At 41.9% G+C, this 70,605-nt stretch overlaps 4 protein-coding genes across 8 annotated transcripts in view; 1 reads left to right on the top strand and 3 right to left on the bottom strand.

Moving 5' to 3' along the window:
* Nucleotides 1-6,377, bottom strand: part of LOC113036746 (DCN1-like protein 5) — a 7,194-nt gene extending 817 nt beyond the window's left edge. The window contains exons 1-9 of one of the 2 annotated variants that reach the window (XM_026193200.1): nucleotides 6,287-6,377; nucleotides 3,508-3,557; nucleotides 3,300-3,342; nucleotides 2,612-2,708; nucleotides 1,583-1,748; nucleotides 1,261-1,352; nucleotides 1,075-1,183; nucleotides 416-520; nucleotides 197-299 (exon numbers count right to left, since the gene is read on the bottom strand). In XM_026193200.1, the coding sequence (XP_026048985.1) occupies nucleotides 197-299; nucleotides 416-520; nucleotides 1,075-1,183; nucleotides 1,261-1,352; nucleotides 1,583-1,748; nucleotides 2,612-2,676 (640 nt within the window). In that variant the 5' untranslated portion in view covers nucleotides 2,677-2,708; nucleotides 3,300-3,342; nucleotides 3,508-3,557; nucleotides 6,287-6,377. The remainder of the gene's footprint in view (nucleotides 1-196; nucleotides 300-415; nucleotides 521-1,074; nucleotides 1,184-1,260; nucleotides 1,353-1,582; nucleotides 1,749-2,611; nucleotides 2,709-3,299; nucleotides 3,343-3,507; nucleotides 3,558-6,286) is intronic. The other variant, XM_026193201.1, reaches the window with a different exon arrangement.
* Nucleotides 6,378-14,218: 7,841 nt separating this feature from the next.
* Nucleotides 14,219-38,259, bottom strand: LOC113036014 (cullin-5-like). The gene is made up of 19 exons (XM_026191996.1): nucleotides 38,134-38,259; nucleotides 35,225-35,334; nucleotides 31,640-31,739; nucleotides 30,845-31,021; nucleotides 30,166-30,307; nucleotides 29,709-29,854; nucleotides 29,446-29,526; nucleotides 27,803-27,896; nucleotides 27,262-27,392; nucleotides 26,738-26,845; nucleotides 26,025-26,089; nucleotides 25,782-25,914; nucleotides 25,558-25,689; nucleotides 24,611-24,734; nucleotides 24,226-24,401; nucleotides 23,208-23,369; nucleotides 16,619-16,737; nucleotides 16,323-16,446; nucleotides 14,219-15,355 (listed from the first exon to the last, which is right to left on the bottom strand). The coding sequence occupies exons 1-19, from the start codon at nucleotides 38,155-38,157 to the stop codon at nucleotides 15,161-15,163; spliced, it is 2,343 nt and encodes a 780-aa protein (XP_026047781.1). The 5' UTR covers nucleotides 38,158-38,259; the 3' UTR covers nucleotides 14,219-15,160.
* Nucleotides 38,260-39,734: 1,475 nt separating this feature from the next.
* Nucleotides 39,735-51,973, top strand: slc35f2l (info solute carrier family 35 member F2, like). Of its 2 annotated transcripts, none has more exons than XM_026193233.1 (8): nucleotides 39,735-39,895; nucleotides 41,462-41,637; nucleotides 42,126-42,253; nucleotides 42,784-42,943; nucleotides 43,958-44,114; nucleotides 44,198-44,250; nucleotides 45,051-45,205; nucleotides 51,929-51,973. In XM_026193233.1, exons 1-8 carry the CDS (start codon nucleotides 39,831-39,833, stop codon nucleotides 51,956-51,958), a joined length of 924 nt encoding a protein of 307 aa, XP_026049018.1. In that variant the 5' UTR covers nucleotides 39,735-39,830; the 3' UTR covers nucleotides 51,959-51,973. The 2 variants fall into 2 exon arrangements, with proteins under 2 accessions (XP_026049018.1, XP_026049017.1); XM_026193232.1 differs by lacking the exon at nucleotides 51,929-51,973 and adding an exon at nucleotides 47,012-47,286.
* On the bottom strand, nucleotides 47,295-59,043 carry LOC113036766 (rhomboid-related protein 4-like). 3 transcript variants are annotated; one of them, XM_026193235.1, is made up of 8 exons: nucleotides 59,022-59,043; nucleotides 56,364-56,531; nucleotides 54,522-54,834; nucleotides 52,208-52,340; nucleotides 51,976-52,064; nucleotides 51,697-51,753; nucleotides 49,286-49,429; nucleotides 47,295-49,157 (listed from the first exon to the last, which is right to left on the bottom strand). In XM_026193235.1, exons 2-8 carry the CDS (start codon nucleotides 56,505-56,507, stop codon nucleotides 49,111-49,113), a joined length of 927 nt encoding a protein of 308 aa, XP_026049020.1. In that variant the 5' UTR covers nucleotides 56,508-56,531; nucleotides 59,022-59,043; the 3' UTR covers nucleotides 47,295-49,110. The 3 variants fall into 3 exon arrangements, with proteins under 3 accessions (XP_026049020.1, XP_026049019.1, XP_026049021.1); XM_026193234.1 differs by lacking the exon at nucleotides 59,022-59,043 and adding an exon at nucleotides 58,393-58,660; XM_026193236.1 differs by lacking the exon at nucleotides 59,022-59,043 and adding an exon at nucleotides 58,393-58,660 and having other exon boundaries at nucleotides 56,364-56,515.
* Nucleotides 59,044-70,605: the final 11,562 nt, after the last annotated feature.

Genomic DNA, 70,605 nt, shown 5'->3' with positions numbered 1-70,605 from the left:
TGTGTTCTTGTGTATTATGACAAACTGTGCGACAGCGGCCATTCCCAAACCAAAGCCCTGGATGGTCCAGGTGGGGCGATAACTGGCCAACACATCCTATTCCATGTTTGGACATTTCATACAGGTTTATATTCCCGCCTTGAAGCAGCTCTGTAAGAGAGGCCTGCACTATTTTCCTAGTACAAGTGGTACTCACAAGCTCCATCCTCATCGTAGTTACTGAGGTCTGGGTTGATGGTCCGGCTGAACTCCAGAACATTATACCACTGGTCTTTATTCAATCCCTTGTACTTGGACTGCTGTGGGAGACATTAATGGGAGGGAGACCGTGAGGAAACAACCCAGAGAGAGGAGTGAAGAGCTGTTTGAAGATGAGCTGATTTCACATCTCCTTTATCAGAGCAATGAGATTTACCTCCAGGAACTGGCTGAAGACTGGGAAGAGCGGCCATGACCTTCCCAGCAGCAGAGCCAGCATTAATTTTGCCGTGTCCATGTCCAAACTCCTCTGGTTCTTATCCTGAGGACAGAAGCAACTCAGTGAGTGAGCTCAGTAATAAGTGCAGCAGTTCATATCTCTTATGATCCCATGAATGCGCTGATGAGTGTTTCCCCCACAATCCCATTAGTCATAACAGTTAAACCTAACTGCACGGTTGCTGCACTGAAATTGAAAAGACACTCCCTCATTTATGGTTATTTAAAAAAAAAAAAAAAAAATCCAGCTGCATCAGCAGGGAGATTCACTGCATCAAGCTCCGAGTCAGAATTCAGAGACTTGATCTGAAAGCCTGTGTTGGTGAAGTTAAGCTTCATTTATGGTCACCACACCAAATCTTTTCAGAAGCTCAGAGTTTAAATGTAGCATCTGCCCCTCCCGGTTAAAACATGGTCACCCCATAGGGAACTATTTTGTGGTAATTTGGCGCTTTTAAATTATTATTTTTATTCCAACTTTTCCTCATAACAATCACAAAGTCAGGAGCACAAACACTGCAGACATATTACAAGATGATGCTCAAGGATTTTTACAGGCTTAACTTCCAAATAATAACAAAAAATAAATAGACTCACTCTGGCAAAGTCAAAGGCGTATCTGTAGATATTTTTAAAGGTCGCAGCATCGTTGAGCTCACTGCGCAGGTAATCAAGTTTACTTTGTAATCTCTCTGTGCAGTCACACCTGCATGTAGACGAAAACACATTTAAGCGTATTTGTAACCTCAACCACAAATAAACTGAAAGAATAAGATTTCTTACTGTAATATCGTCATTCCCCTGAGCCACTCGTCTTTTGTGAAGTACCCCATGTTTGCTGCTTCTAGATGCCACGCTAAAACTAACATGATAATCTGCAGGAAAGAAAGAGGAGATTCAAACAAGTGTAAGAAAGCTTGTTTCCTACCATCTTTATTTTTCACAGAAAAAAACATTTGTTGCTAAAATAAAGCTCCATAAAACATTCTCACATCATGAGTGCCTCACAGTCTCTTTTCTGAGTGTTACCCTATGACTCCTGATGGTCAGGAGTTCATCAGGTAAGGGACATGCAGAGTGACTAAGAGTCAAGCTGCTGACTTACATTCTCTGGTTCCACGCCGATGTCCTCACAGAACTTCTCCATGGCCTCTGGGCCGAACACCTTGTCGGGGGCAGCGTACTTGTGGAACCAGGCCAGGCACTTCTTACTGGAAAAGGGCTTGTCAGTGTTGATTGACCTCGGACCGCGGATCAGAGGTCGGGTAAAACTTCAGCACAGACCAAACATTTTAAAGATAAATGTGCAGCCATAACTTCAGGAGGTTGTTACATGGCAGCTATACAACAGCTGGACTACAGTCAAAGCAAAAATACAACAAAGGATTTCACCCTGTGAGAGCTGGGATAGGCTCCAGCACCCCTGACTCTGAACAGGGTAAAGTGGCTCAGAAAACAGCCTGTCAGTATTTCCTGCAGATTAATGGCAGCGCGGTGGCTCAGTGGTTACCACAGCTGCCTCACAGCTGGATGTTCTCCAAGAACATTGGTGTATCCAGTCAGCCAGCCAGTTTAGAATCAACTGCTACCAAGTCAGATCAGATGCTGCTGTATGCAAATGGCTCGGGTGATTATTCACATGAGACTCAAACTGTCACCATATTTCATTAAAAACCTGAAATTAAGTCTGCACGGACATTTATGATGTACAGAGCTGAGGCACTGATGGATTATCCACCTCATTTATATCCAAGAATAAAGCAAAGGTACCTAATAAAGTGGCACTTTAGATACTCTCCTACAGTCCTGAAGACTGAGGCAGTGCTGATTAAGATGACAAGTATGTGCTGAGTGCCTCGATTAGTAAGGAGCATAACTCACAACATGTGTGAAGATATGCGTTTTGGCTACATCCTCACTGTGACTGCAGCATGAGCATTCATCTACACTCTTAATACACAATGAAGAAGAAGAGGAGAAGGTGAAGGGCTCAGAAAGCCTACACCCGGCTGAGAGAGCATCGATCTCACAAGGTAATCAATAAAGGTTCAAGAAGCACATAGGATGGATAGAAGACAAAGGTTAGCGGTGCAGACACAGGACACCCTCAGTGTGAGCAGATAGATCTGTTTACCTCGTAATTTTACAGTTCTGCTCATGATCATCTGCATCAGGCAGCTTCCTCTTCTTCACAGGCATCACGGCACCTTTACTGGGCTTCACTAGCTGGGCTACATTTACAGAGCAAAGACAACAGTCAAACATCCGTTTGACCCTGGAGTGACTGAGCCATCTTAGCAGCTACAACAACTCAAGTACATTTACAGAAATGCTTTACTTTGTATGCTTCATACCCAAAACATTTCCTCCATCTATGATGGGTATTCTAACATTCAAAACATTCAAAACACTTTGATTACTGAATTATCTGAAAGGGTAACTGTTGAAATGAGACGGCCAATTATGGAACAAGTATTGGAGGAGCACTGACGCAGTGTAACAATCAGTTAATCTAATCTTGGGTCAAAAATCTGGACTTTTAAGTTCTGTGTTCTTTCATTAGTTTAACGTCAGTAGCAAATCAGTACATCTTTGGGCTTTAAGCAGCTGCCTTCTGCAGCGGTAGGTGTGAAAAAATTTAATAAAAATCAACGCCTGTGTTTTTTAAAAACATACTTCTATTTCTACACATCTTTCTATTACCCTTCCCTGTTAAAATAGAAGTAAACTGAAATTCATGGTGTGAAACGTTTTTATGATTAAAAAAATAAATAAAAAAATAACAGCACACAGATATATATGAGATGTGTGAGAGGTTGTACCTGTATACTTCTGCCTGCCTTGTCCATTCAAATCTAAGCAATGCTGGAATAAAACAGAAAACTGGTTTAAAAAAAAAAAAAAAAAAGTCTGCACAGCACCCGATAGGCTGATGGATGCTGTACGCTAAAGTCCAGCAGTATTATCACTGTAAACGTGCCGGACTACACCGGCGTTGTCTGCTACACACAAATCAACACAAAAACTCACAAGCTTGTCCAGCGTTTCTGACAGCGTGCTGATGTTTGCCAGGACTTTTCCTACGAGAAAGCACACAAGCACTGACTCAGCATCATTCAGGGAATGTCAGCCAAGGAAGACCGAAGGCATCAGCCAAAACACATGCGAGGCATTACTAACACCACCATCACTTTGAAACCAAGAGGAAAAATCTGATCATAGGTCAAAGACCTCAGATGAGATCCAAATTTTTTTTATAGTTTCTGTAAACCAGAACGGTTTAGGGTAAATATCTGATACTGTGACTATGAATGGAGTCTCAGGAGCGCAGCTCAGGTTCATTCAGAATGATAGATGCTTGAAGTCTCTAAAATATTTGGATTTGTGTGGTGTTCTCTCATTCTGCTAATATGAATTTGAGTCATTTTCAAGATATTTATGAAATTATCAAAATAACAACACTAGAATTATTATTATTAATTTTTTTTTTTTTTTTTTTACAACTACTTTCAAGATTTAAATGAAGATTGAAGAAAATTTATTTAACACTGGCATGACGTGAGTACTTTGTATCAGCAGATTTCCAAAGCCAAGGCATTCGGATCATATCTGTGCGTCGTTGTTAATTGAAGTTTCATTGCAGCTGCCCTCCTGGCCTTACGGTCAACTGAACGTTCAGAAATTCAAGGAAAGAACCGATTTCTGCCTTTAGAGCTGTGATTTTAAGCCTTTGTGCCAAAGCAAAACAAACAGCAAACCAAAAATTAAGACTTGGCTGTCTTCATATGTGCAGAATGCCATGTCATACTCTCTCATTTCAAATATCATCACTTCTTTTGATTGCAATGTTAGCTGATTTTAAGAACAATGAGCACCACTAAAGTATGACTTGCATCAATCCTCTTATCACACAAGAACACATACATTGTATGGTCAAAAATATGGGGACACAGTCTTAGTCTTTGAATTCAGGTGTTTTTAGTTCCATAGCCACAGGTGTATAAAATCAAGCACCCAGCCATGCAGTCAGCCTTTAGAATGACTTGTGAAAGAATGGGTCGTTCTAAAGAATTAACAGAAATTGAGTACTACTGAAACAGGATGCCACTGTTGCAACAGGTCAGTGGGTGAAATTTCTTCCCTTTTAGATATTCTGCAGTCAGCTGTATTATTGTAAAGTGGACGTGTTCAGGAATCATTAATCCAAAGTGGTAGATCATGTAAAGTTAGAGTGCGATCGCTGCGTGCTGAGGTGTAAAGCACATATGTTCTGCTGACTCAGTAACTGCAGACCTCAAAACCTCTGACATTAAGATCAGCATGTAAACTGTACACTGGGAGCTTCATGACATGGGTTTCTATGGCAGAGCAGCTCCTGTGGGTGTATTATGTGGGCAGCCTAGAAATTTTGTTTATGTAGTGTAGATTCCTGCTGCCTCTGGTTCAGACGCAGCTCTCTTCTACCCTTTTAAAGCAGGTGAAGTCTCTCTATAAAAGGATGTTTAGTTTCCAAGGCCCTCATTAGCTCACTATATTAGCATTAACAGATTAACTCGGGCTGAAGGCTGCTGACATCACAAGTCCAGCTGCTCAATTATATCTCCTCACTATCAATCAGGCCAATGAGGTCAACTGAAATGACATTTAGTACTTTGTGCAGTTACAATGTTTCGTTGATGCAAAAATCTCAGGGGACACCTTGACTTGTCTCAGGGCAGCACTGAGGAACCACAGCCTTTAAGTATAGGACCCATTGGAAGTTTAGGATCATATGTAGACATGATCCCATGTTGACATGATCCCAGACACATACACAACAATGAATTCTGTGACTTTACTCCCCATTAGGATCATTCAAGTGATTCCTGGAGATGTGTGGAGAGGCAGAGTGTGCCATCGCAGCAGCTGTCACAAGTACGATTCATAAATGCACAAAATTCACTTGAGTACTGTTAAAATGAATGGTGACGCCATTGTTGGAGATTGAAATGGGCCAGTTCGGAAACACTGTTTTTGTTCGGTTCGGCCTGCATAGCTGGTTAAAAGGAAGGAGCAAACAGGGACTGCCTCATCACACTAAATTTCCGTTTTCGTGTTCAGACTTGATATAAAAGCTCACCAGAAAAACGAGGACACTGCTCGGAAGAAAACAGGCGTTGTCACGTTTGCATTTCAACAAAAACCACCAAACGTAACTGTCGCGCAGCTGCAGTGTCTGCGACGTTAAACGCGAACTTTTTCCAGCGTTTGAACTGTTAAAAATAAACATGGTAACGACAGCACTGCTGCAGAAGCAGTTTAAAAAGCTCTGTGGGAAACACACGTCACCATTCCTCCACCACACACACCTAAAGCACAAGACACAGGTACATATTGAATAAAAAGTCTGTTAAGGGTCTGGACTCTGTTAAACTTTAAACTTTGGGCTAAAATCCAAACTGCTGCGGGTCTCCGCCTTTGATGCTAACGTTAGCTAACCAGGCTAGAATGACTAATAGACTTCGTGCCAGGATGTCGCATTTTGTCGCCACTTAAATGTTACAAAAACATGATTCGTATTACAAATTCCACATTTATCTCCTTCATTTTCTTCAGAGAGTCAGACTTGACTCACAGGGAACCTCTTTTGTTTGCTAGCTAACATTAGTGGCGCACCGCGGGTTTCAGAGCTGCTCTGCTAACGTCTGCTAATGTGTCCAAACACGCATCAAAAGTCTTTAAATCACTCGCATCATAATTAGACGCAAATATAAGACAGATGCCTGGGGCAACACCTGGTAATTGATAGGGCACTGTTTTAAACACTTACCACTTTCAGTCACACTCAGACTACTGTCTCAGTTCCACCTGCTTCTCTTATGCCGGAGTTTTGGCTGGAGCCGGCGTTTCCGCGAGAGTGGACGATACCACCGCTTTATGGGGGTGCAAAACGAAATTAGCGTTCCCCTCTTCAGAGAAATGTGCGCGAACGCTCTTTTTTAAGAATGGATGTTTATAAAACACGACATTTAACCTCATTTACAAGAAGGATATATGGTCTTAGGCAACAGTTATCCAAACGACAACATCTGATGGTTGTAATGTACACCCCGAAGAGCCGAATATATAGTTTTAGTTCTTAAAGAAATAGTCCCTTATTTTTGGCTCACATGCTCACATGTACTCATGTCCATGCATCCATTCATCCCAGCTGTCATAGGGCGAGAGGCAGGGTGTAATAAAGTTTAAAATATTTTTAACATTTATACAAAACTGTAAAATCTCTGTCAGCTATTTTTCTAAAATAGAGTTTCCTCTGAACTTTTTATTTAATTTTAGCTGTTCACAGTTCAAAAACTCGTCCATCACTCTGAGTTAACGACAAGGAAGGTTATCCTAGTTAACTAAAACGAAACATTGAGGTAGGTTAATTCTAGTGAAATTACAAATAAAAAAGTAAAATGAAAAAAAAAATCTCTGTCATGGACAGTGCACAGGAGATGTGGAGAGGAGATGCAGGCTAGATGCACTGGGTGTAGACGGGTGTCAGGGGTGACGTGATTTATGACAGAAAGGTAGTGATAGCGAGAGTAAAAGAGAAGCTCTCATAACCTGCTGTGATGTATGGTTTGGAGACAGGAGGTGAGGCCAAAGACAGAGGAGTTGATGTTTGTTGGGAGTGAGCAGGATGGACAGGATAGAGGCAGCTGATCCACAGATAATCCTGCAGTGAGAGCTTGTCCTTTAATAACACAATTTATCTGCAAAATAACAAGTTTAAAAATAAATGTTATGGATAAAAAGTATAATCTACGTGCAAAATATAGTTTAGTAGAAACATATGCATATAACAGGTGTCATTATATGACCCCCTGCTGGTCTCTAGTCTTTGTTTTTAAAGGTTTAGTAAGCAAAAGACCATTTGACCTGAGACTTGTGTAGTGTTTATTAACTCAGAGTTAGTGTTTATACTGAGGGTTGTTGGAACATTAATAAACCCAGTGTTCCTGTAACTGTGTGGTGTATGGAGCACATGATTGTGGCCCATACACCATCTCTTAAAATGTAAATATTCAGCATAAATTCTCATAGATTTATTTAAAAAAAAAACTTAAATAAAAAAATCGAGGTCATTCACTGTGACATTGCATTTGTTTATTTACCATTTTCTTAATTAACTTAATATGAAGTAAGATTAGATTAGATGAAACTTTATTAATCCCTCGGGTGGGTTCCTCCAGGAAATTCAGGAAATTGAACTGCAGAATAAGTCTGCAAACTACATCAAGTCCTTGTAATTTATCTTCTTGATAAATAAACACCCGAGTATAACCCACTCGTGTTAAATTGAGGTCATTTGGGTTGTTTTTTTTGAAGCAATAAGCTCAAGTAATTTCTTTAAATGCATTAAATTTTACAGCAACTGGAAGTAGGAAGAAAACATTTGTCTTTATTTTGCCAGTAAATAAATTGTTCAACTTTAAAAAAAAATATTTAAAACAAGCAAAAACAAAGCAGTACTCAAAAGAAGCACTCTCATCCCACTTTGATTTTTTTCTTTTATTGCCAACACACACTTTTAAAGTCCTTCCTTGATGTCATAGCAAACATTCAGCTGGTTTTCAGGCTGTGGCTGATTGTGTTTAGTTCAAGTGTTGTCGTCACACAAGGCTACAGTAAAATCTGACTTCTGTGCAGTGCAGGCCGGGTTTTCACATGAGACAACCAAAAGAAAAAGAAAAGAATCACTCAGTCTTTTAACTTCAGCTGTGGTTAATCCAAATGTTTCAAACGAGAGTAAAATGCAAAAATCAGACAATATATCTTTAAAAAAGGGGAGGGGCATAAAATGAGATCACACAGGTGGTGACACCCTTGTTTTTAGTTGGAAAAAGAAATTTTACATTGAGAAAAACTTTGAAACTCTGCTCACACATCCTTTCACAGTGGTGAAAGCTTCCTCATATTTACTTTTTAAACCCTCATTTTCTTTGGGAATCATGTCATTAATACATTTAACGAGCTGTGGGGTGTTTCTGCAGTTGGGTTTGACTTTTGTGGAACATGTTGCTGAAATAAAATCTAAGGTTTATTAAAAAAGATTTGATATGTTGTCTTTGTATTGTTTTTGTTTAAATAAAGATACAAACTGAAATGATGGGATTCTCTTTATTTAAATTTCACATTCTGAACAGCTTGTTTTTGGAGAGAGTGAATTAGCTTTGGAAGTTACGGAAGTTTAAAGGCGTCCACTTATGCTTATTTCCATATTTTGATGATTGGGTTCTGATAGAGTAGCTTTGCATGACTCGAAGATCGAAATCATTATTTTTTTTTCGTTCAGTCTTTCCCTTCATACTCAAAACAATCTGCTTCCATCCAATTTTTATGACCTCAACTAAATACTTATATTTACTGCTGTGTTTTTTTTTTTATCTTAAAAATGTTTCCCCAACAATTTGTCAGTTTCCTTTCATACAACTTTTCATAGTTTTCTGTAAGATAATCTGCCCACCTGTGTGGTAAAGATCATGGAAAGTTGTGAGGAAATATATTTATGTTTTTAGACATTACGGGTAAATTCCCATTTCTAATCCCTGTGTTGTGCTTAAAAGTGGGAATGAATCATTGTGATGTTTTGTAGTGAACCATGGCTAACACAGCTATAATGCAAAGATTTACTGCTGCAGAAGCCCTGAGACAGACATTTAATGCCCAAACTGACAGCTCAGCTGATGTAGGAATGAGTCCAGTCGACTCCTTTTTGCACAAAAATGATCAAAAACTAATGAATAAACAAATGACTAAGAATATTATAAAATGTCTGTGTAGGTTCCCAGTTATCCAGGTCATGGTACTCTAAGGAGCTTGGATTTTGTTTTAATTTTCTTGAAGATGTTCCACCCCTCATCAGAGAAGCTTCTTCAGTTCTAAGACATATCTTAGAATACGTCATAGATAGGGAAACAGTATAGGTACGATAAACACAGACAGAGCCATTTAAAACAAGTGTCCATTTCATGAGTTTCTATTATAATATCTGGTACTGATGCAAAGTTTATAGTCTCCTAAAAGATCAGGAGAGAAACCTTAAGCTAAATAATGGGGTCATAAATGACACTACTCTGTCATTTTAGCCAGTAAAATAGCTTCTAACAGTACATGTATATGACATACAGTGAGAAGAATAAAAGGTTCCCTTTATTGAAGACTGACAGCTTGTGAAATGATGCAGTGAAACTGAAAAACCTCTGAAGAAATTCAAGTTTGTCAGCCTGTATAAACAATTCAAGTGAGGCTCGGGTTCAGCCAGTAGTCTGACAGGCAACAGGTATGCTTACCCTCTGAGTTCAGTCTGTTTACATGGTAATAGTTGAAAACTAGCACTTAATACAAAGCAGAGCTGAAGCTGATGGAAATTCAGTTAAACTGGAGGTGTTCAGTTCTACATAACTGACATATTAAACAAAAAGCATTAAAGTGATTAGAAAACGAATTCTAAATTTCTCAAAGTGTGGCCACACAGGGAAGGATGCCTTAACTTTCTTTGAATTCAAACCCAAAGTTGTCAAGTAAGCAAAGAGTGAGTGAGACTGAGCTCGTCTGTTGTTGTTACTATAGCAGCAAACCTTGCAAACATTAACAAATAAAGCTGATGTCAAAAATTAACAGGACAAAAACCCACAAACACCAAAAAGGATTTGTACAATTTTCTGTGAGGGCTGAATAGAAAGGACATCAGAGTTACAGTAACCCACCCTCTGGAAGCCACAAATACATCTGACGGATTGGTTGTTGCACATACCTCTCATTATGAGTTAAAACTTATAAACTTCAGAACAAGTGAGAAGATTACAAACATCATCTGGATTCATGAATGCCTGAGCTAAATTTAGAAGATTTAGATTTGTATGTCAGGAAGTAGAGCAGGTCATCTTATAATTGTAAAGTTGTTGGTTCCCTGGCTGCTCCAGTCTAGATACCAAATATCCTTGGGCAGGATACCAACCCCAAGCTACTCTCCAATACATCCATGGGATGATGAATGAAAACTATGCTTAAGAAAGCACAGAATAAAAGTGCTTATATGAATGAATCAAGCTGGGGTCACAGGATAGAGCATTTATGTGCGTTACCCTGTGACCCTGACAAGGATAAACAGAAGAAAATGGATGGATGGTTGTTATTTCAGTCTTAAACTTTGAAGACAACCACTAGCCCGGCTATGAGCTCAGCATCAGTAGGATAATTTCTATCAACAGTGAGGTGAAGTCTGAGAAAAACAAAAGAGAAAAAAATAATTAAATGGCAGATTCAAAGCTGAAAGTTTTGTTTCAGTGCCTGAAATATTTTTGGAGATTTGTAAGTACAAATCCAGCTTTGTACCTTGATGCCCTTCTGTAATCTCACTGGTGACATTTCCCCCCTCCAACTACAGATTACTGACAGATTAACAAACTTGAATTTCTTAGTTTTTCACAAGTTATCATTTCTGAGTACCAACCATCAAAAAAATGATTTTCAGACCAAGTTTCTGTGATTGTTGGAACTTCTTCAATCAAAACAACACAGTACACCTTGAGGCCAGAAGTTAAAACTCAACCAGAAAAAGATGCTTATCAGAAACAATAAACAAAGGAAGGACCCACCCCAAAAATATTTAGTGTGCTGGGTCCAGTTATTGATCCATTTCATCCAGTTAGCTGTATGTGCATTTGAGGATTTATGCCTATAAATAAACCCAGCTAGTGATGTCACCTATGACTGTGGATCTGAAACTGAATAAATCTGAAACAGCAGTTTAAAAACAAAAAAAGGAGATTGAGTATTGGTGGGTTGCAAAGCAGGTTGCAGATAACCTGTAAGCAGGGTAAAGCAGCTTAACACATGCACAGTACGAGACACACAGATTAGATTCTCAGAGGTTTTAACTATCCTAAGAGACGGGGATCATGCATGCTGACCTGATAGTCGTGGAGCAATTCTTCTTTTTTAGATCTTTATAGGCAAACCAAACCTCTAAAACCACCGGAACAAGCGGAATAAGAGGTTAGATGGTGCACCATATTTGGGATTTTGTGCCAGTTCTGCTGTACGTCTCTGTGCTTTGTGTGACAGATTACTGCAGGTTTAACTGTTTAACTCCTCAACTCTGACAGAAAATAAGAATAAAGCAGCCCAGCACTGACACTTAAGAGTTTTGGGATAGATTTTTCTCTTCAGAAAACCAGAGGAGGAAACCCCCTACTGACTAACACAGAGACAGATGAGACTGAATATAATTAAATGAGTGTTTTTCCTCACAGATCACACAAAGAAAGAACTCATTAAAGTCCCTCAGTGTCCTCAAATGTGTTTAAAAATACAACAGGGTATCATCTGCAAAAAACAAACAAAAAACAACAACTAAGTGAGCCAGGCCTGTGCATAGAGAATAAAACTGCATATAATGCGACTGACATGTGCAGTTAGTTTCATCTCAGGTGAAACCTGAGGCAGACGGCCTCACTGCATTCAGAAGAGTTCACAATAATCCGAAAACTCCAGCGTTTTTTAAAATGGTTTTTTTTGCACGTCAGTGTGTAAAATGGATTATTCTCAACATCAATGTGTCGCAGTAACAAACTTAAAAGCGGCTTCAGCATTTTGACAAAATTGCAGATAAATCTTTATGTGGAAAGTGAAATAAATTAGACTAACAGTTTTTTTTTTTGCAGGCTAAAACAGAGGAGAGAGCGTCAGTAAGTCAGTACTGTTTAAGTCAGTACTGCAACGGCAACAGACGTGTTTGCAAAAACAAGGCAAGAAAAAAAAAATGGACAAAAAGTAACATTCCTCATAAATACAGAATAAATATTAAAAAACAAACAAACAAAAAACAACCCCACACATTCACAGTCGTCTTTCTTTTTCCTCACTGCTCATAGGATTTGATTCTCAGTTCAACAAGAGCAAAAAGATTCCCAGTGCAACTGATAAAAATCAGCCACGTTTTTTTAATATGAAGGGATCACCTCTGGAAGGTGAGCTTGGCATCAAAACATAGCTAAAAATGAAACCTTTTCATGCCATAGCATGGTCTGATCCTCCACCTATCCCTCATGGTGAGATGACTACTGAAGGTTTACCCAAAACGCACTTTTTCTCCAGGATACCAAAACCTGGTTCTGTTACTCAGAATTATAGACATTAAAATGCAGAGGAGTAATTTCACTGCGGGGACTAACACATTATTTACATTATTATAATTCCGTGTCCAAAAATCATGGAAAAAACTAAAACTCTGTTAAGGTGATGACACGTGGAGTGAAGTTAATCTGGAGTTATGAGGGCTGAAAAATGCTGGAAATTAATAAATTAAAAAGTTCAATCTTCCACTCAACCCTGTGTACTTTAAGGGTCTGCAACTCACCCCTAAGTGAGTTGCAGACATAGTGTGATGTAAAGTTTGACACGTCTTCATTAAATTCCCTAAAGTAATTTTACAGAAACAACATCTGCTGATTGTGAGGGGTGGGGGGCACTGATTGGTTCTCCATATTTACCTCAGCAGCTTTTTATTCTCTATAATTCACTGCAGCTGATCTCGCATTCACTGACCGGTCAGCTGACAAAATACATTTTCACACTCATTTTGAAGATGTTGCAGAGGCTACAGCACCAAATGACAATCAGGTGAGAAAGAGCAGAAGAAGAACTCGTTACTTTTAGAGGGTTGTTTCCCGTTTAGTGGAATTTTTGGTGCCCTGCACCAATCAGACACTGGATTATTGTTTATCCTCAACACATTTCCTCGATTTAAGTTGGCCTTATGTGAGTATAAGCTTATCAAATGTTTATAGATTGTATGGAAAATGCTAAGATTTTGGTTAAATATGATAAAACAGCCTCTGTGCCTTTACTGTATGTAACATGGTGTTTACTGCAGTGCGCGGTCACCTCCCAAAGGTCGCTGAATTCTTTAACATAGGGAAATAGCACATTAGCCTGAACAGGAAGTTCATAGTTGTCTTTTTTCTTTAAGGTGTCGTCCTGTGCCAGATTTATGATAAGTATATAAAGTGTAATGGATCTGCTGTACAGCACATCTGCATATTTTCCTTTGCAATTTTACAACTTTCATCTCTAAAAATTGTTTTGGTTCGACCCCTGACACATCCTGTGATTTTGTTTTATTTAATTCCCCCTAAACGTTTGGAGCTTCACTGTGTGGTGGCAGGTGTTTCTAGGTCCTCATTATGGTAATAAAAAGGGAAACATTTTCACTTTTTCATCATTTACTCCAACTCCATTAGCATGGAGCAAATTCAGAGCTCTGGTGTGATGAGAAACAATCGTGTTGTTGCTCTGGACCAAGTGTGTAGAATAAGTTCAGCTTGTTTTGAGGCAGTCACCAATCTTTTAAAGGCTTTTGTGATTCAGAGACAAACTGACAATTCTAAATAGTTTTTATGTCCCGGTTATAACGGAACTAAAGTTATGGCTGCAGAATCGTGAGAGCTGCTTTAAAGGGACTAAATTGTTGCTTTGCTTCAAACACTATGAAGGTTTATGGGCTGAAGGTGATTTGTAGGTTTCTGAGAGTTCAGGCAGAAAGGAAGAACAAAAGGGTGCGCACACATCACACAAACTCAGACAGTGTTCTGCTTTGGAAAAAGGTCCAAACACCAGCAGCTCATTCAAACCTTAAGTAAAAGCAACAGAGCAGCTGTGTGGTTTTCTCTAACTGTGCAAAAACAAACAAACAGAGACACTCTTAGAATGAATGAGGTAAAAATTTAGACACTGAACTTCCATCCGAGTGCGTGCACAGTCCAGACCTCACACACTGGGGCAGTTACACTTTCTCGTTTTGTTCTTGAGGCTCTGCAAAGATGACGTCACCTGCAGCCCGGTCAGGGGATCACAAAAAAAATCGGAATACCAGCATTTAAATTCCCAACCCTTTCTGAAACAACCAAAGTGTGACAGATTCTCCACTGAAGGGGGAAAAAAAATTATAGAGCAGCATGCTGTTGAAAGTGCACACACACATACAAACACGCACAACTAAAAGATCAGATACACACCATGCACTCAAACACACACACACACACACGATTTGGCAAAATACTCCTCGGTAGTTTGAACTTGTCTCTCTCCTCCTCGATGGCAGCTTTCACTCTGCATTCCCTCTTCGAGTATTAGATCAGTGTAGGACAGGAGGGATGCTGAATGGCTGCGGCTAACATGGCAGCCGTCGCATGAAGTGAAAGCAAAGGACTGATATCAGCTTTGTTCTCCTTTTCTGCCCTCACTCCTTCTCCACCTCCTTCTCCAAAGTCCACTGCTGATGAAAGTAAGGCAGGAAGTATTCAATAACATGACTATTTTTTCTTCTTCTGAGCTGCTGGCGGACGGCGCACGCCGCCGTTCCTCTCCTCTGAGCAGACACTAGAGGGCAGCAGGGACAAACACACGGCCAGATGACTCAACGCTACGGCTTGAAATGACACTCCGGTAACACACTGGCGTCTCACAAACACAAACAATAGCCACACTTTTGTTAAAAAGGCTTTTCCGTGTCCTTCAGCGCGCTCCCAGCCCTCTTCTCCTTCTTCAAACACATCCTTTAAGTCCTTGTTTGTCTCATCTCGCAGGTTTTAAAGCGCCAGATGCAGGCCAGTCGTAAAAAACAGCAAAACACACACTCCGTCCTCGCTGCCTAGGCCATGTAGATGAAGGTGTTGATGTCCGCCTCGTCCCTCTTTATGTATTTGTGCTCGATGAGCCACTCGATCTGCTCTTTTATCATCTTTTTCTGAGGCAGAAACATGTTCTTCAGGATCTCCACCAGCTCCGTCTGCAGCTGGGCGTTGCTGATCCGCTTCCTCATCTTCATGATTTGGATGATGGCCTCCTGGAGAGGAAAGAAAAGGAAATGTTAGAACTTTGTGTAGACCAGGGATGGACGACATTTCATTTAGAGGGTCGTACTGATTTAAGCCTGGATTATACTCTGCTCCTGTTATTAACCTGTTGTTAACTCTTTGAAGTCTGCCTCGTAGGCACATGGGCATTTGGTGAATTGTGGCGTAAATTCTCTACGGACGCGTCTGCACACAGGCATGAAGACGTCCACATGGACCCTCGTGCTAACTGTCTGATGAAGTCATTTACATTTACCGTTACATTGCCTTATCATTACTCTGTAAAATGTCCTGAAACGCACGGTCACATAAACAAACACAAATCCCACATAGATAACTACTGAGGACACACATACGAACTTTCTTGTAGTATTTACGTGTGAATACAAAGGTAGGTAGAAACAGGTAGAAACGGAGGCTGTGGCTGCTGTGCTGAGGTCAGAGTGCACTCAACCTTAACGACATCTTAACGGGTTCCTGGCTAGCTTGGCGTTAGCATGCTGGCTGTGCAGATGTTTGCTGAAGTTGTGTTTTTTTTCATTCAATAAAAATAAAAGTAATGTTTATATCGCCGCTCCTCAAAGCTGTACCACGTCACAATTTTCTTCCTCCCACATACAAACTGAAATCAGCTGATTGTAGCGCAAGTGAAAAACATGAAGAAGAAAAGAAATTGTTTCATTTTTTTCTTGCCCAGCTTCCAGATAACTGAACAACTTTTGTAATGCAGGTAATGACATCAGTATAACTGTAATGAAATTAGTGAATTTAGTAAAGCCTGACTGTGCTTTACATTAATGAAAAATGTGATGTGATAACGGCAACAGCCAGCACTGTTGTCGAGCCGTAACCTGCTCATGCCCCAGATGAGCTGAACAGAAGCAGCAGAGTTGAAGCATCTCTGTCCTGCAGCCATCAAGGCTGCACACAGTCTGTGCGGGTGGAGTGTTCCCGTACCTGAGTTCTCAGTATTCTGAGCTGAACGATTCCTTCATTCTCCTCTTCTCTCATTCGCTCTGTGGTCAGCTGCAGACGGCCAATCAAATTGATCTTTCCCCGCTTCTGAACTTTGGAGTTTTTACTGAGAAAAATGTCAACATTTAGACACAGATCAGTATCTGAATATTGGGACTTACACAGCGGTGATATAGAGGAGAGCTTTAGTTACTCCGTACATGAGTGGATTATAATAACAATGAAACATTTAAACATGTCCACATCATTTCCCGATTTGTATAAATGCCAAGACCTACATGAGAGAGAACTCCTGGTTGACGTAGAAGAGCGTGCCGTCTGTGAAGTCTTTGGGTGAGCTCACCGGGGGGTCGTAAGACAACACCTGCCTCTTCAGCTTCGGGAAGGCGACCAGAGACTGCACAGTGAGGAGAGAGCAGGAGACCTGAAGTTAAACTTTATCATCATCATCAGCCACAAATACTGCGTGTTAAAGGACAGCTTGACTCTTATTTAATCACCACTGATTTTCTGTGGGCATAACTGTTGCTAAGTTTCATTCTAGGATGTTTTTTTCTTTCCCTAGAATCGGTTACTGGTGTACGCTTAATAAGTCCATTCTTGGTCTGTTCCCATCTTACTTGCAGACGTACAGACAGGCGTTCACAGGCTCCTTCTCTGTGGAATTAGTTGCAAAATGAACCAAACCTAAAAGAGCTGCTCACGTTAAACAGCATTAAGCTCATTTTAACTGACCTGCAGACAGTTACTTCATGGCTGCTGGAACATTACTGCCCCCTTGTGGCATAACTGTGACAGTTACCTGTTCCCTTTCAGTCGATTCACTCGGTACAACACATAAGTATGGGATATCACGCCCTCGCGTGTCCTGGCTGAAGAAACCTTTATTCACGCCTTTACGGCAGATGACGTGTGATGACACGCGCAAGGCCCCGCCCGCACATATAGCCGCTGCCATCACCGTCATCCCTCAGTTCTTACGCTCTTCACCTCGCTGAGAACACCTCTGCTGAGTTGGGCTAGCTAGCTACTGCTAGTTAGCTCCGTTGTCTGCCAACTTGAACCTAGCTTAACTGCCCCTGTTGGTGTTAGCCTCCACCGCCCAGCTGGTGCGTAGGCTGCCCGCGGAGCGCTATTTTCAAGTTTTTTCTTGTGCAGCGTTTCGCTTTGCGTTTTGGGAATGGACTCCAAACCGAAGCGAGCAAAGCAGAAATCTTCTGTTCGCCCCTGTCCTCAGGGATGTGGTTTCTCTTTGCACGACAGCGACCAGCACGATGCCTGCCCTGTCTGCCTGGGGATCGTCCACGCTAGGAGAGCGTTGACGGAGCCCGAAGCTTGTGCGTTTTGTCGCCAGCTCCGACGCTCGACCCTGGAAAGACGGGTGACGTTTGTGGAAAGAGTGCTGGGACGCTCGGCTGTCGCACGGCATGACCCTCTTCTTTCCGAGTCTGGAGCCCCGGCTTCGTCCGAGTCCGAAGACGAAAATTTTCAGGTCGATGTCCCCGCGATTAGCTGGGCTGACCACATGGAATACGTTGACGGGTTAGCCGATGACGGACCGGAACCATGCAGGAGCGCTGACGGGCTTCAGCCTGGGTTGAAGCCCGCCAGCGCTCCCCAGGAAGACGATGACGTGCTGGACATCGGCCTGGACATCCATGGTTTGTCGGAGGATGAGCAGGAGAGCTCATTGTCGACCCAATATGCCGCCGCTGCTGCGCCGGTCGGCCACGATGACACCTCTCTTTTCTCCCTGTTTCGCCGTGCCGCTGAGAAGCTGCAGGTGGACTGGCCCTCTCCTCCACCAGCTCGGAAGCCGTCGCGGTTTGCGGGTTTTTTCCTTCCACCGGAGCCCGCAACGGCCAAAAACTGCCTCCCCATGTTCCCAGACTTTCTCTGCGAGCTAACAGCGTCATGGGACAAACCTCTGTCTACCCGCGTCACTGTGCCCGGCTATGGACAGTACATGGAATTGGACGGCGCCGAGGGAGCTGGTTTAGCTAACCCACCCCCTATGGAGCCGTCTCTGGCTGCTTATCTGGCCCCGTCCCATAACCATGGTGTCGGTGGCCCCGCAACTCTGCCGTCCAAGCACTGCAGATTCTCGGCCTCGCAGCTGGAGAAGATTTATCGGGCTCAGGCCGGCACCGCTCGAGCCATGAGCTCCGTCACCATGCTCCAGACGTACCAAGCAATGTGCCTGGCGGAGCTTGGATCGCTGGTTCCGGAGGACAGCCCGCTGTCACCTCTTCTTAACGAGGTTAGAGTCACCACGGATTACATCCTCCGTGCGTCTCGCTGTGCAGCGCTCTCCCTGGGCAGAGGGATGGCTTCGACAGTGGTGGCGCAGAGGCACCTGTGGCTGACCCTCTCCGACGTCCCTGATAGAGACAGAGCTGTGTATCTGGACGCACCAGCGTCTGCGGCTGGGTTATTCGGACATTCACTTGAAGCCATTCAGGCTAGATTCGATCTGAGGAAGAAGCAGACGGAAGCTCTGCGCGACATCATCCCCAGACGCCAGCCCAAGCCCACTGCTAGCTCTCACAGGCCCGCCGCTCCTCTGACAGCTGGCAAGAGACCGGCGCCCACTGCTGGAGTGGGAGGGCCGCCGGCGAGAGCACGTACTCCGGCCCGAGCTCCACGCCAGTCGGCCTGGGGCAAAGGCCGGGAGACGCAGGGAGACGCTGCTCTTACCCCTCTGTTGCCGCACAAGAGGTGCCGCTTAAGTTCTGTTCAGGTTGTCAGCCCCAGAAGGCGCTGCACTTCCCTATCGCGGTCTCCCAAGCACATAACCCCTGCACACGGTTCAGATGTGTTGAATGTTCAAGCGACCACATCGAGTGTTCCCGCTGTTTTTCATTGTTATGCCCCGGAAAAGGTGCACCCAACAAAATGTATAAATGTACATGTTCCCATGTTGCAATCAATAAAGAGTGTTGTTTACTCTCAAACAATCTCAAATGCTCAACCTGCAGGCGAAATGAGCCAGGTCAGGCAGGGGATGCAGTCCCCTGCAGACACACTGGGGGGCGACGGCGCCCCGCCGTCAGTGCTGCAGGCCAGCCGGCTGGCTGCTCACTTCCCTCAGTGGCGCGCTTGCGCCCCCTCTCCGTGGGTGCTGCAAACCGTTGCCATGGGTTACCGGTTGCAGTTCCGGGTCAAGCCGCCTCGTTTCCAAAGAGTCGTGAACACGATTGTCAACCCCGAGGCAGCCTTGGTACTCAGAGAGGAAATACAGGCGCTATTACAGAAGAGAGCAATGCGGGTGGTCCCCGCTTCGGAGACGGACAAAGGTTGGTACAGCCGTTATTTTGTCATTCCGAAGAAAGGGGGAGGGCTTCGTCCCATCCTCGACCTGCGAGTCTTGAACACGTACCTGCGAACGTACAGGTTCAGGATGCTAACACTCAGACAGCTCCTGAGTGCAGTCGGCCCGGGAGATTGGTTTGCGACAATCGATCTAACAGATGCTTATTTTCATGTCGCTATACACCCGAAACACAGGCAGTTTCTGAGGTTTGCGTTCGAGGGCGTAGCCTACGAATACCTAGTGCTGCCGTTCGGGCTGTCGCTCGCTCCCCGCACCTTTACGAAATGTGCCGAGGCAGCGCTAGCGCCCCTCAGGAAGAGGGGCATCCGCATCTTGGCCTGCCTGGACGACTGGGCTCTCGTGGCTTGCTCCAGAGAACAGGCGGAGACGCAGCTGTCGCGGGTTCTGTCACACATTCAGACACTGGGGTTCTCTGTGAACTTTCAGAAGAGCTCGCTAATCCCAGGTCAACAGATCGCTTTTCTCGGTCTGGAAATATGCTCTCTTTCCAGCCGCGCACGGTTGTCAGAGCACAGAGTGGCCGCGTTTCATCGCTGCCTCGCTCAATTTCAGCTGGGACGCAGACTGCGTTTCCAGACGATATTGCGCTTGTTGGGCATGATGGCATCTATGATCGCCGTAGTGCCGCTTGGGCTGTTGAAAATGAGAGCGTTTCAACGCTGGACTCTCTCTCACCGTTTGTGTGCTTCGCGTCACCTCCGGAGGAGGCTGCCGGTAACTGCGTCTTGCATGCTAGCTCTCCGTCCTTGGAGGGAGCCCGGGCTACTGCACCAGGGCTCTCGGATTGGGAGGGTGTTGTTTCGCAAGGTGGTGTCCACAGATGCTTCCCTAAGTGGGTGGGGAGCGCTGTGCGAGGGTGCGTCAGTGAGAGGGATCTGGTCCGCGGCTCAGCGCCAGCTGCACATCAACCACTTAGAGCTGTTGGCAGTGTTCTTAGCTCTAAAGCGTTTCCGTCCAGTCCTGCAGGGCCAGCATGTCTTAGTCAGGACGGACAATTCAACAGTGGTGTCTTATATAAACAGGCAGGGAGGAACACGCTCTCTTCCCCTGTTGCAGCTGTCTCGCTCTCTGCTGTTATGGTGCAGTGTTCATTTTCTGACTCTAAGAGCCACCCATGTCCCGGGCCACCTGAACCTGGGGCCGGACCTTCTCTCCAGGGGGGGTCCTCTGGTGAGAGAATGGAGGTTACACCCTTCAATAGTGGCTCAGATTTGGGATCTATTTGGCGAGGCGCAAATAGATCTTTTTGCTTCCAGGGTGAATGCTCACTGCCCCCTGTACTTCTCCATAATCGACCACGATGCACCCTTGGGCTTGGACGCGCTAGCGCACCAATGGCCAGACGTGCTCCTGTATGCATTTCCCCCAGTGGAAATGATATCTCCAATTCTGGAGAGGGTGCGTCGGCATTCCCTCTCTCTGATCCTGGTGGCCCCTTGGTGGCCCGCGAAGTCGTGGTATGCAGAAATAATCAGCCTGCTTGCAGCAAGTCCTTGGCAGCTTCCTCTCCGCAGGGATCTCCTCTCTCAGGCGGGGGGGGAAGTGTTTCATCCGCGCCCGGATCTGTGGCACCTTCATGCTTACCTGCTGAGAGGTTAAACTTGGTTGCTAAGGGTCTGCCACCTAGTGTGGTAGCGACGATTCAGAGCGCCAGGGCCTCGTCTACTAGAGGCTTGTACGCTTACAAATGGCGAGCCTTCGAGCGATGGTGCCAGGACCGCCACACTCTCCCATTTCAGTGCTCTATTGTGGATGTTTTGACATTCCTGCAGGAGCTGTTGGATAAAGGCCTTTCGTTTTCAACGATCAAGGTTTATTTGGCGGCTATATCTGCTTGTCATATCGGTTTTGACGGGGTGACACCAGGTGCGCATCCCCTCGCCGTGCGTTTTCTGAAAGGGGTTCGCCGGCTGAGGCCCGTGCTTAAGTCCAGTGTCCCGGCTTGGGACTTGTCTTTGGTGCTGGGGGCCCTTTGTGGCCCTCCGTTTGAACCCGTTGAGTCGGTAGATATGAAACTTCTTTCGTATAAGACCGCATTACTTCTCGCTTTGGCCTCGGCGAAGCGAGTGGGGGACCTTCATGCGCTGTCTGTGCATCCTGCCTGCACACAGTTTTCTCCTGATGGCCGCAAGGTCGTATTGCGTCCGAATGCCGCCTATCTTCCCAAGGTCATGCCTGCATCTTATAGTTCAATGGAGTTTGAGTTGCTGAGCTTTTGCTCCCCTCCTTTTGAATCTGAGGAGCAGAGGAGGGTGCATACTCTTTGTCCGGTGCGTGCGCTACGCACCTACATTGAGCGCACTCGGGATGTGCGTTTGTGTGACCAGTTGTTTGTCTGCTTCGCTAATCCGAATAGAGGTAGAGCTCTGTCCAGACAGAGGCTGTCCCACTGGATTGTGGAAGCTATCTCGCTGGCATACAGCACCGGAGGTTTTGCGTTGCCCCACGGGGTGGGAGCTCATTCCACCAGGGGGATGGCGACCTCATGGGCTCTTTTTAGAGGGGTGCCTGTGGCTGATATTTGTGCAGCGGCTATTTGGGCGTCGCCGCACACTTTTGTGCGGTTTTATCGGTTGGACGTTACAGCCCCTTCGGTGGCTCATGCTGTCCTTTCTGCTGGGTCTACCACTCACTAAGGATGTGGTGGTCCCGTTCCGGTTCGGTGGCTGCTCTGCGGGGCGTGTATATAGGTCCCATACTTATGTGTTGTACCGAGTGAATCGACTGAAAGGGAACGATTAGTTATGTCTATAACTTCTGTTCCCTGAAGGAGAGGAACGAGGTACAACACAGGGTGGCCCCACTGAGCAGTTGGCTCGGTGAAGAGCGGCTATCGAACTGAGGGATGACGGTGATGGCAGCGGCTATATGTGCGGGCGGGGCCTTGCGCGTGTCATCACACGTCATCTGCCGTAAAGGCGTGAATAAAGGTTTCTTCAGCCAGGACACGCGAGGGCGTGATATCCCATACTTATGTGTTGTACCTCGTTCCTCTCCTTCAGGGAACAGAAGTTATAGACATAACTAATCGTTACTATGTTTTTATGTCATGTAGTATTTTCATTAATGATCTTACATGTTTAAACTTCTTCCGTGTTGTTGCATGCATTATTAATCTATGTAACCACTGCTGGTTGACCCGATGCCTGCCTTTGCCGGGGCACTGCTGCAAAAGACATTTTTAATCTTAAGAGTCTTAAAATAAAAATGTAGTACAGGCAGTGCTAACAGCGCTGAGCACAGCTGACTCTGAGTTCAAACCTGCCTGTTGTCCAAAGGTTGAGAAGGAATAGATGTCCTTTCACTTCTCAAACAAAGTTAGACACAATCTTCCCTTTTATTTTAGAAGTCTTTTCACGTTTTAACCAAATCACAGTGTTGTTTAAACATCTGCCGTCTCCACTGGGTGGATGGCTTTGCAATACAGGCAGCGTTATCTCTATTACAAGTTACGAAGAATTGATGTAACCTCAGTAACTTTTAAATCCTCTGTATTTCTCGTCTAACTTGTAAGTGGAGAAATTCGGTCTGACCCAGAGTGTTCGGCGTAGCTCTGCGTCGGGCAGCTCTGTGGCCAGTTTGAGGTTCTCGAAGCTGATTCGCTCTCTGGGTCTCTGATTCCAGGCAAACAGCACGGCGAGCTGGAACGTCGTCACCTCCAGGTCGTACTGCCCCACTTCATTTTTAAAGGTGATCTGATCAGAGCAGAACCAAAGGACAAGGAAGGAAAGGCGAGTGTCAGTGCTGATTTGGTAGCCCGATATCTTCTAAAGAGAAAGGTGGGCAGCAGCAGGCTGTAAACAAAAGTTGCTAAAAAATACACCAGAATAACTCTCCAGTAGTCTCAACCAGCACTTCCAAAAGACTGTCAAGTTAAACTCTTTTTCTAACTTTCCATATGACCCAAAGAATCCCTGTTTGAAAACTGGAAAGTGTAAACAGAGGTGACCAGAAAAAAGATCACAGAGATAACAAACGTCTGAAGGAGAACAGTTCATGAAAATATGAGTAAAACTGAGAGAGTATCACCCGAGCGTGAGAAAATGCTCAGGTGTGCACACATGAGTATCATTTAAAAAGGATATTTTCAATAACTTGTGTTCTTTTTATTTAATCCAGTTCTTTTCTCAATTATTTACGTTTATGGACATTCTTGCATCCAAATTTCTTATAAAAGTCCTGTTTGATAATAAAATTGAAGATTTAGAGTTCCCTTAACTCCAAATATCAGGCGTTCTTCATAACAGAAGGCGTTAAGAAGCAAAAATCTTCTATTTCCTAATTTGTAAAAATCAAAAATTTAATTTAATTTAAATTCCCAGAATCTCCCACACTGCTATATTTCTAGGGCTTTAATTCTGAAATGTACAGACAGGAAGATGCCCTGTTTTTTGCACATGCAGAAAAAATTTGAACAAATTTGTATGGATGACAGATAAACAAAGAAGAGATGAGAAAAACAGAAAAATGTATTCAGATTTTAGTTTCCAGGAGATTCGTGTTTTCCGCTCTTCATGGCAGCAGGAACTCTGCTTTACTCCACACACTCACAATGCCGTTGGACATGAGGTGATGCCAGTGGAGCTTCCGACCGCTGTGATTCCTCTTGTAGAAGTCCTCCACCTCGGGGATCAGGTCCTCCAGCTCTGTGGGCAGCGAGACGAAAACCTTCTCACTGCTTCGTGACCAGGCGCCAGCGTTCAGGATCTTAATGTTCACGCTGTCCGCTGCACGGAGAGGAAAAGATGAAGTGAATAATCAAGAGAAACCGTTTACGCTCGGTTTAATACGTGACACGTCATAATCAAAATGTGCTTTAACTGTTTGAGACATGTGCGGCACCATGCTACACATAATATCGCAGACATATGTCATAGCTAACGCATGTTAGCATAAAAATAGTTGCGCTGTATGCTACAGTGCGTGTGTGTGTTACCTGGCAGTGCCAGCTTGTTGTGTTTGTGCATCTCTTTGAAGACCTGATTGAGGTCCTCTGACACCTTGATGTCCTGAAACATCCTGGCAAGCTTGTTCACATAATCAGCAGGCATTCCCACTTCCTACAGCCACACACAGACACACAAAAGAAGCAATAAAATCAGACAAACGGGTAGTTTGATTGTTAAACATCAGATTTACATCACATGGCATGATGTGATAAAATATTTAAAAGAACCAAAGCCTTCGTCTCTATCAAGTAACCAGTTTTTCTGCGTCGGGAAGAGCAGATGTTTTGCATAAGCACAAAAACATAAATCACTTATAGGACACCCTAGAAATGATAAAAGCACTTAAAACTGGCTTAATACTTTAATTTATACTAAAGCATATAGTTAGGGCTGGATCAGGTGACCCTGAATCCTTCCTTAGTTATGCTGCAATAGGTGTAGGCTGCTGGAGATTCCCATGATGCTCTGAGTATTTCTTCTTCAGTCACCCTTTTCACTCACTATGTGTTAACAGACCTCTCTGCATTGAATCATACTTGTTATTAATCTCTGTCTCTCTTCCACAGCATGTCTTTATCCTGTCTTCTTTCTCTCACCCCAACCGGTCGCAGTAGATGGCCCCGCCCCTCCCTGAGCCTGGTTCTGTCGGGGGTTTCTTCCTGTTAAAAGGGAGTTTTTCCTCCCCACTGTTGCCAAAGTGCTCACTCATAGGGGGTCATGTGCTTGTTGGGTTTTGTCTGTATGTATTATTGTAGGGTCTATCTTACAATATAAAGTGCCTGATGTTGTGATTTGGTGCTGTATAAATAAAACTGAATTGAATTTTGCTGCATTAATATATTAATGCGATATTAATACATATGTTAATATGTCGCTGAAATCAGTAGCGATTTTATGACTCTGCTGCTGAAAGTTCAAGAAAAGCTGAACTCACTCTCAGCCACTCCACCATGTTCTCTTCAATCTCGCTGTCGGCCGAAATGTCCAGGATGAGGCGCCTGGTCAGATGAGCTTTGTGGTAACGCATGAACACGTCTTTGTTCTGGACGTATTTCAGCACCAAGAGCTGCAAGGAGGGGAGAGAAAAGCATGAATCTGCGAGAGAACGAGAGAAGGGGAAGTCATAAATGGACTGATATGCTTTGAGATTAGACTCACCACTTCTTTGAGTTTGAGCTCAATTTCCTCTGAGGTCAGTTTCTTGCTGAGCGGGGTTTTCCTTAGCAGCATGTCACAGTAGTTTGCCAGCAGCTCCGGACACTTCGACTCCGGCTGAGTCTTCATTCCGACTCTGATTCAACAAGGAAATGCATTCACACATTTATGCACACACACACACACACACTGTGACCAGTTTTAACCAGCGACGAGCGATTTAAGACCCACAGTGGCCAAACATACCCTTTCTGTTTCATCGGCAGCTCCAGTTTGAAGATTGTGGCATCATTGACGACCGCTTTGTAAGCCTGCGAGGTAACAGAAAATACCACCGCAATGAGAAAAACAATTCTTAAAATACCAAAGAGCCCTAAAGCCTTTCCATTTCAGACAATAAATTGAAACAATTTGATTTCTTCACTAGTGGTTTTAGCAAAAGCACAGCAGACTAAAGATTCCCAAAGTCCTTGATAAACCAGCTAACAGCTGAACAAAATAACATGTGATGTTTGATTTCTACTGTAACCCTAACAGAGATCCCAGCAGCCCCCACCTCCAGTAGTCCATGCTGCTCTGATTTAAGATGTTCTGTTTATTTTAGCAGAAACCTCCTCGAATCAGCACAGATCAGGATGTGACAGTACGATGAATCCACATGTGTGAACACCGGATCACTTTTCTTCCCGGTGGATTACATTGGATAAATAAAGCTACAGTTAAGTTCTTATGAACCTGGAGTATTCGTGTAGAACCCTCCTGCTATTCTGAAGCTGTGCTGTAGCACCGACACTGTAAAAGTGAAACCTGTTCATATGAACTTTGACCAAAATACCAGCCCAAACGCTGCACCTGACCCTGACCTGTGAGGAATACACAGGCCTGCACATTCTCATTTAAATATCACTGGATATTTAAACTTAAAGGAGTGACTTCTTTGGAAGTCAGATAAAACAGACCTTATCTCTTGCTGTGAGGAAGCGTGGGTCATCCTGGAAAGCCTCCTTTACCAGCTTACTGAAGCGGTTAAACAAAGTCAGCAGCTGCTCCACATACTTTTCAGAGTCCTGGACAAACACACACACACATTAAAAATGACTGAGCATGCTGTCAGAGCAGACCTCGAATATTAACTTTCATCTCTCATCTTTCAAACATGCCAACAAACGGCTCATTCCATAAAAAATACAAAAAATGATTTCAAATCTCAAAAAGGTTCCCACTTAAATGAAGCCATGCAAGGTTTATTCATACTATGAATGTTTCCCGAGTACAACAAAGGAGTCCAAACCTTGCACTTAAAGAAAAAGAGCAACTTTAAAAGTGCCAGATTTCACCCGTACACCTGTAACTATGTTAAATGTATTTGCATGGCTTCATTAAATAAAAAACATTGAGCCGACTCTGAGGGGAACAGCTGCAGGAACTGACTGATTCTTCCTCGAGTGACCGTGGTTGCTAAAGTGTGTGTTTGTGCACGTACAGTAGTGATAGTCTCTGCAGCAGCCACCATGTCCGCTAGTCCAGCACTGATGATATGCTCCTCCAGGTCTTTCAGCATGGGCTCGATCCCGTTGGGAACCTTGTCCATCAGTGAAAACATGAGGTGCAGCTCTGCTCCAGAGAAAAGCAGCGTCACACACTGGACAAGAAGCACGTGGGATGAAACTAAAACTTCCTGCTCTTTCTGGCTCATGGAAAGCCCAGATGGCTGAGGACTGCCATAATCCAAGTCCTCAAAATGATTTTTGCCAACTTAAAGAGTAAGCTGAACTTGTTCATTTAATTATAAATCCTTCTACTAATAAAAACAACTTGTGTCGTAAATGCTCACGAGCCCTGACTGTGGTTGGTGAACAAACAGCTCTACATGCAGGAAACCAGAGCAGAAGCAGTTTCTATCTTTAAATCGACCCTGACTGATGCAGCAGTGAATTTCAAAGCCACTATTTTCAGCAGATGTTATATTTTGTAGTGCGAATCAACAGAGTTAACTTCAGCAGCGACGTTGCTGAGGTACTCACTGACTGTCTCGTTGCGTTTGATCATTCCTGGACATTCGGCGAGGATTGTCTCTTTGAACGAGGTCACCAGAGCGTTCACGCAACACTCCATCAGCTGTGAGGATACACAGAACATACAGACTGCCGTTAGGACAAGATATAAATTAACAGGCAGCACGTACATTTAACAAGACTCCCGAAATTCAGTTTAAACTGAAACCAACACAGGAAGTGACCCTAAAAGAAAGGCCAGATGAAGGAAAGCACACACGGGAGGGTTCAACACAACCAACGGATGACTGAGAGAAAGTTCAGTGATGAGCTGCTGACCTGAGGTTGTTTCCTCACGACTTCACAGGTGAAGTTGTTGTTACAACTACTTGTTACTTTCACAGGTGAAGTCGTAGGTGTACAAGATATAACAAGTTCTTTTTTCTTGCAGTCAGAAGTTTTGAGTTAAAGTAAGCATACGCAGGCTGCAAAACATATTTAGGAGCCCAAGCAGGCCCCATTTTTCCACAACAAAATATGTGACAAACAACAGAAGTTTGAAGCAAAGAGCCAGCATGGCAACCAAGATGGTGAAAACAGGTGGAGCTGAGTCAGCACCAGCTGTGCTTTTTACTGCAGTCAGAATTAAACCTGAGGGGGTAAAGGGTCCATGGCAACCCTTTCTTCATGAAAGCACCTGTTCAACAAGCTTAAACATGAAGACAAGCATCTCCTTCTACCTTCAGGTGTGTCGACACAGCGACAGCACAACTCAATTAAAGTCAAATGAAAGCCGTTTGATTTCAGGTGAACTCCAGAAATAAAAAAGCCGTCTCTCTTTCTGGCAGCGATGCCTGCAGCATCCAGGCGGGTAGCAGAATAAACTTTAATTAGCTTATTCACTATGTTCATTTATTCATTATAACAGTGGCTCTCAAATTGGGGTGCCTGGACCCCAAGGGCTCCACGAGCCATATACTGGAAACATGTCGTGGCACATAAATACATGTGCATCACCCGGGCCTGAGCTAATTAGCCCAATGGACACATTTTTAAGTCCAAGCCAAACCAGCTAAAATTAGAAAGTATGACGACGGTTATGTTTGAGTTTGGCTTTATCGAGAATGACGATGGAAGACCAAAACGGGTTATGTGTCTTCGAGTGGTAGCAAATGAAGTCAGCCAAGCTAAAGCGTAAAGAGTTTTATCAGCATGAGGATCGTAAGGCAGCCCTTCGAAAACTTTTTACCCGCTGTAAGGAGGAGTCCCTGCCTCCCAAAAGTTTGAGAAGCTCTTAGTAGAAATAATTTTAGCCCAAAGTCATCTGGGATGAGCTCAAGCCCTCCCTCGACCGTGAACTGGATAAGCTGTTAGAAAAATGGATGGCTGGATGGATCGATACTAATTATTGTGCAGATTTAGATCATAGAATCAAAAATATAAATCTGCTAATTTGTTGGTTATATACATCAAGAAATACATAAATTATGAAGGCAAAGAAATTAACATGAGCTTTCTCCACAGGCCAATAATCTTATCTGTCCTACCTCGGTGTCATGTGTAGAGCACAATCAGGCTCGGTTACGATGTTCTGCATCAGTACACTGAATATAACGTGAGCAGATGATGGGACAGTTTGGAAACACACGTTCAGGACAGTAAAAGACACTTACTGCTTGAACAGAGTTACATTCACGACGTGTTTCTAGATATCTAAGCGCTCTCTTCTCCTCCTCCCTCAGCTTCGCATCTGCCTGTAAGGAAACACACAGAAACACAGAAAATGAAGATTAGGTTCAAACAGCTAAAGCTTTCATTAATGCACAAAGCCAGGAGCACAACTTTATTCTACGCTCTGTCCTCAAAATGTTTTAAGGTGGACTTCCGTATTCATTAGTGGGATCATTTTATATGCATCAGTACTATTGTGGCATACATATTTCATGTAGTTCTGGACACCGTTCTGCTGCAGGTAGGACGGCGCCTGAGTTCTGTAGAACCTCTCTGTAGAGTCCAGGTAGGCTTTCTCAAAGTTATCCCTGTAGATCTGCAGCTTGTCCTCCGGGTTAGAGCACAGGTTGACTGGTGGGAGAGAAGTAAGAAAGTGTTTATTTATATTTTTCAAGATTTTTTATAAACTATGATGACATTTTGGGGCTACTGAAGGCTGAATACAGTTTGTTTCCTCATAACTTGACATTTTCACTGTATATTTTTTACATTTTTTTCCCTTATCTTTCCTAAATTTATCACTTTGATTTCAAAAATATTGTTTTTGGCTTTTATTATCATTATTTTATCTTCTCTTCCGAGGCAGATTTGAACATCCACCATTCATGGGTTTTACAAATTGGATAAGCAGTGATGGAGCACATGCCCCCCCCCTGTCTTACCGTATGACTCTCGTACGCCTATCACGAGCTGAGAGTCAAAGGCCTCGCCCAGCCGCTCGGCGTGCACCAGCTTCATGGCGCTGTCCTGCAGGCGACTCTTAATGTTTGAAAAGATCGACTCGTTCCACGTGTCCAGCATCAGCTGTGAAAAATAAGGAGGGAGTTAAACAATAATACCATCAGTTTCCTGCAACCTGAGAATAGTGAAGCCGAATTTATTTATGAAGCGCTTCTAACAAAACCTCCTGCTTGCTGAGTCACACTCCCTCACCCACAGCATCCCCCTCACTTCCGAGACCTTCCTCAGAGAGATCAAATAAATATCGTATGAGTCATGTTTTAAGCTGTTCACTGATTCGAGATTTCGAGGCTAACTGACCCTTAGCTGCTCTCCACCGTCTACATATAACAGTTAAAATTCAATGTTTTCTTCTGCGTGAGCCTCTTCTTTCGTAGCCTTTCTGCCTTTTACTATTCTTCCACTTTGATATCTGCCCTCCCTACTAACGATTTCCACTTATGACTTTATAAAGTTCATAAAAGGCTTTGTCTTCTTTCATCTAATCCCCTCCTGCTTCTTTAGCTTTTCTTCACAATCAGCCGTCCACACCAGCCACCGTGTTTCCCTTCTGCTTCCTTTAGTGCTTCTGGTTCCCCAGCTCATATGTTGACCTCTCACCTTGCGTACAATGCTGTCCTCCATGTTGGTTTTCTTGTTGCTGCCTTGTTTTCCCATCAGTGTGATCTCCAGCTGACAGAAGGGTTTGGGCAGGATGTCGCACTGGGTGAAGAACTTCCTCCACTCCACAATGTAGGCTTTGAGGAGAGCTGTGTCGTCCTGGTGGCTCAGCACTCGCTGCGAAGACGGAGGTGATATGGATCAACCAGAAAACAAACAAACAAACAAACAAACAAACACACTCATCATGTCTGTGTTTGTCCCTTTCCAGAGTAAGCATGACAATTAAAGGTCACATCTGGTGGTTTTCATGCGTTTTATGGTCATGCTTGCTTCTAATAATTGATTAGTCTCTTATTTTGTACTAATTAGCAGATGTCTGTGTCTGTAGTTGTACAGTATATGGATGCAGCTTGCTAACCAAACCACCCAACTCTCAAAATGTATTTATATAGCACTAAATCACAACAACTGTCATCTTGAGGCATTTTATACTGTAAACAATGGACCTGGATGTGAGAGCCCAAATGTCTGATGAGGTTACATTGAAACAGGATTTAACCTTCCAGCTCCCCATCACCGATTTCATGACATGTTGTGGGGAAATCACAGTTAGCAAGTGAGTGTAAAGAGGCTCCTGGTCACTCTACTGAAGCAGGTCCCTTCTCTAAACCAATCACAGTACTCGTAGCTCTGAGAAGATGCCAGGAGCGAGTATGCAACATGTGGAAAAGGGCAACTTTGGACAATGACTCCGCCTAATCCTCCTGACATGATCTGAGTTTATCTGCTTACAGCTTGTGCTTGTTTGATGAAGTCGAGGATGTCGTCTTTGAGGGCTTGGTGGATTTTGGCTGGTCCTTTGTCATCCCATAGACACACAGCGTGAACATCTCTGGAGGACAGAAAGAGCACATCTGTGAGGCTTTAGACCTGAAATTTTTTTATGTAAACTTAAATTTAGAGTAATCTAAGCTTCTTCATAAAGCTCCTTTCTAGGTCAGAGGTCATCAGCTGCCTGACAGTAAAAAGTGCAAAGACAAAGCAAATACAGGTGCTTAACACAAACACCGAACCCCCCAAGAGAGTCTAAAAACTTTAACCCAAAACACCCACAGGTCTTAATGACAGTGGAAAACCACCCTCGCAACCACATCTGTGTCCACATGTGTTTAGACACCTTTCTATTATAACTTTCTTTAATAACATCCAAGCTCCTCGTGTTGCAGCTCAGGGCTGTGAAATTACTCAAACTTAGTGCAACATTCACTCCCTGCAATGCTACTGCATTTGTATTCAGCTCAAATGATTATTTTCCAATTAAATCATAATTAAAATACAAAGACATTCACTTTAAAAATTATTTTTAAGTTCAATAAATCTGTTTACGTGCTTAATTGAGTTACATCTCAGTAAAATACTTCTGGCAGTTCCCTTATTTCCCACGAGGTCACCACAGCAGATGGATCTGCATATTTCATTTGGCACTGATTTTATACTGGATGTTGTTCCTGATGCAACCCTCCCATCAGTCCAAGCGTTGGACTGACACTAGGAGTACATTAGATTGCCCCGACAACCCAAGGCTGGGCTTTAATCGTTACAATCACAACACTGATGATAATAACTGATTAGAAGAAGCCCCACCTCCACACCACAGGACCTGCTGTTCTGGAAATGTTCAGGCCATTTTTTCGGTTTTCTCTTTTTTCTCACTTCCCAGTTTGCTGCACTGTGATAAACCTGAACCTGATCTGGATCCAGGATTTTTTTTTGCTCTCTGTGTCACTAAGAAATGAGGTTAGATAAGAAAATCTGGAGGTTTGACATCATATCTTTACAAATACATATCACATTAAAATAAGAACAACTGTGAGATGTTTCCTTCATGTTCAAAAGAGAATAGTCCAAATAAGCCCAGATGCAGATATTATTCTGGATCCAGGAACTCCAGCGTGATGTGGAGAAAATGATGTTTGCTGGTGGATCAAACCAGCAAACAACATTTTGCTGGTTTGATCCACCAACAAATGGTGGGTTGAGCTGTTTTCTTGGATAACTGAGTTTGGGGACTTTCTCCTGCTCGCCACGTTTATTTAATCCTTCTCACCTATAACTAAGCACCTTACATATGAACGCTCTGTGAGCTCCTGTCTCCACATGAAACGTTATAAACTTGCTAAAATTTCCATCAACTGTTGGACCACTCTCTCTTTAAACATCTTTGGATAAGATAAGAAGTCGCAGTAAAACTCTCCATGTTCCTGTTCTGCTATTTTCATCATATTTCTCAATACCAAATGACAAGTCACCAACTTCCTATTCACCTCTTTTGGCCTCCACACAGTTCAAGTTTAAATAGTGCAAAAATCACAAAAAAAAGGCTTGCAGGGCTTTTAACCTATGAATCACACGATCTTCTGCAATCTTTGACAAGACTGAAGGCTAGATAAATGAAATTCTCCAACAAAGCTGTTACAAGTGCTTTACTAAATATAAATGTAATCCTCTATACAGCTCTTAATTCCTGAAATAGCACTTGCTACTTTCACGCCTTTTATGATTTAACACAAATTTTAAAGACAAAATCATCATATTTTCATGAGCAAACAGGTCAAAGCACCGGTGAAAAGATGCCTTGATGTCCTTGTGGGTTTTACTTGCAGCTGCTTGTTGTTTTCTATTCTATGAAGCGGTTATGGAAACACAAACTCCACACTACTTTGAGGATTCCCACATCTTCAGCCTTTGTAAGATATGTTTAATGCTACTGTGCATTAAATTCAAGACCAGTTTTATAGTTACCAAAACAGAAAAACCAACAACAAGTCTCCAGATGTTCAGCTCTGTGAGCTGTTAGGTGTCCCTGTTATTACTAACAACAAACTGCTCTGAGATGTTTTGGGCTACATCAGCTGCAAACTTGCTGTCTCGTCAGAAATGTTCTGGACTAACAGACTTAGCAGAACAAAAAATAGGGTTAAGTATTTTATTGTCTCCCGTTGGGGGTAACACCAACATGACCACACATGCACACATGAAACAGGCACACATTAGTAAGTAAAGATCTCAATTAGCTGTTTAATTCACAAAAGGGAAAAAAAAAATCATATAATGCCCATGTTTACACAAAAGGAACTTGTACCTCCTTCAAGAAACCGACAGAGTTGGTGGGCCTGTCCACTCGTGCTTTATGGGAGGAAATATCAGAGTTACCTGTAACTAAACTACGAATAACAGTTTTCTCTGAGGTTTCCACAACACACTGGTTAGTCTGGAATCTAGCACAAGGATTTCTGTACAGAGATAACATAAAAGGTGAGCTAACGCATGTCAGAAAGGCTGAATTTAAAGGGACTGCTGGCATTTATACCACATTGATCTGGCCTTCTGATTACCACCCACTTTACGTCCCGAGGAGCAACTGTTCACTGAGCTACTTCTAATAAATGAATCTTAAAACACTGATATTAATACATTAGTTTTAGGTGAACAGAGGGCAACAACAGTGACGGCTCACTTTCTCAAGGGCTCCGTATGTAGAAGTGAATTTCCCCATTTACTTTCTCCACTGACCTTTTGGAAAATCCTAAATAGAAGATTTTTAAAGTTTGAACAAACCAACCTGCTCCGATTTGCATCATGACCATTAAAGATGTGATTTGGGTTAAAAAAATTGTACAAAACCATGTGCATACTTACTTTTAACTGTGAAGGAACAACTCATTACATAAAGGACTACAAATCCCAGATTCCACAGAGAACGACTTCCAGCCTTCTTGAGTTTATTCCTTTTCATTATCGTGGTGTGTGCAGTAAAAATAGCCTCGGACCGATATGCTGCAGAGCTTCATTCCCGACTAATCACCGCTCTTGCAGTTTCTGAAGTTTTGCGTTCACTAAGTGACCCGACGTGCACTGGTTTAAACATTTCCATGGTAACAGCAACCTGCACCAATCAGTCGTTATTTAAATTTAGAATTGTGGGTCAAACAGTTCTTCATGACATTGCAAATAAAATGTCTTTTTTTGGGTTAAAACAGCTGATATCGTATGGACGTGTGCTTTCTACAGGAGCGCCTAGCAGCATTTCACAATATTTCAGTCCACTTCACGTGGTTACAACATTATGGCTCATTATCAAAATTCCTGTGGAGGACGTGAACTGGATTTTTACTTCCAGAATCTCACTGTTGTGCTCTATAGATTCAGAAGCTTTAAGAGTTTTGAAAGATCTGCAGGACCTGTGAAAGCATTGCAGAACTATAACAACACCCGTTGAAGAACACCTGCATGAAAATGAACTAATAAAGCAGCTGCTTCCAGAAACGTCAGCAGCTGCTGTGTAACTAACGGACAAAGCAAAACAGCATCACTTACGAGAACAAGTCGAACCACTGTTGCTTGGTGACAGCTTCCTGTCTGAGCAGCTTGAGGACGATGGGCCGCATCAGATCCCACTTGTCCTCAAACTGCAGGGACCCCTTGTTCTGCAGGAGAGACATGGGATGGATGGGAGTAGGAGGAAGAAGAAAAACAGCCATGAGAACAGAGACGTGAAGACAGAAAGCAAGACTAGGCAGACGTACACAAATACAGACAAACGACCACAGGCCAGTCACTGCAGTGAAGTTTTTAATATTTTTACATAAGCAAGACTTTTAAACACTTGTGTGACACCTGTGGTAACATTTGCTGTTCAGCTGCACACATTTATATAAGATCTGGAAGAAGGAAAAGACGACTTTAGAGCAGAGGTTTTCAAACTTTTTCTGTTAAACTCACAGCAAAGTTCAAATCAGTGTTTGAACACACACCTGTATTTACATCTGTGCAAACTTAGAGACACTATAAGGAGGACTTAATGTATCAGAACAATATAGGCTTTAACCTTTATTTATTCAGGTGAGAGGGATTTAAAATGGCACAAAAACAACAGCCACACAGAACCACTGACTGCAACAGAAAGGTTCGGTTTCATTTCTTAATTTAAAGACTACCACAGCCACCAGTTCTTTCAGCTCTTTGTGTGGATTTCTAACAAACTGAAAAGCTTTGAGCCCCAACTCTGTCCTGACTTTGGGGACAAATATGTGTTAAATATCACGAAAACAAAGGCTTCACTGATTACGGTTTTTACACGTACACAGATAAGAGGAAACCAACCCAAGCGAGTGAGAAAAGACAACCACTTAGCTGTACTTGCATTTTGTCTTTTCTTTTAAAGAGCTATGCACCATTCCATTTATTTGAGCGGAATAAATAATTATAACGTATAATAAATTTCATCATCTTATTCTTTAGGAGCAGATGATCCACTCTAATCTAATAACATAAAAAAAAGCTTCTTTTTCAAAAGTAGTAATTATTTGTTAAAACCCCCAAAAACTTAACATTCATTTTGGACACAAACCTTCAATGTGTGTTTTAAAGACAAATTCTGATCTATAATTATGTCTTAATTCATGTATGTTGTGATCAATTTAATTGAATTCCCTTCAGCAGTTTGATCTTAGTAAGATTAGGTAACATTTAGCCATTTGAAAACAGCATGAACCTGGGTTTGTCGGCATGAACCTCCACTAGCATGCAGGCTGTTGTCATCACCTAATTTATTTCATTTTGCTCAGTTTCAAACCATCCACCAAATGGTTTTCCAGCCCTCTGTGAACATTTTTTTTTCCTTTCTTTAGCTGACGGGTGATCGGTGCTGGTAGTTAGCTGTGGTTTGAGCCACACGCAAAACAAACCCCAAAACAAAATGATCCTGTTACACCCACTTTGACTTCCTGGTTTGTCTCTCACTCTCATAATCCCCATCATCCAGTAACTATGCAAACAGACCGAGCTACCTATGACAAAGGTTTTCTCTTTTTTTCTCCCCCAGGGGAAATGACTGTGTACTGTTACATTACTTTATATGCCATCTTACACAGTAATAATAAAATATTGGTTGTTTTACATCATTTGGGAACCACAGATTTAGAGTACTGGAGCACTTCTCATACTCTTTCTTCATATCTGCCCATCTAACACTTCATTTAAGCAATCAAAGCAAGGTTTTTGGAAGAATGACTCGATTTTAAGCACTCTGCAATGTTTAAGGACATTCATGGACTTTGATACATTTCAGCACTTTGTCACATTTCTGTTCAAATGTACAGGGCTATGCTCGCTGTATTTAAGCCAGGCTGTTTTAGAAAGAGGGAAAAGCTCCCAACCTCAAGATTTTTCCTCTTGGCCTTTTCAACAACCTCTGGACCGTAAAATCAGAGAATTGTGGTGCAGAGAGAATGCTGCTCATCCTCTGGAGCTCATAATCTGACACAGACCTGACCAATTTACGCTCCTACCCCCACCTAAAGCCATGAGCTCTGGGTAGTGACAAAAGAATGAGATTGTGGATACAAACGCCGGAAATGAGCTTCCCCTGAAGAGTGTATGAGCTCAGCCTTATGGACAGGGATAAGGTGAGGGGCTCTGTGATTTAGGAGGCACTCAAAGCAGAGCTCCTGCTCCTTCACACTGGGACACACTGGAGAGATCAAGTCTGCTTGAAAAACAGCACGTGTGTTTGCTCATCAAGTCTCCCAACAGTGTGACAGCAGTTAGGGTCAAGGGTCAGATGGGAGGGGAGCCGCCTGTCGATAATTATGTTCAGCACCGACCTGACCGCCTCTGTCATAGGTAGCCCGGTGTGTTATTAACGTTTGCTGCTGGAAGACATTATGTTTAATGGAGGCTTTTGTAGATTTAGCAGGTTTCGGTTGCAGAGGGAGGGTGTCGGTTTACCGGCTGTTAGATCGCTAAAACCAATTAAGAATAAAGACCTGGCCAAAAGAAACGTATTTACGGTTGAGCTGCGGGGTTGACGCGATGTCCTGTCGGTTGATTTTCTCCCCGAACCGTGTTTCCCTGGCTTCAAGCTGGCTCCGGCTGTCGGTTCGTCGTCGCCGGCTTGAGGTGACCGGCTAACGGCTACGGTTTGGCTCGAGTTAAGAACCGCAGGAGACGGGCTCGGTTCTGCTTCTGCTCTGCTGGAGCCATACACGAATACCGGGGCAAACGGACTCCGATATTAACACCGGACAGACGACAGCGGTGACAACTGTGACTTCAGGCGCACCTATTTGTACATTTAATCCGTTTATTTAAAAATTAGCGCGCTTTTATGCAAAACACGGCACCGACAGCACATATCTCCGTTAGAGGCGTGAACACACACTGAAACGGAGAGACTGAATGTGCGCACAAGCATAGGAAATGCGATATATTCGAGAGCTTCTTACCTTTAACAAATTAGACGTCGCCATGTTTCTTCAACTTATCACCTCGCAGAATCTCGCGAGACTCCTGCTGGAGCCGGCTCAGCATTAGGTAATGTCAGCCCGCACAAAAGGAGCGTTTTTACTGTGAAATCTTCCCAGAAACCTTATTTCACACACACACGAAGGGGCGGAGGGCTTGTTCTCGTGGATCACGTGTCACAATTAGTCCTAACAAGTGCAACAATAAAATTGTGTAATAACATGGACTTATAACAACAACAACAACAACAACAACAACAACAACAATAATAATAATGTTGACTCATCTCTTTTGTGGTTGCTGTATAACTTTTTGGAAAGACTTTGAAAAGGATTAGGATTATTATTTTAGGGTGACATTGTATTAATAACCTTTTATTGAAATAGTTTAGAGGTGGTAAATATTTATATGCTATACTGTCTTATGCTGAATATTGGAGAATGCTTTTTATATCTCATTTTAAATCTTGTTCCAAACTGACATTGAGTTTTATTCTTAATCTGAAATTTAATTGTTATGTATTGTTTATATGATGGTATGTTGTACATGTGTTGTATGATGTAGAGTTTCTTTTTTTATTTGCTGTTATTTGGGATGGTGGGGATGAATGTTCACTCACAAATAGTCTTTCAGCCCTGTTGAGATTCTTTTGCTTTTCCTGCAGCTGACGGGTGGAGAGGTTTAAAGTAAATATTATTTATTGCAGTGATTTCTGTATCTGAACAAAGAAACAATTTCTAGTGCTTTACTGGATGATCTGGATTCATATGCAAACCATTTTTTTTACTATGAGATCAGCTTTCATTACAAACATTCACATGCTCACAGTTTTCAATCATTTTTGTGTAAAAAGGGAGTTTTGGCATCACATTTACAACAGATCTTTATGCCACACTTGGCCGGTTTAGCAGGGATGTGTTGCTGAAACTGCACCTGCCCTTGAAAGCTACCAACTGTTCATCCACACAGAAATCTGTTCAATGGAGAGAGTATTTGGGTAAAAAGGCTACAGACTATCCAAATATCCCTGAAGGCTTGTTTTGCCATGGGCTATCTGCCTGTTCTGGATTGCAGGTGTTAAACCTGCACATGCACTTCAGGACATCTCTGTCAAATTTTACAAATAAAATAATCATGTTATGTTCCCAAACCTTATTTGACTGAAAAGTGCCCCAAGACTTTTAACCATAGAGGTTAAGATGTCGTGGTTAATATATATATTTTTAAATGTGTTTAATAATTTCAGTTTTATACGTTTTTAAAATTCTATCTTAATATTAAAAGCAGTAAATCACAATTGTCTAAAGTGGGGAAATATTAACTTAGATTTAAGTAACAATCTATGTCATGATTAAACTATATTCTTCACCATGGACATTTGCATACAAAAAACAAGGATAAAGGACTTTTTCATCTCATCAGTGGTGAAAAGAATCCCAGTGATGACTTTAAAAATATATATCCTTCATCATCGGTTCTTATCTTTTAGTCTTTGGCGCACACACACAAACAGATAAGTGAAGTAGTAATCTTTGCCCTCTGAGGCTGTTAATCATTCAGCTCTGATACCGTGAAGGTGGAGGAGCTAAAAGCTTAAAGAGAGGACTCACTCCTCCATCACTGGTGAGACAACACGGTTGCTAAACGGTCCGAGGATTCGTCCAGAAACGCCAGCGAAATGAACGAAAGGAGCAGAATCCTGCTGTGGATCCGAGAATTCAACCCCAAACAGGTTTTCACCTGGTGAGTGAACAGAGGAGGCGAGAGGGGGAGACCAGCAGTCTGATTCAAAGTGGTTCAGTTACTTGTGTTTTATTTAGACTTTCAAGTGAATCAAAAGTTGGGGTTTTTTTAAATGAAAAAGCTGCTGAATGGCACGGAGGCCGAGTAAACATTTTTCTAGCAGTTTTTTGAGGGGCCATTTAAGATCATATTATCTAGAAACTAAGTCCTTCCGGTGTGCAGCTCGGTTTACATAGACTGATGGATGCTTGTAGTCCCTAAACATATGCAGATCTCACAGATTCTGATATTTTATTTACAGCGTCTCACATATAAATTTCACATGAAATTAATTAAAACATTCCAAATCAGGTGAATGTTTTCACAGATATCGCTGCAGTCAAGCTTTGAACAGACAACTTTATGATTTGCCTTCATGTAGGAGACATCTGTAAATATTAGCTGTGAACAACAGCCTCACCAAAGGGCCAATGCTTGAACAATTTTCAAAAGGGCAAAATAAACCAAAGTCCAACATTTTTTTCAAACTAAATGCAAATGACAGATTGAGGCTGAAAGATAAAAAGAAGTTATTCTTTAGCTCGACTTCATTAGTTATGCACAAGCAGTTTTCAAACCATTGTCTGTGGTTGGGCCACTGCTGTGTACAGCCAGGTCACTGTTGTAAGCCGGTACCCCTCTGCAGAGGGGCATAAACCTAAATGCTAAACCTAAATGACAAGTCTTAACTCAACATTTTAAAAACAAACAAATATTTTAAGATCCTGCAGCATTCAGTACAGCAGATTATTTTTTAAATAACATTTCTAAACTTATTTAGTCTTTTACTGTGCGTGTATGTGCCATGTCAGAGTTAACCCAAACCCTAATGTGGCATGGATGGTCTGCAGTAGGAAAACTTAAGAGAGCAGCCATTTTCAATTTATTTATTGATTTTAATTTGTGTTTTTGCTAAAGTTGTGTTTCATTTGCCTCCATATTTGTGGACCTGTGACACCACGGTTGCAGTGGGCTGCAGGCTGGATAATGAAGACTTTTCTAAAAATGTTATTCGCAGCATTTATGAATATTTAAATATCATCTATTTTAAACTTTATTTCCAGTGTTTCAGCACACATCTTTACATTTCTACTATTTTATTTTAAAGAGTCATAGGTTAAATTGTTGACTACAACTAATTTTTTTTTGTACTTACATTTTTTTGTCAAATACATTTTTAACATCAAATTATAAAACATAAAAAAACTTGCCTTTAAAGGAATAATGTGGCAGTTTACAACAGGAGATATGATTGATACCAAACTCTTATGTGGAACATAAAGTGAGTTGTGTTAGTTATACTGGGAAAACTCCATGTAGAAACCTCATCAACCAAACACCTTGTGTAAAGCAAGCTTTGCTCACAAACTCTTTAGAAAAGTGAAAAACACTTTGTATATACATGTTGAACAGCATCATCTGCCAGGCAGGGAGGAGGTTTCTCTTAAATCTGCTTACAGTGACTTCAAAAAGCAAAGCTGCCTGTTGTGCCTGTTGTTAAAGATCCGCTGCTCATCTCTCTCTCAGGCAGCTGGCCAAGACGTTGGCTATGGGTCAGGGGCTGGCGGGCCTCATCTGTGGCACAGCTATCACCTCCCAGTTCCTGGCCTCAAACTTTCACGTGAACACGCCCATGCTGCAGAGTTTCCTGAACTACCTCCTGCTGACTGTCACCTACACCACCATGCTGCTCTGCAGAACAGGTGACACCCGTGCTGAACACCTGAGATTAATGCTGAAATTTATGACATGCATAGCAACACTTCATGGCAGTAAAATTAAATCTTTATATGCCATATTACACATAAATACACAGAACACTTGATCAGTCTTTACTGGGATATTCAGAGGCAGGTTTTTCCAAACTGGGTGTTGTATTGTGATTAACAGAATGTGTGAAGTAATTGTGATGATAGAAATATTGTTTTGTGTTGCCCTTTGCAAACGGACTAGAAAAGTAAAGCGAGGTGGTTCTCTGACTAAAAATCTAAAATTTTCTATGTAAATTTGTTGATTTGTTCTTCTAAGTTTAGGACTGTCCTTTTCAGAAATTTGTGAGATTTTGTCTTGGATTTTTTTTGTAAATATGCAAATATATTTTGCTTTGCAGTGAGGCAGAGTGTCCTCAGGCTTGTTGCAGAAACAAACACATCAGTACTGAAGTTCAGGGGTGCTCCCCTTTAAAATGCAGGGGATGGCAATTTTTTACAGATTTTGAAGAGACGATGGTGGAAGTACTTGCTGCTCGGGCTGGTGGACGTGGAAGCAAACTACACTGTGGTTAAAGCGTACCAATACACCACCATCACCAGCATACAGGTGAGTAGACTTTCAAAATTTATTTCAGTGTGTTATGAAAGTGCCAAGATTACTAAGGGTGCAACCACTCCTTCAGTACATAATGTAACATAATATGCTCAATCGTATCAATCGATCACTATCAATCTTTCCTAAAATGGAAACACATGTCAGTAAATTGTAACTCAAAAGTCACAGCTGGATCAGAAGCGTTTTGGATGTTCCACACGGTAAATAATACAAATCAAATAATTCCATCAATTTGCTCCAAAAGGCACCACAAAAACTAGAAGTGTGGGGTTTGATCCAAAGAATCGATCGTATCAATACCAGCTGGCATTGGTGTTCAGTTCACTTCAGTATGTAGCCCACTAAACTGTGTTAAATTAATGAGTTGTCTTGAGGTTGAAACTGAAAGGTGTTTTGTCATTTTAACTAATTATTATGTAAAAGAAAAAATCAGAGTGAATTAGTGGTCATTAAAATTAGTTCAAAACAAATTAATTGATCCATCGCACACGTTATTGCACAGCTATCATTTCTGCCTCCAGCTGCTGGACTGCTTCGTGATCCCGGTCCTGATGGGTCTGAGCTGGTGGATTCTGAAGGCTCGCTACAGGCTGATCCACTCTGTCGCCGTCTGCATCTGTCTGCTCGGAGTGGGGGCCATGGTGGGAGCCGACCTGCTGGCTGGACGAGACCAGGGCTCCAGTAAGGAATTCTCCAAAGAGTTTACTCACTAATCAAATCCCTGATGGAAGACTATAAATTGTTTAATAAATCAAGTCCATGCAGGACACCAGTGAAAAAAAAAACTTAACTTAGAGAACAGAGACGAATCCTAACACGTGAGTATTGATCTGATATCACTATCAGTGTTGGTATCTATCACTATTTGGATCAATCCACCCACCTCTACAAGACACAGAACAACACCAAGATGGTTACACTGAAAACACTCGAGACTTCATCATAAGCTTTTATTCTGTTTATGGAAAAATACAAGGAACACTTGGAAAGCTGGAAAACTGACTATGATGAGTTCAAAGACAATCTGGAAAATAGAAAGAGCTACACAGGTCATAGGTGGCTAATTGGAAACAGGTGATAATTACAAAAGAAGTAAAACTGAAAACATGGTAAAGAGGCCAGGAAGTGCAAAATAAAACAGGAAGTGACCTTAACCTTTATATGAATCCTAAATTATGACACATGTGATGTTTTGGATTTAAGTGAACGACTAAAGAAAAAATCCTTCACATATCAGGTAATTTTTAGATATAAAGACCTGTGTCAGTTTTATATTTTCAACTCCTGAGACCTTCTATTACAGAAAAAAGTTTAGATACGGTCGTGAAGGTGCGTTTTTCATCCAAACCACAGTGTTTTCCAACATGTGACACAAACCAAGTAGTGTAAGTGCCTAAACCTAACCAGGTAATAGACAAAAAAGTATAAACCAAATACATGTTTTACACTTAGCGATGGAAAAAATCAATGCAAAACATATAAGAAATAAAAAAAACTTTCTCTATGGTTATAAAACCAACAATACATCCCATTGCTACCACTTTTCCAACCTTTTGCTGACTTTTTGGTCTCTAATCTGGGATAAAAGCGTTTTCCAGCCTGTGCATGACATGCAGGGAAACCAACACTGAGGCAACATTAGCGTTCGTCTGATGATGTTGAACCTTAGCGATGATCTTGTTGTTCTCTCCTCAGCCTCAAACATCTTGTTGGGTGATGGTCTGGTGCTCCTCAGTGCTTCGCTGTATGCGGTGTCTAACGTGTGTCAGGAGTACACCGTGAAGAACCTGAGCAGGGTGGAGTTCCTGGGCATGGTCGGCCTTTTTGGCACAATCATCAGCACCATACAGATGTAAGTGTGTGTGACTGGCATCAGTTTTAGGACTCAGTGGACTTTGTGGTTTATCTGATGTTTCTGTTTTTATTTTTACTCAGGGTGATCCTGGAGCATAATGAAATTCCTGCCATCCAGTGGAGCTGGGAAGTCGGTGAGTACTGATCTGAATCAGGAACATTTTGAAGACAAAACAGGACTGCCGAAGCCTCCAGATGGTTACGCATGTTAACACATTATGAAACTATAAATATTTAAAGGAGCTATGGTACAGTCAACACAAATACTCCTAAGTGTATACTCTTTGGGACCTGAATAAACACAATATGTGTCAGAATAACTAATGCTTTAAACTATGAGAACATAAGGTTATGCACACTGAGATTTTCACAGTGAAAAAAATAACAAACTTTATTAATAAAAGCCAGAAGAAAAGAACAAAGCTGGTAGGAAAACCAATGTGTCACAACCAACTAATGCGACAAAACTAACTTAAAAAAATAATTCAAAACATAAAAGCACAAGAAAGGAGACACAAGGTCAATAATTCTTCAAGGAGGGCAAAAAGTAACAAAAAAAAGAAAAGAAATGAGAAGAAAATGAAATTACAGGCAACTAAAATCTGATGTTCACAGCAGGGACCATGACAAAGGGGCAGAAATAATCTAACCCACATTCACAGAAACACAGTTCTTGTCTCGTTTGTCACATTTTCTCAGTGAAAGTTTGAAAAAACATTTTCTAAAAATCACAAAGCCACAGCATCACCCCTCATATTCATTATTTCAGTAACTTATCTTTGAGTGTATAAAGATGACTAATTTAGAGGTTTTATTAGACACTTTTGATCACCATGTTGGAGAAGTCGACCTGAGAAATAAGGAGATTTTTTCTTTCATGTTTGAGTTTTCTTTAATACTTAAATGAACTAACAGTGGTCATGTCTCTTCTCAGGACTGCTGTTCGCTGCCTATGCACTGTGTATGTATGCTCTGTACAGCTTCATGCCTATAGTGATAAAGCTAAGCAGCGCCACCTCCGTCAACCTCTCCCTGCTCACCGCTGACCTCTTCGGCCTCTTCTGTGGGATCTTCCTCTTCCACTACAACGTGAGTGCACACTCAGTTATTCTTACTTTATATATCTGACAGTCCTTTCCTTCAAACCGCCTCAAGAGGAAACTTGACCTGCACTTTAACACCCTCCCCACTGTTGGACTGTAAAAAACAATTTTAATCTTAGTAAAAAGCATCACATCGTCTGTCAATGTGTTGATCCTACAAGGTCATGACTACAGGATCTATCCAGTGTATTCCAGTATGTGATTCCTTCTCATTAGAGGGAACAATTTCACAATTTATGTTATTGGAAAAAGCCCACCATCAGCAGGAGCTGAAGTTTTATCAGTTTAATCAGTCTTCAAGTCTTCCCTCTGAACATCCAGCACCAGCATCATGCAACAGGAGGACTGATTATGATCTTTACCTTTACCCTAAGTTATGCATTTTTCCTACCATGGAAGACAGGCTCTGACAAGACTTAACTGCACATGACGTGGATACTTTCTTTGTCAGCAGCACAGACACTGAGAAAACACAATGAACGGCAATCAGTCAACTCTGGGTAAGGTATGTAGGTGTATGAACAGAGGCTTAGAACATTCAAATGAGAAAACACAAGATTTTCTGTAGTTTCTGGATTGAACAACATGTTTCACTGAAATGGTACGCAACCAACAGGGGCTAAAAAAATAAAGCCAAAACAAAGTGAAACGACTGTAGTTCCTCTCACAGCCAATTAAGGCTCACTGAAACATCAAGTTGTTACTTTGTTGCTAGTTTGCCATGTTCTCTTTTGAGATGATGCTTGAATTGTGCTTCTGCAGTGAATCCAATTAAGAGTCTAGAGCACTGTACACGCAAGTGGTCAGTGCCATTTCCAGCATTCATACCTGTGCAGGCTGCATTGACAGTGGTGTGAAGTTACACACCTGGGGATGTGCACGTCCTCAAAATTGCTAATAACACAGAGACAACAGGAATACTGAACACACATTAGATTTTTAATCTTTAGAGTGTGAAACTTTGAATAGATACAAAAATGATTTATTTGCCTTTCAACAGAACTTTAATGTGTTTTCTAGTCAGGGTCAGATGAGAATCTTTAATGTCAGTTAATGACAGGACTTATTTCCAGCACACACACATATAAACACTGATTATCTCGCCCCACCCCGTCTTTGGGTCATAATGACCTGCTGAGTGTTATGCACGCTCAGAAGTGTTAATGAATAATAATGATAAAAGTTAAAATGTAACTCTGTGCTGTGTGTTCTCATGCAGAGCTCCATGCATGTATGCAGTTTGTGCATGTGTTGAATATGAATGTCTCTTTTGACCTGCCAGTGAATTTAAATGAGTCAGTTCCAGATGAGAGGTGGCACTGTATTCTCCTAATAAAACACTCACATTTTCTCATTAATAAGCATAATTACATTCTTTGTGTCAACATCTAAACTCCCATATTGTTTTTTCTTTAATTTAACCTTTATTTATACAGGTGAGACTTAAAGTCTCATTTACCAAAAAGACCTGTTCTTATTATTTACCATGAAGTTAAATCCTGCAATTAAACGTTAAACAGAGAAACTCATAAATGTGAACACAGATGTCCAGTGTCAGACTTTACACGGACATCATATTGCACATTCAGGATCAGAAATCCAAGTCAAATAAAAAGTTGTTTCGGATCCAGACTCGCCCCCTGCTGGTCATTGGAAAAGAATACTGTGTGCAGTTGGGCCAAACCCCAGCTCAGGTAAAATGTCATTCATAACTTGAACCCAATGAACTGGTTTTCCTTCTGCACTCCTTTTTTTAATGCAATTTGAACATTCACTTTCTGCTCCTGCTCAGTTCTCCGGCCTCTACATTGTTTCGCTGGTGGTCATCCTCATTGGCTTTGTCGCCTTCAACGCTGTTCCGACTCCCACCGCTGCCACAGACTCCAGCCCCTCGTCTTCACCTGCTGCTACCTGCGAGGAAGGCTGCTCTGAAAACCCTGTGGATGCTCAAGAGCTGCAGCCGACTGAAGACAGGAGGAAGAGGAGCACTTCAGGGCCAGAGCAGAGCTACGGCAGCACAGAGCTCGGCACTAGAATGTGATCAGCTGGTTTACAGTCTCCAAACATGTCGTATATGTATTTTTAACCAGTTATTTATTGAGTTTTGCTTCTTATATAACACATATGGTACATGTAAAAACACACAATACAGAAGTTCATGTAAAAAAAGATAAATAAAAGTGCAAATGCAAAAGAAAAGAGTGATTTAAATTTCAGCATTTACCTCTTTAAACACATTGTGTTTCACTGAGCCATACCGAAGGCTGTCTCAAATCCTAACATGTATCGTGAAGCTGCAGGAGGAGTGATAATCAGAGGTGCACAGGTGAGTCTTTCCTGATAATGTCTTCTTCTTTTTTTTTTTATAAAAGAGGCCCTGCACACAGGGAGTGCTTTTTATCTGTTATGATGATGTTTCAGTTAAGATTATTACATTTTCTACCCTCCACAATTTCTGTGTGTGTAATTCAAGAAAATGTGTGATATCCTTAAATTAAAAGGGTTCCTAAATATGACACATTGCAGTGTCACACCTGAGATCGTAAACCCGTTAACAAAACTATGATGAAGTGTATCAAATGTCAAATTTTACTGAGATCGGTTTAAGAAAGGACACCTTTGGATGGATGTTTCCCCTCTCCTCCTCATGTCTGGTGGGAGGGACTAATACAAAATCAGAGGAGGCAAGGAGAGGAGTCAAGGATTCAAGGGGAGGAGCTTGATGCTGTAAATTAGTATAAATATGCTGTGCTCACTTTGGACCCGACTTTAACATCTAAACATGATTCTAAAAAGTTATCCGGCTTGTAAAATTTAACCTTCAGAGTTTCAAGCAAATCAGACTGTTCCAGACCATCAATGCAGAGAGGATGTGTCTACAGTTCAAGACTTTTATCATATATTGAGTATTGTTTCACTATGTGGTTATAAATAGTTGAAATTACAAAAAAAACTTAAACTTTTTGATAAAAACTCATTGCTATTTTATCCCTGAAAAATTCTGGAAAAACATGTTTCTGAGTTTTCATAATTTAAAAAAAAAAATAAGTATGCCTGTTTTATTTATAAGGATCTACATAGACTTGCTCCACATCCTTTAAAGGAATTTATTAATCAAAAGTCAGATTGTGAAGTTGCACAAGGGCCACCGCTAGAGGGGAGTGTGGGGCAGTCTGTAGGTGCACAACATTTAGTCAATACAGGAGCTAAATGTTGGAATGGCTTACCGAAGGCAACAAAGGAGCGTTCCACATACACAGAATTTGAGGCACATATTAAAGTGATGGTGAACCAGGTCTGTGCTCACTGGGTTCAGATGTGCAGGTCTACATGAATGACGCTGAGTAGCCTAAACATGGTGGAGAGGATCCAGGTCTAAGCTGCAGCAGCTGGCAGAGTAATGAAAAACCACCAATGGCAAAACCCACAGTGAAATTCAAAAAGGGAAAAGCCAGTGGCACACAAGGAGCAAAAACACTAAATATACACAGAAGAGACTGAATAACGAGACACAAGTGGAAACAATTAACCACAGATAAAACCGATATGCTGGCAGAAAACCAGACAGCAGGAAAATAAAGACAGGAAGTAAAAGCAAAGGTGACATGCAATAGAAAACAAAGTCACCAAGTAATACAAGAAGTCCAAACTAGGAGGGAGTCTTTGTTCGAAGACCGCTGCAGGCCGCACCTTCATGAGACATCAGACTGGATTCAATCCTCTTATGTGACCCGCAGCAACAAGGGAGAGTGATGGGAGGCATCTTCCCAGTTAAACCAGTGAAAATGAGAAAAAAAACAAAAACGGAAAATAAAAATCCGTCATTACAGTCTTCTTCTCTGGTTGGTAACTTCCTGCTCAAACCTCCTCAGCCGCCTCCTCCTGAGATCCTCAAGAGTCTCCTGGGTGATGTTCAGTTTCTCTTCGCCTGGTTTGTCCTGAAAAATTAAGTTGTAGCTAAATGTTTAATTTTTAAATATAATTTGGCTCAAATGTATCTAATTTATTTTATAAAATTAAGTATTAATTTTAGCAGTGAAAGAAGACTGTCACTTCTGCCTCTTGCCTCGATGTTTCAGACTGTTTCTGATGGCCAGCTCTATCTGCTCCTCCTCCGTCAGTCCTGAGATGTAGCTCTCAGAATAATCAGACGTGTGATCCTCCGCAGGTCGAGGCTCTTCAAAGTATTCTCGTCTGGTCCCGCTGTAGCCTGCGGGCACACATGTGCACTAAAATATTAAAGTTTCTAACTTGAGTTTAATTTTTAAATCTTGCAACGTTGGGTAAAAATGAAAAGGTTACAACACAGAAAATTAATAAAAATAAAAGTACTGAGTGTCTATAAACTCTATCCACTCAAATCATCTCAAACTGGTCTCCTGAACATAACTGCGAGTTTTACTCGAATGGCCTCCACAGTCACCAGATCTACAACATGAGAGTCACATCACTGATGTTTATTCAATTAAATTCAATTTTATTTATATAGCGCCAAATCACAACATAAGTCGCCTCAAGGCGCTTCATAGATACAGAGAAAAACCCAACAATCATATGACCCCCTATGAGCAAGCACTTTGGCAACAGTGGGAAGGAAAAACTCCCTTTTAACAGGAAGAAACCTCCGGCATAACCAGGCTCAGGGAGGGGCGGAGCCATCTGCTGTGACTGGTTGGGGTGAGAGAAGGAAGACAGGATAAAGACATGCTGTGGAAGAGAGACAGAGGTTAATAACAGATATGATTCAATGCAGAGAGGTCTGTTAATACATAGTGAGTGAGAAAGGTGACTGGAAAGGAAAAACTCAATGCATCATGGGAATCCCCCGGCAGCCTACGTCTATTGCAGCATAACTAAGGGAGGATTCAGGGTCACCTGGTCCAGCCCTAACTATATCCATATAACTATATTTCTCCAGGCTGGAGAAACTGATCAGGAAGGCTGGCTCTGTGGTCGGCATGAAGCTGGACACTCTGGTGACAGTGGCAGAGAAAAGGACATTAAAGAAACTGATGGACATTATGGACAATGCTGGGCATCCTCTGCACACGGCCATAAACAATCAGAAGAGTCTGTTCAGTGACAGGTTGCTTCTCCCAAAGACAAGAACTAACAGACTTAAAAACTCCTTTGTCCCACACGCCATCAGACTGTTTAACTCCTCTCTGGAGGGGAGAGGGAGGGGAAACAGGAGGACAAAGGAGGGGGGAACAACTAAGCTGTAGTGCCTCTTCACCTCACTGTGCAATACCTTTTGTGCAATACTTTTGTAAATAGTCAACAGTGCAATAGACTCAATACTTGAAATGTGCAATTCACTTGTATTTTTATTTTTTATTCCTATTTATTCTATTTATCCCCTTTGTATATTTTATTTATATTGTCTCTGTATTTATATATGTGTGTGTGTGTGTGTGTGTGTGTGTGTGTGTGTGTGTGTGTGTGTGTGTATATATATATATATAATATTCTGTAACTCTGTAACTTCTGTCGGTGCTGTGCTTTTTTGGAAATCGAATTTCCCAGAGGAACCCACCCGAGGGATTAATAAAGTTCTATCTTATCTTATCTTATCTTATCTTATCTTATATGCTTTAGCAAAAAGGAAAGTTTTAAGCCTAATCTTGAAAGTAGAGATAGTGTCTGTCTCCTGAATCCAAACTGGAAGCTGGTTCCACAGAAGAGGGGCCTGAAAACTGAAGGCTCTGCCTCCCATTCTACTTTTAAATACTCTAGGAACAACAAGTAGGCCTGCAGAGCGAGAGCGAAGTGCTCTAATAGGGTGATATGGTACTACAAGGTCATTAAGATAAGATGGGGCCTGATTATTTAAGACCTTGTATGTGAGGAGCAGGATTTTGAATTCAATTCTGGATTTAACAGGAAGCCAATGAAGGGAAGCCAAAACAGGAGAAATCAATCAATAAATAGGTCAATAAATATGTGACCTTAATTCTTCAGACTGCTGTGAAGGCAAAAAGGGTCCAAGACTGCAAGGTGCACATTCACTAATCTTAGGTTTGGCAGCGTTTTTAGGTAGATAAAGGTGAATGGCTTGATCAAGAATTGAGCTGCGGTTTGTGGAAGGCCTTCATGGGCACATGCGGTGGCTCCAGGGCCCGGCAGATCCTTGTGTACTAATGAGAAGTGAAGAAGTGAAAGAACTGAAAAAGGGGGAGGTTGGGTACGAAAACAAGAGCGAACAGCTTGTCATATATATTTAAGACCTGGAAGGGGTGTGTTTGGAGGCATGGTCCCACTCCTGAAATTCAGATAATTTATCTCCAATAATAAAGTGTTGAAGATAAATTGAGGCAACCTCATCATGGATCCTAAAGTGGTTCGTCTTTCAGAAAGTGGGCACCCAGGTTTTAAAAGCTGTACCAGAAAACTGAACAAACAGTCTTTCTCACTGGATTATTTCATATTCTATAAAACAGTGGATCCTTTATGTTTTCTATAACATTGCTGTTGTACCTGAAAAGCTGTAGTATGAACGCTGGCGTGAAGTAACTCCATCTGAAGATATCATATCTGATTGGAGAGAGAGAAAAGAGCATTTTCAGGTTCATATATAAGTATTAAAGATTTCTTTCACACAGGCTCACACAGTTAACAAATACAACATGCTGTAACTGCTAATGTGATGTTTGCTGATCATGACTGTGTAAAAAACACAATTTTATCATTTTGTTTTATTTGTTTGCAGAATGAAGAATTCATTCGCTACACAAACTGAAAAAGCAGCATTCAGACCTGCACATGCCTCCATGATGGTCTTCAGTGGACCCACAGTGTAGAGCTGACCCACCAGGACACCTGCCAGGTGGCCAACCAGAGAGGTCCTGAAAGAGAGCAGCAGGGAAAAAGACCATGATGATAAAATATCTGCTCAGTTTTAGATAAAAAAAGATGCTGCCTTCAAATCTACGCTTCAAAATCGATTTTGTTTTCTCAGTGATCATCTTGGACTGGAGCAGTCTCTCACCCAGGAGCGATTAGATAGATGAGCACCAGCTCCACCCAGCTAGCAAACTGATTGGACACCCGAATATTCATAACGTACGTCACACCACCGGGGTTGAAGTGGTTATTGACGATCTTCAGAGCAAACAAGACCCCTGCAAACAGATGTGGTTGTAAAATTAAGGAAGGAAAATGTTATAAATATCTCGTTATGATTAGTTGATTAATCATTTAGGTGAAAATATATATTTAGTCCAAGAATGAAAAGAATTCAGTTTCTCTGAGAGGAAGAAAAACAGCAAATCTTCTCATTTTAAAAGATGAAAGTTTCACCTTCTGGCAACGTATTATAGTTATTATGTTTAAATTAGTGTATTTAGCTTAATATAGACTATTTTTTACTTACTTATTTTATATATTTGTTTGATTTTATAACTTGGATTTATTGTGGCTGCAGGATTTTAAACATTCAACTACAAAATATTAATGGTGTTAATTAAGTAATTAATTAAGGTGTCGTCTACATATCTGTACCAGTGGCTGGGTACTCTTCCTTTGAAAGAGCCAAGAGCCTTCCTTTCCACTTCCTCCATGTAAAGGTTGGCTACAACGGGGGAGCCCATGGCACAGCCATGTTTTTGTCTGTAGAAGCCTTCGTTGTATTTGAAGTATGTTGTAGTAAGGCAGAGGTCTAACAGACTACAATGACCTGGATGACTGAGAACCTTCACAGACATGTTTAGTTCTGGTTCTTTACGTCTTGATGCATTCTCAATCATCCAGGAAAGAAAATCTCCAAAAGTTGATTGTGTTCATCTGGACGTAGCGTTTTGTGGGAGAAACGTTTCGTCACTCATCCAGGTGACGTCTTCAGACTCAGCTGACTGCAGGTTTCAATCTTATAAACAGCACATTTGCATAATGATTGAAACCAGCCCACTGAAGGAACAATGAGCAGGGAGGTCAGTTCCTTAATCTTAATTATGCAAATTCTCATGGTCATTGATCAACAACCACTGATCAATAACCATGAGTACCATTCACAGAGAGTTGGGGAATGGCTGCAATCACAGCATTGTAAGATGGTGACAGATGAACCCTTAGGCCCCCTCCTCGATTCAGAGATGGTCTTTCCCTTTTCACGTAAATGGCCTCCTTGACTCCGCCCTCAAACCAGCGTTCCTCCCTGTCCAGGATGTTACATCCTCATCATTGAAAGAGTGTCCACTGGCCTGTAGGTGTGAATATACTGCAGAGTGCTGGCCTGACGAGGTGGCTCTTCTGTGTTGTGCCATCCGCTTTGCCAGAGGTTGTTTGGTTTCCCTGATGTATAAATCCTGGCAATCCTCCTGGCACTTAACAGCGTACACTGTGTTACTCTGTTTGTGTCGGGGGAGCCGATCCTTGGGGTGGACCAGTTTTGGCGCAGCATGTTTTGGGGTTTAAAAGCTAGAGACACCCGGTGTTTAGAAAAAATGTGTCTCAACTGCTCCGATACTCCCGACACGGTTTAGAATTCTTATTGAGTGGATTGTAGTATATTATTATTTCTGTACTATGAGTTTCTTATAGTTTTTAAAAAAAATGTTTTTCTTTTGGCTTTGGCCTTTTTTCTCCTTTGTATATTTTATTGTTTTTAGATTTACGTTTTGTTTTTGTTTCTAGTTTTTTTTCTAGTTGATTCATTTTGTTCTTAAGTATTTTAGCTGTCTTTTATTCATCTGTGTTTTTGTATCTTTAACTTGTATGAGGTCATTAGGATCCTTGGTCTTAGTTGGTTTCTGTTAGTGTTTGAGTTTATTCACGTTTCACCAGTATCCACTTAAATGTTATTGTGGACAAGGTCACTAAACTAAACCCAGTCATATTCCAAGAGCACTGATCTAGAGGGGAGCTGCCCCAACAGGTGTGGTTGGTGGCCTGAAAGTGGGCCTGCAAGGTTACCCGGGTCTGCAGGGCAGGGTGGACATCTGGAGGACAGGGGCAGTCAGAATTTAGTGCCCTCACCCATCTGCATCCAAGCTCTGCACTGCCTACCGGGTACAACCCATAGGATCAGTGACTGGTCTATTTGAACAGAGAGCCAATCCAGACTTCCTGTATTGGGATGCTGGTTCCACAGATCAACACATTCAACTACCAAAATTTTACATTATACTTCAAAAGTTAATATTTAATCACGTCTAAAAAAATTTATGCTGATAATTTTGGTGCTGATGGATCACTCCTTCGCTTTTTTATTTAACAGTTACTTAAAGTACTTTTTTATCTTATCGTGTTATACATACATCTAGATTTTCTTCCTTTGAATCACTACTACTGCTGGGAGTTTGTACCTGAGAAGCCGACAGCACACTCTCTGCTGAAAGCCTGCACATATTCCAATAATGGATCAGAAGAATCCGTGCCCTCCATGAGCTTAATCATCAGCGCCTGCAGCAGCAGGTACACCAATCCAGTGAGCAGAAAGAAGACTGACAGCAGGTACAGGAACCAAGGTCCACCCAGACGTCGCTCCAGCCTGATGCCTTTCCACAGGAAGGACGCCATGTTGAAGTAAAGGTGCCAATCATCGATGTGATGCAGGGGGGACAGGAAGAGGCGTCGCCACTCTTTATTTCGGTACACCTGATCAAGGCTCATGCAAGCCTGGACACAAAGTAAAAACAGTCGTATGCTTTTGATTCTTTTTAATACATCAATAATGTGAATCCAAAATCATTGACAGGCGACTTTGAAGCCAGGATGCTTCAGCTGATGGTTCAGTATGAAGAATGCTCCTGCACACCTTTTATTATATTCGTCAGCAGAAAAACCATGAACAAAAACCAGTTTGTCAGTTCTGTTTGCAGCCATGCAGGTGTTGGCTGTCACAGAAGCACCGCCATGTGGGCTGTTTGTTTTTTTTAAATCCAGTTTCCTCTTTCTGTTGCTAAATTATTCAACAAAATTCTCGCCTGTCTCTCTGTTTAAAGGTTCACCTCAGGGTTTTTCCATTTTTTGTTCAGACTCGTTGTTTCATCATTAAAGACATGATTCTCTTCAACCGGGAAGATAATCTTCAATTTTTATGACTTAATTATGTATTTTTGCCTGTCATCCGAATGCCTGCCATTTTCTGGTTCTCCTGTTTATTACTAATAAAAACAACTTCTGATTCTGAAGAAAGTCAGTCTAAGATGCAATCGCTGCACTCAACGTTTTGTTCATGAACTAATTATAAAACGACAGGTTAATTTCTGTCCCAACAGGTACACTTTAAGTAGCAGAGAGGTGCTGCTATCAAATGTCATTGGTTAACTGATCATCAGCAAGTGAGAGTTGGACTTGTGTTTTAGCCACAGGACCCAGGCACCTTACAGTCATTGACTAGAGACCATGAACTTTTCTGTACACTAAAGTATTCTAGGGTCATATGTGAGACCATCTGTCAGACGTCTAAAGCTTTGGGTCATGCAACGGGACAATGATCCCAACACAACAAAGCAACAAAAGAAAAGAATCAAGGTGCTGCAATAAACCAGTCAAAGTCTAGACCTCATCCTAAATAAAAGGCTGTGGCTGAGACCTTTAGAGAGATGTGTGTAAATAAACACCTCAAATTCTCAGTAAGTCTATGCCAGGGTGCTGGAAAGGAGAGTTTGTCCGCCAGTCAAACCTCAGATACAGGAGGAACAATGCGGTTTTCGTCCTGGTCGTGGAACACTGGACCAGCTCTTTATGCTCTCAAGGATACTTGAGGGTGCATGGGAGTTTGCCCAACCAGTCTACATGTGTTTTGTGGACTTGGAGAAGGCATTCAACCGTGTCCCTCAGGGTGTCCTGTGGGAGGTGATACGGGAGTATGGGGTGTCTGGCCCATTGCTACGGCCATTCAATGATGTCTGAGGGCGTCTGCCACCCACTGGCAGGGGAAGTGATGGTGGTGGTGCGGGGGGGGGGGGGGGGGGGGGGGGGTGTAGCCCTCCATACATTGGAGGGCCTGAGATGTCCCTAGAGAGGTGGCGTCTGATACCTGACCTGACATATAGACACAAACAATCAGGCACACACAGATACGACCCCCCCACCCCTCCAATGCACACATATGCAAATACTCAGCACTCACCCAACGTGGAGACAGACATAAATAGACATAAATCTATATAATATAATATAATGTTACAGTGGGGAGTTACCTTCAGTGGTGGAGCAGGAGGAAACACGTACAGGTACACATTGAATCCCAGGACAGCCAGGGTGATGGCTGGGATGTTTCCCGGACCCTCCTGGAACAGCTGGACAAGCAGGAGCAGGAGGCCTGCCTGGAAACCCCTCTGCATGCTGAAAGCTGAGGTTTAAAGGAACTGTTGACATGACAGATAAAGACAGACAACAATTCACAGTTCAGGCCAATTTAGACTCACCAATTAACCAGACCTATGCATGCATGTCTTTGGACTGTGGGAGGAAGCCCGAGTACCCAGAGAGAACCCACACAGGCCAGAGATTACACAGACAGCACCGGCAGGCCGGTGGATTCAACCTTACTGTGTGGCACTAACCACTGCGTGGTTAGTAACAAAACTATACAGCAGAAAAATAAAGTTTCACGGGATTGTTTTACTTTGTCGACAGCGCTACTCTGTCGGAAGATGTGACTATCAAACAAACATGGACAATGAAAAGTAAAATTGATTGTATTACCACCGACTATATAATTCACACTTATAAACACAAACAAACAAAAACCATCCAGCCAAAAGAGAATATTACAGTTTTTGTTTCAAACCTTTTATTAAAAACTAGTATGTGTCAAAACTTCTTTCTCACAGCAGCAATACTGAAGGGACCATTTCATGTAATCACATCACAGTCTGAATGATGAAAAAACACAATTTATCCCATTACAGATGCTCCTAACAGATGTCCACTCTTTTGCTGTTATTGTCACTGAGACATTTTTAGATCGACAATTTTTTTTAAAATGAAAAACATGCTAGTAACATCTTTTGGCGTTTGACAAAATTAATTGCAATTAAACATTAAACAATGAGTGAGCATAGTCATGATTTGGGGGAAAAGCACGCGCCCACGCACGTGCAGAGTGGGGTTGGTTCAGTTGGGGGATGATACACGCCATAACATTAGTATTTAAGTCTTTAGCTAACTTCTAAAAGAGCTCAGTGCTGCAGGCAGAGCTCTCCACTGGTCATGCGCCGCACAGCCTCAAAGATCTCCCTGCACCCTTAGGTGGATGTGCAAGAACAAACAGAGTGAGACTGTCAAACCTAAGTGAGCAAATGGACATGTTTAGAGTTTGATAATCAGATATAACATTATAATAACTGTGTGCTGAAAGACGCTCAAATACACATTCTCTTGAGCATTTATCTGCACTCCTTTAGCTCCCTAAATGTTGAAATGTTAATGTTTCTTTTTCACAGATGAGTCACTTTATTTCATTATTTCATGAACTAAATGACAAAGACGGGGTCTATCTAATAATATCTAAAAAACAAACAAACCAACAAACCAACAGAAAAATGTTTAGCATCTAGGCTTGTATAGACCTGTGCATCACGAGATTAGCGGTGCCCACACAGTTACAGCCAAACCTTCACTTTTTCACATAATGTAAACATGAATCTGCAGTCTTTAGACTCAGCAGTGTCTGCTCCTCGTCCTCATTATTTCTCTTTTAATAAGAATCAGCAGGATCTGAACAAACTTACAGGTCAACTCAGTGCCGTCTGGCGATGTGTTTGTTTATGCATGCTTTGGGTCGGGCGCACACTTCTTCTGTGGGTCTGTCTGCGCGCTCCCGCCGGGGGACGAAAATCGAAAGTGATACCTCAGAGGAGAACGACCCCGCGCAATAAATTAATAAACAAATAGCAGCACAAACAGTTTGATTGCCGGTGGGCAATAAATCCATCAGCGGGCAACACGTCACCCTCGGTATGTTTGCACAGCGAGATTTCATTGGCTGAGGACGGAGCTGGGCTTTAGAGACGATCTGAAACGCATCCGTGTAAATCCTGCGCCGTGGATGCTTATATCCTATTCCATCCTTCCATAATTACATTTCTATTAAAATATATGAGTTTGTAAAGAACAGCTAACAAACACAAAGCTCTGCAGCATGTGATAACTAACCGCTCTGAGCCCAGGGCGAAGTGTGTTAATCATACCCGGGTTACGTTTCTGTGATGTGGATTCACTTACCCTAACACCGCTGATCAGGATAACCGACCACACTAGGCTGGTTGTTAACTTGCTAAGTTAACCCAGGTTTCTCCTGCGCGTTCACGGGAAAGGGTGGCACTGTGGCACATCATCAATCTAAAAGTGGGCGTTTCACTTTACTTCACCCTGCTGTTTATTTCTAAGGTGACGGCAGCTCGGAAGCTTTAAACTATGCTACATAGTTTAAATGCTACTACAACAATGCTAGTGCTAGCGGCGCTAACGGCTGCAGATAGGAAGATACTGCCAGCACCGGAAACGTGGTCGTCATCTCCGAGCATGAAGTAAGGAGAGCCTTCAAGAGAGTGAACACCAGGAAAGCAGCAGGACCAGACGGCATCCCAGGTCGTATCCTCAGAGACTGCGCATACCAGCTAGCTCCTGTGTTCACTGAGATATTCAACATCTCTTTATCTCAGTCGGTGATCCCCACATGCTTCAAAGAGTCCATCATTGTTCCTGTCCCGAAGAAACCCCACCCTGCTTCTCTCAATGACTATCGCCCTGTAGCCCTCACCTCAGTAGTGATGAAGTGTTTTGAACGCCTGGTCAGAGACTTCATCATTTCTTCACTACCAGACACACTGGACCCACTACAGTTCGCTTACCGTCCAAATCGTTCCACAGACGATGCCATCTCTCATCTCCTCCACACATCACTCACTCACTTGGACACTAGAAGGGGGAATTATGTTAAAATGCTCTTCATAGACTACAGCTCTGCATTTAACACCATAATTCCCTCCACACTCACCACCAAGCTGGAGCATCTGGGACTCAGCTCATCTATGTGTCAGTGGATCTCCAACTTCCTAACTGGCAGACCACAGGCAGTAAGGATGGGCGGACATGTCTCAGCTTCCACCACTCTCAGCACTGGAGCCCCCCAGGGGTGTGTTCTGAGCCCCCTGCTGTACTCTTTGTACACATATGACTGTGTGGCCACTACCAGCTCCACCACCATCGTCAAGTTTGCTGACGACACCGTTGTGGTGGGCCTGATCTCTGATAACAACGAGACGGCCTACGTGAAGGAGATTAGGAATCTGGAGAACTGGTGCCAGAGAACAACCTCCTTCTAAACGTCAGTAAGACAAAGGAGACAAAGGAGCTGATAGTGGACTTCAGCACCAAGCAGGAGAGGAACTACCAGACCCCCGTCATCAACGAGTGCCCAGTGGAGAGAGTGGACTGTTCTCTCTGCTGAGGTCAGGAAAGCGATTCCGCTCCCTGAAGACCAACACAGAGAGACTGAGGAGGACCTTCTTCCCGCAGGCGATACGGTCTCTCAATCACACCACCACACAGTACTGACCCACACATACAGTTCTTACACACAAACTGGACATTCTGGACATTGTTTTCACTTCATCACTTAAATCACTTTAAGCATATTTGCACTGCACAAGACATAATGTGGATTGCACAACACTGGTCACTATATTCTTCATTTCCAGTTAATACTTGTACAGCTGCTGTTATTGTGTATATATTTATTTATTTATTTATATTTCTTCATACATTCTTATATAGTTCTATACTGTGTATTGTGTATTTTGTTGTACAGTTATTTTATTTTCAACTTTAATTTATATATTTTATCTTATTCTTTCCCAGTTAAATTTACCCTTCATTCTAATTTGTGTTGTGCAGTTATTTCATTTTTAACCTTAATTTATATTTTATTCCTTCCTAGTTAAATTTACCCTTTTTAATTTTTCATATTTATTTCCTATCTTATTCATAGCCTTTTCCTTTTTTTTTTTAGGTCACGAGCAGTTGTCTAAGCATTTCACTGCATATCGTACTGTGTATGACTGTGTACGTGACAAATAAAATTTGAATTTGAAACTGGATTCATTTTAAATGGAGGCTGTAGCTGAAATGTTTGTGTGGGTTGCCATGACAACACCAAAGTGAATCTGAGATCGTTATTGTTTTCTATTTGTTTTCTTTATTTGCTTCTCATGCTTGTGTACATTTGCAGTAGGGCTGCCACAAACGATTATTTTGATAGTCGACTAGTCACCGATTATTTTTGCGATTAGTCGACTAATCAGATCATCATCCATTGGACGTACAGCGTACAGCTTATTGCACCAGCAGCATCTGGTCTTATATAACTATCATTAGCTTACAGCTTGAAGTGTTTGTGCTAACTAAAAATAAAGACAAGATGGTAGTTTATTAATTTTTAAAGAAATTTGTGTTACGATATTACTTCAGGGAGCAGACATGACACCGTCTTAGGTTTTAGCCATCACTTTTTTATTATCTCCACACCACCCTCCGGTGGCTTCCACATGAACTGCACCTTAAACAACAACTGTTCACTCATATCATGACATCCCCCTTTTTTTTTTTTTTCAACAACAGGGGCAAACAACAAAGTAACTCACAACACCACTCAAGGCCCATGACCAGAGGGAAAAAAGAAAGGGAGAAAAAAAAATGCCTCTTGGCATACTCACATTTCTCTCTAGTGAACACTTTTTTTTATTTTTTTTAATTTTTAATCACAGCATGTGCTCAAAACATAATGTTCATTTTATTCCTCAATAAGCCTTCTGGGCTTGGAAACAATACGTCCACTCGCAGTTTTGGGTGGGGAACTTGGAAACTCTGTGGGAGTGACATTTGTACTTTGCATGTCCATCTCACTTTGTCCCTGTGTTTCATCACACTCATTTTGCTGTGTTACGTTTTGGTTGTCCCTTGACTGCCTTAGAAACTTTCTGTTCCTTCTATATGTCTGTCCATCAGGCATCTGAACAACATAAGATCTTGGATGTTCAGATAAACCTGTCACCTGAGCTGGATTCCATACACCCTGTTGCCACATTCTGACAGTGTCACCAACCTGCAGTTGTTTAAGTGCTTTGGTTCCTTGGTTAAAGTATTCTCTCTGTTTCTGTTGTCTTGTTTCTAACAACTGCTGCACTGTCTTAGTGACCATGTGGGGTTTCAATCTTTGCGATGTTGTTGGAAGTCTTGTTCTTATGCGTCGACCCATTAGCAGCTGGGCTGGTGACGCTCCAATGTCCTCCAACGGTGTACTCCTCAGATTCATTAATGATAGATACGGGTCATTCCCCTCGGCTTTTGCCTTTTTTAACAAGAGTTTCACTGTTTGTACTCCTCTCTCTGCCATTCCGTTTGACTGTGCATGGTGGGGGCTCGTAGTGTTGTGACAAAACTCCCACTCTTTTGCAAAGTCTTGGAATTCACGGGAGCTGAACTGTGGTCCGTTGTCTGAAATCACCGTTTCAGGAATCCCGTGTCTGGTAAATTGTGACTTAAGATGAGTGATAACTGTTGCACTTCTTGTGTCTGACTTCAGCCACTCAACCTCAATGAACTTGGAATAGTAATCCACTAAGAGGAGATATTCCTGCTGGTCAAAAGTAAATAGGTCCACACCTATCTTCTGCCAAGGTCTTTCAGGAACACTATGTGGATGTAGTGGTTCTTTGTTCTGTCGTTTCTGGTGAGTACTGCACACATCACAGCAGTTCACCATCTCTGTGATACTCTGTGACATTCCAGGCCAAAAGAGTACTTCTCTCGCTCTGCGTCGGCAGCTTTCAATACCCAAGTGACCCTCATGAATGCGCTTTAGCATTTCTGCTCTCAGTGCTGCAGGAACAATAAGCTGCTCTCCTTTGAACAGAACTCCATCCACTACTGAAATTTGTTCCCTGTAATTCCAATACGCTTGGATTTCTGTTGCAGCTTGGTTTCTTGTTTCTGGCCATCCATCCAGAACTGTCTTTGTAAGTTTAGTCAGTGTCATATCATTCCTTGTTTCCTTTCTGAATTCCTTTAGTTTTGCACTTGTCACAGGTAAGTTGGAAATTACCATGTGCACCTGGTCTTCTATCTCATTATCAGATGAGCTGGTCACTGGCAAATATGCTCTGGATAATGTGTCTGCGATGTACATTTCACTTCCTGGCTTGTACTGTACTTGTACCTGATATTTTTGCAGTCTCATTAGGAGTCTCTGTATTCTTGCTGGAGCACTGCTCAACGGCTTTTTCATTATCACTTCTAGTGGTTTGTGATCTGACTCCACGTTCACTTCTCTGCCATACACATACTGATGGAAACGCTCTGCACCAAACACAATTGCCAACATCTCCTTTTCTATTTGTGCATAACGCTGTTCAGTCTCTGTTAATGAGCGTGATGCATAAGCAACTGGCTTGCCATCTTGTAGTAAGACAGCACCGAGTCCACTTTTAGAAGCATCGACAGATAGTGTTACTGGAAGCTGTACATCATAGTATCTGAGCACAGGAGCTTCAGTAAGAATTGTTTTCAATTTGTTGAATGCGTGCTGATGCTCACCTTCCCACTGCCATGCAGCATCATCTCTGGTAAGGCCGCGTAATGGCGCTGTGTGTTGTGACATGTTTGGAATGAACTTTGCTAGGTATGTCACCATACCCAGAAATCGCTCCACATCTTTTTTGCACTCTGGTGTAGGCATTTTCTTTACTGCCTCTATCTTGCTCTGATCTGGTTTCAAACCATCTGCCGAGAAGATGTGGCCAAGGTATTTAATTTCCTCCAGGCCTACCTTGCATTTGTCTTTGTTCAGCTTAAAATTTTTTGCTCTTGCTCTCTCCAGCACTTGCCTCAGTCTGTCGTCATGCTGTACTTTAGTCTCTCCCCAGATCAAAAGGTCGTCTATGTATGTCTCGACGCCATCAATCCCCTCAAACAGCTGCCTCACCGTCCTGTGGAATACTTCTGGAGCTGAATTAATTCCAAAAGGCAGGCGAAGGAATCTGTAACGACCAAAAGGTGTGTTGAATGTACAGAGACGAGAGCTGGCTTCATCCAATTTAAGTTGCCAAAATCCTGAGCTTGCGTCCAGCACAGTGAAGTATTTGGCCTTTGCCAGTCGGCTCATTATCTCTTCAACTGTTGGCAACTGGTAGTGCTCTCTCATGACTGCTGTATTGAGATCACGTGGATCTAGGCAGACTCTCAGTCGTCCAGTAGCCTTTTCCACAACGACGATTGGATTTACCCACTGGGTAGGCTCTTCAATTTTTGTAATCACCTCCATTTTTTCCATTCTGTCCAGTTCTACTTTGAGTTTTTCTCTCAAAGTGACGGGGATTTTTCTCGGTGGATGAACTTTTGGTGCCACACTATCATTAATTTGAATGGTGTGTTCTCCCTCAAGGCAACCTATCCCCTCAAACACATCAGCAAATTCTTTGAAGATGTCCATTTCATCACTTTTATTCAGTGCCATCACTCTCTTGATGAGTCCCATTTCTTCACATGTTTGAATTCCCAGAATTGGCTTGGTTTCTGATTTTACGACAATGAACTCCAAAGCAAAACTTTTCTTTTTGTATTTCACTGCCCAAGTGCACTTTCCTTTAACTGCTATTTTGTCTCCGGTGTATGTTGACAACCTGACATTTGTGGGTCTAAGCATTTGCTTATTTCCTATTCTTCGTAGTAGACTGTAGGGAACCACATTGGCTTGTGCACCAGTATCAAGTTTGAATTTCACAGGTTTGTGGCCAACTTTTATTTCTACAGTCCATTCATCTGTTCGTGTCTGTGTTTTTGCATTTACAGCTCCAATGAACAGACTTGCCTGCTGATCCGTAGCTTCATCGGCGACAGTGTGCACTTTTCTCGATCTACACATTCTGGCAAAGTGATTCATTTTCCCGCAGTTCTTGCACTGTTTGCCATAAGCAGGGCATTGGCGTAATGCATGCTTAGTTCCACATCGTTTGCAATTAAACGTGCTTGCTTGGTCTTTGTCGTTCAGTTTCATCTTACTTTGTCTGTCTTTTTTGCATGTCTGCTTATGTCTCACTGCATCTACGTCTTTACTTTCATGTGCAGAGACTTGAGCATTTTGATCCTCCTCATGCATTTGCTTGATTTGAGCTTTTGTGGTCTCAGCTGCAATGCAAAGCTGAACTACTTTTTCGAGAGTAATATCATCTTCTCTTAACAGCCTTTCTCTCATTGCATCCGATGTAATTCCACACACTACCCGATCTCTGATGAGGGATTCTTGCAGTTGTCCAAATTCACATGACTTGGCCCTTAGCTTTAGCTCCGTGATGTACTGGCTAATTGGCATATCCCCTTGCACACACGTGAAAAACTTGTACCTTTCATAGGTTATGTTCTTCTTTGGGCTACAGTATTCCTCAAATTTCTCCATTATTTTCGTCAGCTTATGCTCATCACCATTTTCCGCAAACGTGAAGGTATTATACACTTCAACCGCTTCCTCTCCAGCAACGTGAAGAAATAGTGAAGACTGTACCTTGGGTGGCTTGCTAGCACCTCCTGTAGCCGCGAGATACAGCTCGAACCGTTGCCGAAACCGTCTCCAATTTTCCGAGAGGTTCCCTTGCAGCAAATCAAGTCCAGCTGGCGGCTTAAGCCCTTCCATGTGTGCGACACTCTTCTATAGCCTTATCAGTTCACTTCTGACACCATGTTACGATATTACTTCAGGGAGCAGACATGACACCGTCTTAGGTTTTAGCCATCACTTTTTTATTATCTCCACACCACCCTCCGGTGGCTTCCACATGAACTGCACCTTAAACAACAACTGTTCACTCATATCATGACAATTTGCAGATTGTTTCGGTGAAGTTTAATAAACTCCTTGCTTTCTAAAATATAACAGGACACCGGAGTATATTCTCCAGCGTCTCACACTTCTGATAATCAGCTGTCTGCTTGACAGTTTTAGCTGTGCAAAAACTATAACTTTAATCTCAGCCAAACCGATTAACTCAGGAACAAATAAAATACTAAAGAAAGCCAAACAATAACATTTTTAAGTTATCTAAGTGACTTATATATCATGTTTAACCTGACTAGTGAAAGACGGCGGTGGGTTTGAAAACGATTTGCCGGGAGTCCGGTGTTCTCACGGCTCTAGTTAGCCTTGCCCCCGCCTAGCTAACGAGCTAGTGGGTAACAGACGTCTCCGAAAACGTCGGAGCGCTTTTGAAAATATGTGGTGTCCTGATAAACTGAGCAGATATTTGAGGTTTACACAGCTACATTCTCGCCTGAAAATATGTTAAACGTTTATTTTGTGACCCAGAAAGAATAATAAGAGTAAAGTTAAAACTAACTAGCTGCCGCCATTGTTGACAACTATGCTGGGCTGCGCTATGAATTCTGGGACACAGCTTCTTCTTCTTCGGGGTTTAACGGCAGCTGGCATCCTTGTACATGCAGTGCTGCCATCTTCTGTTTCAGTCCGTTATTACACTCTTAAATCCTACTACTCATTCCTGCGTCCTTTGTGATCTTACAAAGCTTCAAACGATGCGTCGACTATTAAATTAGTCGTCGACGATTTTAATAGTCGACATAATCGTGACTAGTCGACTAATCGTGGCAGCCCTAATTTGCAGTAGGAAAAGATAATCTATGAATCCAGTGATATATCCTTCTTATAAGAAATGTTTCTGTTAAAATATTATTGTGAAGTAGTCACTTCCTGTGAGTTGCGGGAACCGGAAGTTGTGCGCGGGAGAGACAAGACAGAAGGTAACACGGCGGACTTTTCGCAATGTACAACTTTTCTACTGCTGGTTTTACAAGACGTACACGGTAAAAATCATTATGCTGTTATTTGTTTAACACTTGTGCACTTTGTGAAAGGAAATAAGTGGCTGAGATGAATATCATATGTGCTATTGATATTATTTTACTTGTTTCTAGTTTTCACGGTGCTCCATGATTGTGAGAGGAATAAAAGAATTGTGGACATCAGTACGAAGCGTCGATTCTTTCGACCAGAGTAGAAACAGAGGCCGTTTTACTCTCTGAGCTGCAGACTCGATGTGGCACAGGCATGACTCGGGGAAATAGATGACAAGTCTCAATTTCATCAATTTGGCCATACCAACAAACATGCCAAGCCTTGTGGACTTCATCACATCAGGTCATATCATTCATGTAGAGCAATTTGGCAGATGAGTGGATTTAAAAGGAGCAAATGGGAATTCACTTCCTGGTCAGTTTTCTCAATAGAGTAACTAGGGTTGTTCGATATAACGATATATATCGGATGACGATATAAAAACGTCTATGTTTCATTTTACGCTATCGTTTGTTTCGTGGTGTCGCAAAATAAACTGTTTACGGCAATATTTTTTCACCGTTTTGATGGTCACTGTAGTGGCTATATTAATTTGTTAAAGTTCTCTCTTTCTGTTATATTTAATATAACCACACTGCTAAAAAATAAACCTTAGTCTCAAACGTTAGAACAGGCTTTTCCCCGCAGCACACCGTGTAATAAACACTCACAAAGAAAACAGCGGCCATTACAACTTATGTCTAAAAATGTATAGTTTCATGCATCGGTTAAAACACTCGACTCCAGGTGCACGACGCCCAGCTGGAAACACTTCACGCAAGTCGAGCTGCCTGAGATTCACAGAATTTACAGAAAATGTAAAGTTTTTGTGATTTATATTGTTATCGGGCGATAGATGTCTTATGGGATTTTGGTCATATCGCACAGCCCTAAGTGTAACAATGATGCAAATATTAAAACAGAGCAGTGTGATTTAATTAAAAACATACTTTTATATTTTATAGAAACTTGTTCAAAGGAAACACTTTAAGCTCAAATCTTCATTCAGTCCAGCAGATACCCGTCGTTGTTTTTAGTGCCGAGAGAGAGTATGGACCCAACTGCAGACACTGATGAATGGACACTAAGTGTATCTCTGATGGTGGCAGGAACAGAATGCAAGCAGACAGTGACTAAGAACTAAACTAAACCTAAACTAGGAGCAACTACAGAAGCAATACAAAGGAACTAAAAACCTGACAGTCAGAGACATGAAACACAAACCATGAAACCTGGAACACGGAGAAATGCAGCAGGTGATACACAGATGCTCCACACAGATAAAGGGCTTAAAACACACAGGGGTAACGAGGGAATGAGACACAGGAGGAGGGCTGGGAGAAATCACACAAAATCAGGGGAAGCAAAACTGAAAACACAAACATAGCACACGAGATTGTCAAAGTAAAACAGGAAACATGACACAAACCTGACACTGAAACAATGAGAAGTACAGACACGAAAACATAACTTTACTAAATGTGACGTAAGGAACGTAGGGGAAGCACAGACACAGAAATCAAGAGACTGGAAACTAAATAACAATGAAATCAAAGATTATTAATAATTCAAAAACAAAATGATGGGTGACAGATCCAGGACCGTGACAGGAGGAGCTACACAGCAGGGGAGCCGTGCTTGGGTTCATGGTCAGCGAACATCAGGGAGATGAAGGCTGAAGCGATCTGAAGACACTATGACTGGACTGACTCGGTCCTTGTGTGTCTGTGTGAGTCTGTTTGTGTGATTAGTGTTTTCTGTTGTTGCTGTAGATACTAAACTGCAAGAAGCAAAAGAACCACATGAAGCTGACGTCACCTGTCTGACACTGAACACATGAACCAAACTGTCCTAGAGTACATTCACTAATCTTCCATCCAGTTTGTGACGTGAAAAGAGAAACAGGACCAGAAACTACTTGGACTGGTTTCATGCGCCTCATCTTTTACCCATAAAGAAAGCATCAGTACATTATTAGTACATCTCAGAGACACTTTCTTTCTCACAGTCACAGGAAGAGTAATAGATTACATCTCTCACAGTATCTGACCAACCAGCTGCTGTGGAAAGTCTTTTTTAGACACAGAGATGAAAGATGTTTGACTGAATGCTGATAAGTGAAAACTGAGAATTTAGAAGGAAATGTTTTCATCTGAGAATCTGATTAAAACTGTCACACTAATCTTTATATTTCTATTTTTTGGACACTCTCAAACAAACAGATCAGATATTCTCTTAAACATGAAGACTTGCTGCTTTCTTTTTAAACCTTTAATTTTTTTATATTTAGTCAGTAAAAACAGGCACAAAGATGATGAAAAAAAGAAGAAAAACTTGCTGGAAAATGTGCAACTTTTTTACAAGAGGATGATGTCAAAACCAACACATGAGAGAGTCCCAGTTTCATCTTTAGCAGGACGAAGTTTATTTAACCCTGTGTTTGGACTGATCACTGTTGGCAATAACATGACCAAAGGTTACTCATTGATCCTAATTATTACATTTCAAACACTATGGATCAACAGGTGCTCATGCAACAAAAGACACAGACTTTATTAATATAATTGTAGATAATATAGGACCTAAATATATGCATCTTGTGATTTAAACATGTAGGTTAAAACACTTATAAAACGATGTAGGTATATGTAGTGTATATGAGTATATATGATTACAATAGAATAGAATAGAATTCAACTTTATTGTCATTGCACATGTCACAAGTACAAGGCAACGAAATGCGTTTGCATCCATCCAGAAGTGCTTTAGCCATAATATAGATATATTACAAAATATATATTAGCAATAATATAGATATATTACAGAGTATATATAGATATTATATGCAAAGTATATATGTGAGTATTTATGATTATATGTCCAGTGTATACAGGTATATATATCATAATAAAATCCACAACAATTGCAGCAATTTCCCAACTCTCTGTGAAGGGTACTCATGGCCATTGATCAAATTAGTGGTTGTTGATCAATAATCATGACAATTTGCATATTAATGATCAAGGAACTGACCTCATAGCCCATTGTTCATTCAGTGGTGCTAGTTTCAGTCATGTGCAATTGTACTGTTTATAAGGTTGGGGAAACCTGCAGTTAGCTGAGACTGAAGAAGTCACTTGGATGAGTGACGAAACGTTTCCAGATGAGCAGAATCAACTTTTTGGGATGTACTTTACTGGATGATTGCGCGTGCACCAAAACAATAACAAAATACATTTTCCAGGAGATATGATAATGATTCACATCAGAGTGAAGAACTAATAAATTTATCCTAGATCTACCTGATCACTGACTGATAGAATGGATAAGATTATAAATTAAAATCATATAATACAAACAAAAAAAACCCACTTTAGAATTACCTTTTAAATGAAATATGAGCACAAATAAAATATTTATCTTAGATATAAGTCAAAGGATTAAAAAAAGGCAAAATGTTTAAAAAAATATAATCATGTGAGAGACATAACATGTAATAATAATAATAATAATAACAACAACAACAATAATAATAATAAGCATATTAAGTGTGTGTCTGAGCTGAAAGCTGCTCTCCTCTCCTGGTTTTCTGTATCACACAGACCACAACAACACAAAGCATCACCTGCAGACCGCTGAGCAGTATCCACCTGACTCTGTAGAAGGTCGAGTAAACCCCAAAAGGCTCTCTGTGGATCAGAACTGTTTTTTCTGCTGACACACACGGACCATATGACTCTAAAACTGCACACCAATACTCTCCTGCATCTTCCAGTGAGACATTAGAGATTATCAAGCCTTTATCTGACAGTTTCATTCTGTTTTGTGGAATTTGAACAATTTTGCCTTCTGTTTGGATCGACTTCATAAACCACAAAAGATTCGTAAACTGTCCACTCTTCGCTGAACATCTGACGGTGACATTATCTCCCTCTGAGAAGACCCCTACCGCAGGTGGACCAAATTTGGGGCACACTATAAGCTGGTACTGCTTTTTTAAGGTTTGACTTTGACAGGTGTACCAACCTGAATTCTTTAACATCAGTGATGGAAACACCAACGAGTAGTTTCGACTGATTTCTCTGTAAGTTTTGGTGTGAGCATCAAACTTCCGCCAAATCGGGGGCTGATCATCAATGAAGGGACACTGCAGCACCACTGTCCCTCCCATCGAGTGATAGATTGTGTTTGTTTGTGTGATCACTCGTACAGAGTTACCGCTCACACACTGCTGTTGCTTCATAACCAGGCAGATGTAAAATGTGTGGACTATGAAGTTAGACACATGAAGAGTTGACATGTTGGTCAGCTCCTGGAAACGTAGCCTTGCAGCATTCTTCCCCAAAGTCAAACTGATCCTGGAAGTTCCTGTATATATGTCATCCAAATTTGTCAATTCATAATTGATCCACTGGGCCGTTAGTTTGTTGCCTGCTCCCTTACATTGTTCATTCAGTATTGCTTCAAGACTTGTAATATCACTTGTTTTTTTACTTAATGTGCTGCACACAGTCAGGTTGATGTTTCTCTCATAT

The sequence above is a fragment of the Astatotilapia calliptera genome, chromosome 14 (assembly GCF_900246225.1).
Source record: "Astatotilapia calliptera chromosome 14, fAstCal1.2, whole genome shotgun sequence".
NCBI lineage: Eukaryota > Metazoa > Chordata > Actinopteri > Cichliformes > Cichlidae > Astatotilapia > Astatotilapia calliptera.
The sequence above is the reverse complement of the archived record's forward strand: the minus strand, read 5'-3'. Positions and strand labels throughout refer to the sequence as shown.

Excerpts from the sequence above, each read along its gene's own strand:
- LOC113036014 (XM_026191996.1), bottom strand. The coding sequence starts at position 38,157 with ATGGCGACGTCTAATTTGTTAAAG. Across the intron at positions 31,740-35,224 it reads CAGTGGTTCGACTTGTTCTC|AGATGTTCACGCTGTGTGTC; the intron begins GTAAGTGATGCT and ends TCTGTCCTCCAG. Across the intron at positions 27,393-27,802 it reads CAAACGCAACGAGACAGTCA|AGCTGCACCTCATGTTTTCA; the intron begins GTGAGTACCTCA and ends TCTCTGGAGCAG.
- slc35f2l (XM_026193232.1), top strand. The coding sequence starts at position 39,831 with ATGAACGAAAGGAGCAGAATCCTGCTGTGGATCCGAGAATTCAACCCC. Across the intron at positions 42,944-43,957 it reads TGGACGAGACCAGGGCTCCA|CCTCAAACATCTTGTTGGGT; the intron begins GTAAGGAATTCT and ends TTCTCTCCTCAG. Across the intron at positions 44,251-45,050 it reads CCAGTGGAGCTGGGAAGTCG|GACTGCTGTTCGCTGCCTAT; the intron begins GTGAGTACTGAT and ends GTCTCTTCTCAG.
- LOC113036766 (XM_026193235.1), bottom strand. The coding sequence starts at position 56,507 with ATGCAGAGGGGTTTCCAGGCAGGCCTCCTGCTCCTGCTTGTCCAGCTG. Across the intron at positions 52,065-52,207 it reads ATCTATCTAATCGCTCCTGG|GACCTCTCTGGTTGGCCACC; the intron begins GTGAGAGACTGC and ends GCTCTCTTTCAG. Across the intron at positions 49,158-49,285 it reads AAACAGTCTGAAACATCGAG|GACAAACCAGGCGAAGAGAA; the intron begins GCAAGAGGCAGA and ends TTAATTTTTCAG.